The 72,089-nt window shown below is 35.7% G+C and overlaps 4 protein-coding genes across 4 annotated transcripts; 2 read left to right on the top strand and 2 right to left on the bottom strand.

Moving 5' to 3' along the window:
• The first annotated feature begins 43,443 nt into the window (after nt 1-43,443).
• LOC111877804 (monogalactosyldiacylglycerol synthase 2, chloroplastic) lies at nt 43,444-46,637 on the top strand. Its single transcript, XM_023874309.3, has 8 exons — nt 43,444-44,149; nt 44,267-44,439; nt 44,914-45,075; nt 45,149-45,290; nt 45,472-45,696; nt 45,801-45,863; nt 45,981-46,055; nt 46,139-46,637. Exons 1-8 carry the CDS (start codon nt 43,880-43,882, stop codon nt 46,400-46,402), a joined length of 1,374 nt encoding a protein of 457 aa, XP_023730077.2. The 5' UTR covers nt 43,444-43,879; the 3' UTR covers nt 46,403-46,637.
• Nucleotides 46,638-46,778: 141 nt separating this feature from the next.
• LOC111877789 (actin-related protein 2/3 complex subunit 3) lies at nt 46,779-51,143 on the top strand. Its single transcript, XM_052765956.1, has 4 exons — nt 46,779-47,280; nt 48,231-48,372; nt 49,977-50,243; nt 50,813-51,143. Exons 1-4 carry the CDS (start codon nt 47,278-47,280, stop codon nt 50,953-50,955), a joined length of 555 nt encoding a protein of 184 aa, XP_052621916.1. The 5' UTR covers nt 46,779-47,277; the 3' UTR covers nt 50,956-51,143.
• A 26-nt stretch (nt 51,144-51,169) lies between these two features.
• Nucleotides 51,170-55,771, bottom strand: LOC111877805 (synaptotagmin-5). Its single transcript, XM_052765955.1, has 13 exons — nt 55,452-55,771; nt 54,864-54,966; nt 54,709-54,761; nt 54,508-54,628; nt 54,295-54,416; nt 54,075-54,176; nt 53,903-53,977; nt 53,714-53,793; nt 53,335-53,485; nt 53,002-53,232; nt 51,922-52,200; nt 51,733-51,846; nt 51,170-51,549 (listed from the first exon to the last, which is right to left on the bottom strand). Exons 1-13 carry the CDS (start codon nt 55,554-55,556, stop codon nt 51,403-51,405), a joined length of 1,683 nt encoding a protein of 560 aa, XP_052621915.1. The 5' UTR covers nt 55,557-55,771; the 3' UTR covers nt 51,170-51,402.
• Nucleotides 55,772-60,521: 4,750 nt separating this feature from the next.
• Nucleotides 60,522-66,422, bottom strand: LOC111877806 (calmodulin-binding receptor-like cytoplasmic kinase 3). Its single transcript, XM_023874311.3, has 8 exons — nt 66,228-66,422; nt 64,927-65,382; nt 64,368-64,553; nt 64,001-64,263; nt 63,578-63,743; nt 63,193-63,282; nt 62,753-63,051; nt 60,522-61,051 (listed from the first exon to the last, which is right to left on the bottom strand). The coding sequence occupies exons 2-8, from the start codon at nt 65,186-65,188 to the stop codon at nt 60,836-60,838; spliced, it is 1,482 nt and encodes a 493-aa protein (XP_023730079.1). The 5' UTR covers nt 65,189-65,382; nt 66,228-66,422; the 3' UTR covers nt 60,522-60,835.
• Between the last annotated feature and the right edge of the window lie 5,667 nt (nt 66,423-72,089).

Below are 72,089 nucleotides of genomic sequence, written 5' to 3'. Positions count from 1 at the left end.
AACTCAACGGTAAAAAGATAGACGAAAACGGAGTCTGTATGAAGGAGTTACGAATTCTTCGCGGTCATTTAACAGTCTAAACACCTCCTACTGTTAAATTTGTGATCGGTCGAGAATTAGCCAGCGGAGTCTAAATGAAAGTTGTAGATCTTGATTTTACCTACGCGTTGAAAAACAGAACATCGAAAATGGAGCTCGTATGCGAGATTTATGATATTTCTAAGTTTGAAGGTTGATACGCGATAGGGGGTGACGTGGCACCACCAGAATTGGACGCGTGGCACCACCAGAAGGCCACCACATGCACCAACTCGGCGAGTAGGTCCCCCCTACTCGGAGAGTCCATCAGATATTTTCACTATAAATAGAGGTGTCGGGCATTCACTTCTCTTCACACCTCCCAAACTCACTTTCTCTCTCTAGTTTCTCTCTCTAGCCTCCCAAACCCCCCCCCCCCCCCCTAAAGCCTAGGTAAACCCCCTAGCACCCGAAGGAAGCCCCGAGGCTCCCGGAGTCCCGAGAAAAGAGCCTTTCGGCTCGGGAACGCTACTCCAGCGAAGCCCGGTTTTCGAGAAAACCCGCTGTAAGTGAGTTATGTCTACCCTATCTTTAGTATAGCTTATGTTTTAATATAGTAACGTTATTAGGAACTTATAATGAGTATTTGGGCTATTATTATGAGTTATATAGAGTGTTATTTAACGCTTATATAATAATAATAATAGCTAGACTATTAATTTGTCGCGGTTATTGTTAGACTAAACCCTAGTGGGATTGGTATTAGGTTTTATCGAATGGAAATTGTTTTGAAAGTATCGAAGCGCTGTCCGAGTGTTGAGTCACCACCTTTCAGGTGAGTGCATGGTCCCTTTCATCTTACACATAGATATGAAGTATTTTATTATAAATTACGTGTTATGTGTGCATATTGTCTGAATACTTGTTGTCTATGCTGGTGAAAGATTTTTATACATGTTTTAAATGATGTAAACTGTATAAAGTATTTTATATCTACAAAATATGTTGGATAAAACATGGTTAGATGAATGATGAGGGATAAAAGCTAAAATAGAGGAACATTAGTAGCATGGACCTAGTGCCCTATAGGTATACATTGGCAGCAGTGGACCTAGTACCCTATAGATGAGCACTGGCAGCTGCGCCACAACCCGTAGATGTTTTAGTTCTACGGTAAACGTCCTAGCAGCTGTTGCTTCCTCGTAGCCTAGGGCCATAACTCTTCCTACTCCTCCAACCATCCCCGCTTTAGGGCAGTTCCTCTTGTAGTGGCCCACTTCGCCACAACCGTAGCAAGTTTGGCCCATACCGACGTTAGGAACCTGGGCGGGCTGAGCTGTTGGAGTCTTGAAGTAACGGGCTATATGCCCCTTCCTGTTGCAGTTAGATCACAGCATATCCTTGCAAGGTCCGTTGTCACACCCCCAAACCTGAACGGCGGAAACGTTCGGGGGCGGATGACTTCATGTGGTAGCGTAACAAATGAATACATAGTAAAGAAAGCAATACAACCATCATATATATAATTGAAAGTTTACATTTGTCAAAAGTTACGTGTTCAAAACTCAATTACAATATGATGTCAAAAATACGAGATTAAACTGGCGCCGCAGCATCCCTTCATCAAAAGCGAAATGAATACCTGAAATTACTGATTTCCTGGGACATACAAGTAATTTTGAAAGAGTAGATCAGCATTTAAGCTGGTGAATTCCATAAGTATTTAAGTGACAATGTTTGAATGAAATGAAATGTTTTATCTTTGTTTGTTTGTGTTTAGAAAATCCTATATTTTCTACTAGTATAAAAGTAGCCTTCACTCAAGACCAATATTTGTTTCCAAAATGTATGTAAATGTAAAATAACCAATGAGTTTGAAAACCTTGTAAATCAATGCATTTTTAATACCCCTTGTGAGTTTTATAACCATACTATTGACTCTGAATGCCTATACACAACGTTCTTCAGGCGTTGGAATGTTATGACGTTTGTTACCCCAAACGGTGGAATGCAGCTAACAGTCAGGGCGCGGGTTGTCAAGCCCGTATAGATCTATACACAAACACCATGCTCCCCCTCCAAGGGATTCTGGTATATAATACAGGACTTGAAATGTGTACTCGAACGTACATGAAGTTAGTGTCTCACAAATCCGTGGTATAAAAACAGATCTACTTGTTAAAATGTTACGTTTGTTCTTGTATACGAAAGTAAACTTCTTGAAATATGTGTTTCTAGTACATAAGAGTTAGAAATCTGTTCGTAAAACTATACCTATTATAGTTTCCAAAAAGCGTGTCTTGTTTGTTTAGAAATATTGAGAAAAGGAATCACTTGTTTATGAAAGTATAGATTTTTGGTGTAGAGTCTAGGATAGACAAGAAAAATCTAAGAACAGTTTAGTTTATACATGTATTACAACAACATTATATTTTAAAAGGTAAAATGCTATTGTGACGTATGTTATATATATATATATATATATATATATATATATATATATATATATATATATATATATATATATATATATAAAAGTTCCTTTAAATGTTTATAAATCGCATGTGATTTGAATATATAACAGTATATAAAAGAGTTTCTTTATGTAACACACGATAATACTCGTGTGTTTTACTTGTAATCCCCCCCTTGAAAGCATATAAAGGTATTTAGAATAATTAAAAAGGTTGATTAAGGGGTATGAAACTCACTTGAAAGTTTTGGAGATAGCGAGATGGAAAACCGGGCAGAGTTTCGTCTCGGGAAACGGATTTTCCTCGGGATTCTCGGAAATCTCGGGAGTAAAATCGACCTTCGGGACTTGAGCCAAAAAGACCAGAGCTTCGGGTTTGAACGGACACGGAAAACGAGGCAAAGTTGAGAGAGAGAGAAGAGAAATGAACCCTTTCTTTGGAAACCCTCGCATCCTATTTATAGTAAGGCTGGTCTGCCTCGGTACGCGGGGCGTGCGCTCGTACGCAGCGCGTACGCGTACGTCATGCATGACCGAAGCCTCAACTGCCTCGGTTCGGATGGGACGGGTTGCTGGGTACGCGGGTCGGATGGGACGTCGGGTCGGACGGGTCGGGGCTTCGGACGGGTCGGATGGGTCGGTTTCTTCGGATAGCGCGACGTGGACGATCAGAGGCCAATCCTCTCGGTTACGCGGGGCGTACAGGGGTACGCAGCGCGTACCTCGGAGGAGGATGCTGACTCCCCTTCGGATAAAATCCGAAGTTTGAATTAAATAAATAATTAATTTATTTAATAAACTTCAAAAATTCATATCTTCTTCATACGAACTCCGTTTTCGATGGTCTTTATATCCTCGCGTAGGTGAGACTACGTTCTACAACTTTCGTTTAGACTCCGTCGGCAAATTCCAAAATTATATTTTTATTATTTATTAAAAATCCATCGTGTTTAAGGAATTTCTTAGAAAATTTATAACTTCTTTATCTGATGTCGGTTTTTGCCAGACTTTTTACCGCTGGAATACCATTATCGAGACCTTCGATTCTCGTTTAGGTCATTCCGGCCAAAAGTCGCTCGATTTCCGATTCGAGTTTTTAGTTGTCTGTTGCTAAGCCGAACTTGGAAAAATCATAACTTCGCTATATGAAGTCGGATTTGGGCGTTCTTTTCACGTACGATCATGGTTCAAGGACATTTAATCATAGAAGGAATTTAAGTAGAACTTATTTATACATTTTATTATGAAAGTAACTTTTTATTATTCAGAAGTGGTTACAATACTTGACCCATTTTGGTCGTTACAAAGAGTTGAAATATCAGGTTGTCACATCATCCCCCCGTTAGAGAGAATTTCGTCCCGAAATTTAAAGTAGTAAAGATACTAGTGAACATGAAAGAGATGAGGGTACTTTTGTTTCATCTGATCTTCGCGTTCCCATGTGAATTCGGGTCCCCGCTTGGCGTTCCAGCGAACCTTCACGATGGGTATGCGACTTTGTTTTGTTTGTTTGACCTCTCGGTCCATGATTTCTACTGGTTCTTCCACAAAGTTGAGGCTCTCGTTGATCTCGATCTCGTCGAGTGGAATAACAAGAGTCTCGTCGGACAGACACTTTTTCAAGTTTGAGACGTGGAAGGTTGGATGGATGTTACTAAGTTCGCGCGGTAGGTTAAGCTTGTAAGCCACAGGGCCGATTCTGGCAAGAATATCGAAAGGCCCTATGTATCTTGGATTTAGTTTCCCACGCTTTCCAAATCGTATTAAACCCTTCCACGGTGAGACCTTTAATAAGACGTGGTCTCCTACCTGGAATTCCAAAGGTTTCCTCCTTTGGTCAGCGTAGCTTTTCTGTCGGTCTCTTGAGGCTTTCAATCGTTCACGAATCTGAACGATCTTCTCTGTTGTTTCACGTATGATCTCCGGACCTGTGAGAGTGCTTTCAGGAACTCTTCCTCTAGCTAACTGGGTATCGCCAACTTCAGTCCAGCACAGAGGCGATCTGCACTTTCGACCATAGAGGGCTTCAAACGGAGCAGCCTTTATGCTTGTATGATAACTATTGTTGTATGAAAATTCGACAAGGGGTAAATGAATATCCCATGCCTTTCCAAAGTCAATCACGCAGGCTCTCAGCATGTCTTCTAAAGTTTGTATTGTTCTCTCACTTTGTCCGTCTGTCTGTGGGTGGTAGGCTGTACTCATGTCCAGCCTAGTTCCCAGGGAACTTTGTAGTGACTGCCAGAACCTTGAAGTGAATCTACTATCTCGATCGGAGATAATGGATATCGGAACACCATGCAGTCGCACTACTTCTCTTAAGTAAGTTCTTGTAAGCTTCTCCATTTTGTCAGTCTCCTTGATGGGTAGGAAATGTGCGGATTTGGTCAATCTGTCGACAATGACCCATACGGTATCGAGTCCACTTGTCGTCTTGGGTAACTTGGTTATGAAGTCCATAGTAATCCGCTCCCATTTCCATTCCGGTATCTCTGGTTGTTGTAGTAGTCCTGACGGTTTCTGATACTCGACCTTAACCTTAGCGCAAGTAAGACATTTACTCACGAAGGTAGCAATTTCTGCTTTCATGTTAGGCCACCAGTACAGATTCTTAAGATCCAGATACATTTTATCTGAACCCGGGTGAACGGAATATCTTGAGTTGTGAGCCTCGGTCATGACTACGTTTCTGAAACCACCATGATTTGGGGTCCAGATTCGGTCCATGAGATAGTAGGCTCCGCCACCCTTGACTTCTAAATTCTTCTCCATTCCTCGCAGGGATTCACCCGCCACATTTTCAGGTTGCAAAGCTTCCATTTGTGCTTCCTTAATTTGTGTGGATAAGTGGGAATGGATAGTCATGGTCAGAGATTTGACCCTCCGACCAGTGTATTCCTTTCGACTGAGGGCGTCGGCTACTACGTTGGCCTTGCCAGGATGATAACGAATTTCGCATTCGTAGTCATTTAGTAATTCGACCCATCGTCGTTGGCGCATGTTGAGTTCCTTCTGATCGAAAATGTGTTGAAGGCTCTTATGATCGGTGAAAATAGTACTCTTTGTTCCGTATAAGTAGTGCCTCCAGATCTTCAGAGCAAATACCACTGCTCCTAATTCGAGATCGTGTGTCGTATAGTTCACTTCGTGTGTCTTAAGCTGTCGGGAGGCATAAGCGATAACCTTCCCTCTCTGCATAAGAACACAACCAAGTCCTTGATTTGAAGCATCGCAATACACTACGAAGTCTTCTATCCCTTCGGGGAGGGATAGTATCGGTGCGGTGCACAAGGCCTGCTTTAGTGTCTGGAATGCCTTCTCTTGTTTCGCTTCCCAGTCAAAGGCCACACCTTTCTGGGTTAATGAAGTAAGAGGTTTCGCAATGCTCGAAAAGTTCTTTATGAATCTGCGATAGTAGCCAGCTAGACCTAGAAATTGACGAATTTATGTAGGTGTCTTTGGTGCCGACCAGTTCTCAATAGCCTTAATTTTGGAGGGGTCCACGTGTATACCTTCCTCGCTAACAACGTGACCTAAAAATTCGACTCTTCGAATCCAAAATTCGCATTTAGAGAACTTCGCATAGAGTTTCTCCGTTCGCAGTGTTTCTAGGACTTTTCGTAGGTGTTGACTATGCTCTTCCTCACTTCGAGAGTAGATAAGTATATCATCGATAAAGACGATGATGAACTGATCCAAGTAAGGGCGACATACCCTATTCATTAGGTCCATAAATACTGCTGGTGCATTGGTTAATCCGAACGGCATCACCACGAATTCATAGTGTCCATAACGAGTTCGGAAGGCTGTCTTTGGAATGTCCCCCTCTAGAACTCGTAATTGGTGATATCCGGATCGCAGGTCTATTTTGGAGAAGTAGTTCGCCCCTTGAAGTTGATCGAATAGGTCGTCAATACGGGGTAGAGGATAGCGGTTCTTGACAGTAAGTTTGTTCAGCTCTCTGTAGTCGATGCACATACGGAACGATCCGTCTTTCTTCTTTACAAACAAGACCGGTGCTCCCCAAGGTGAGAAACTTGGTATTATGAATCCTTTGTGAAGGAGTTCATTAAGTTGACTGGAAAGTTCCTGCATCTCTGCTGGTGCAAGACGATAAGGCGACTTCGCTACTGGGGTAGCTCCTGGAATTAAGTCGATTCTAAACTCGACTTGGCGTTGCGGTGGTAATCCTGGTAGTTCTTCTGGAAAGATATCGGGAAAGTCGCGTACTACCGAGATGCTCTTGACGTCCTTCAGTTCTTGACTTGTATTGACGATGTGCGCTAGGAATGCTCGACAATCCTTCCGCAAGCACTTTCGAGCTTGGATGCACGAAATGATGCGAAGGTTTGCACTAGATTTGTCGCCGTAGATAACTAATGTTTCGTTGTTAGGGAGGTTAAGACGAACTGCTTTCTCAAAGCACATGATGTCGGCGCGAAGAAGACTCAACCAATCCATGCCGACTATGACGTCGAAACTTTTAATTTGAACCGGCATGAGATTGATTGGGAAAGAATGGCCGTCTAATGTTAACGTACAGCCCATGTATATGCAATTTGTGTTTTCGGTTTTCCCATTGGCCATCTCTACAGTGAATGATTTTTCTAACTTGCTAGGTTTAGGTTTAAGTAAATGAATAAAGTTTTGACTCACGAAGCTTCTCTCCGCTCCACTATCGAATAATATGCATGCGTATGAATTATCGAGAAGGAACGTACCAGCAACTATAGTTGGGTCAGCTACAGCTTCGTCGTGGCCTATTGCCAAAACTCGTCCTACACCTCCGGTGCCTGCTGCCTTAGGACAGTTTCTATTGTAGTGGCCCACCTCGCCACAACCGTAGCAAGCCTGCCCTACACCCGCACCGGGAACTTGAGTGATCGGCTTTGCGGGTTCCTTGCAGAAATGGGCTATGTGTCCTTTCCTGCTACAGTTGGCGCACTGCATATCTCGACAAGGTCCATGGTGGTGGTAATTGCATTTGGTGCATTTTGGGAGGTTGCCTATATAAGGCTTTGTTGGGTAGGTATTTATAGGGGCTGTAGCAGGTACAATGGCAGCATTTACTGACACCAGTTGTTTCTTTGCAGATTCTTGGGAAGACCCACCCTTCCCTTTAATCCACGCTCTCTTCCTGCCATTGTTGTTGTTGTTGCTGTTGTTGTTGTAGTTGTTGTTGTTGTTGTTTCCTTTCTGTGGTGCTGGTGCAGAAGTGGTTGAGTTCTGATGACCTCCGTAGTCGATCAGAGATTGTGCCAGTTCCTTAGCACTTTCAAAGGTGTCAGGTTTAGAAGCTAACACGCTTGATCGCATTTGGGGCGTCAGTCCCCAGATGTACCTTTCTATCTTCTTGCTCTCGGGAGCAATCATATCTGGACAAAGGATTGCCAGTTCGCAGAATCTGTTGGTATAAGTAGCGATGTCGGTACCCACCATTCCGAGAGTCCATAGCTCGTGTTCAAGCTTTTGAATTTCTCCCCGTGGGCAGTATTCTCTCATCATCATGGCCTTCAAGCTCTCCCAGCTTATGGAGTTTGCCACGATTAGGGTAAGTACTTTAACGTGGCCATTCCACCAAGTTAAAGCTTTATCGAGAAGGGTGAAAGTTGCAAATTTGACCTTGCTGTGCTCGGGGCAGGAGCAGATTTCAAAGACTGCCTCCTTCCTTTCAATCCACTGCCTCAGGGCCATCACACCACCAGTACCATAAAACATCCGGGGCTTGGCATTAGTGAAGTCCTTATAGGTGCATTCTCGAGGTGGTCCATGACTCTCGCCGTGGTTGGATGGGTGTGTGCCAGATCCCGAGCCATTAGCACTTGAGTTATTGATCTGTGACATGGCAGCTGCCACCGCTGCGGTGACTGCTGCTTGAAACATTACAACATCAAATTGGGGTGGTGGAGGTGGTGGTGGTATAGGTGCTTCCTCACCGTTGTTTCGCCTCGGATTCCTACGCGGAGGCATCCTTCAACTATAGATTGAAAAGACAAGGATAAGAATTTCATAGAATGGAAAATGTATGTGTCTCATGAACTATATCGCTATAGTTCAACAACAGATGATAGTATGAGTCTTAAAATAGAAGAATGAAAGTTATTTGTAAGACTGAAGGTATGAAACAAGTATTTAGGTTCACAAAGACCATTCAAGGTTCGAAATACTCAACATAGTAGTAATAGTGCCACTTATATTAATATAAAAGTTGTTACAACGATCATGAAAATTTGACCCCTATAAGGGTCTCCGATTACAAAGTTCGAGAAATTTAAAGACTTTTAGCCGAGGTCCTAAGCTATAACAGAATTTGAGTCCTAGACAAGCACTACTTGCGTCGAAGGTTGCGCTTGGAGCTTGACTCCGTATCTGATTGCTTTGACTCCATTAGACGCCTATCGAAAGCGGCTTGTTGTTCCCTTAGTTCGGCGAGGGCTGCAATCATTTGCGCTTGAAACGCTTCAGCTTGGAATTGGGCGTTGTCTTGCATCTTGTCCAGCCTACGGATGTCAGAAGTGTGAACCTGCACTTCCACATTGATATCCCGGAGTCGACTAGCTTGTACTCCAGACTGATAGGACTGATTGGCTAACTTACCCACCATTACCGGGAGTGCTCGATCAGCCGAACCTCCGCCGCGGACATCATAGAAGTCCCGGCACATGCCGTAAGGAGGGCGTAGGTTTTGCTGTTGGCTCCAATGGTGGAGGTGACTTCCCCAGACGGGAGTCGGTCCTTGAAAGTTCCTTACGAAGACGGGAGGCTGAATGGGTGGTGGATCGATAACTTCCGGCTCTGAGTCGGTACCGGAGTCATCACCCACTTCTATGGGTTCCTCGTCCTCTTCGGGATCATCTTCGATCCATCCTCCGTTGCCTTGGTTGGGAAAGTAGGGGTCGCCAGGGTGGTGAAATCCAGCCATTTGACTGTACGAGAAATAGGGTTATAAGAATTGAGTAAAGTCGGAACATGTAAAACATGTAAGTTTAACTAGTTTAGATAGCAAATACTCCTATAGTATTTAAGTTCTTGTGTTTGATTCTTGTAATGGTTTGGTAAGTTTTGACTTGTTGCTTACTACGATCATTCCTCGATATACGTTGGTCCAATCTTGGGCAAATATAGTTGATCACGCTATATTTGTCCAAAATCTGATTACATATATTGAGTCTCAATCGTAGTGTCAACTTGTCTAAATATTCGTATAGTTGTATATATGAAAAATAGTTTGTGGTATGCATGTAATTGTACTTAAATGAATTATCAAATTAAGTTGAACGAAATGCTGCTTAAGTGTAAAAAGAAAATTTGTTTTGTCAGAGAGTATTAGTCCCTTAAGCATTTATAGTTTGTATATCTTATGTGGTTCGATATACTTAGTTCACTATAAACATTGCTCTGATACCAATCTGTCACACCCCCAAACCTGAACGGCGGAAACGTTCGGGGGCGGATGACTTCATGTGGTAGCGTAACAAATGAATACATAGTAAAGAAAGCAATACAACCATCATATATATAATTGAAAGTTTACATTTGTCAAAAGTTACGTGTTCAAAACTCAATTACAATATGATGTCAAAAATACGAGATTAAACTGGCGCCGCAGCATCCCTTCATCAAAAGCGAAATGAATACCTGAAATTACTGATTTCCTGGGACATACAAGTAATTTTGAAAGAGTAGATCAGCATTTAAGCTGGTGAATTCCATAAGTATTTAAGTGACAATGTTTGAATGAAATGAAATGTTTTATCTTTGTTTGTTTGTGTTTAGAAAATCCTATATTTTCTACTAGTATAAAAGTAGCCTTCACTCAAGACCAATGTTTGTTTCCAAAATGTATGTAAATGTAAAATAACCAATGAGTTTGAAAACCTTGTAAATCAATGCATTTTTAATACCCCTTGTGAGTTTTATAACCATACTATTGACTCTGAATGCCTATACACAACGTTCTTCAGGCGTTGGAATGTTATGACGTTTGTTACCCCAAACAGTGGAATGCAGCTAACAGTCAGGGCGCGGGTTGTCAAGCCCGTATAGATCTATACACAAACACCATGCTCCCCCTCCAAGGGATTCTGGTATATAATACAGGACTTGAAATGTGTACTCGAACGTACATGAAGTTAGTGTCTCACAAATCCGTGGTATAAAAACATATCTACTTGTTAAAATGTTACGTTTGTTCTTGTATACGAAAGTAAACTTCTTGAAATATGTGTTTCTAGTACATAAGAGTTAGAAATCTGTTCGTAAAACTATACCTATTATAGTTTCCAAAAAGCGTGTCTTGTTTGTTTAGAAATATTGAGAAAAGGAATCAATTGTTTATGAAAGTATAGATTTTTGGTGTAGAGTCTAGGATAGACAAGAAAAATCTAAGAACAGTTTAGTTTATACATGTATTACAACAACATTATATTTTAAAAGGTAAAATGCTATTGTGACATATGTTATATATATATATATATATATATATATATATATATATATATATATATATATATATATATATATATATATATATATAAAAGTTCCTTTAAATGTTTATAAATCGCATGTGATTTGAATATATAACAGTATATAAAAGAGTTTCTTTATGTAACACACGATAATACTCGTGTGTTTTACTTGTAATCCCCCCCTTGAAAGCATATAAAGGTATTTAGAATAATTAAAAAGGTTGATTAAGGGGTATGAAACTCACTTGAAAGTTTTGGAGATAGCGAGATGGAAAACCGGGCAGAGTTTCGTCTCGGGAAACGGATTTTCCTCGGGATTCTCGGAAATCTCGGGAGTAAAATCGACCTTCGGGACTTGAGCCAAAAAGACCAGAGCTTCGGGTTTGAACGGACACGGAAAACGAGGCAAAGTTGAGAGAGAGAGAAGAGAAATGAACCCTTTCTTTGGAAACCCTCGCATCCTATTTATAGTAAGGCTGGTCTGCCTTGGTACGCGGGGCGTGCGCTCGTACGCAGCGCGTACGCGTACGTCATGCATGACCGAAGCCTCGACTGCCTCGGTTCGGATGGGACGGGTTGCTGGGTACGCGGGTCGGATGGGACGTCGGGTCGGACAGGTCGGGGCTTCGGACGGGTCGGATGGGTCGGTTTCTTCAGATAGCGCGACGTGGACGATCAGAGGCCAATCCTCTCGGTTACGCGGGGCGTACAGGGGTACGCAGCGCGTACCTCGGAGGAGGATGCTGACTCCCCTTCGGATAAAATCCGAATTTTGAATTAAATAAATAATTAATTTATTTAATAAACTTCAAAAATTTATATCTTCTTCATACGAACTCCGTTTTCGATGGTCTTTATATCCTCGCGTAGGTGAGACTACGCTCTACAACTTTCGTTTAGACTCCGTCGGCAAATTCCAAAATTATATTTTTATTATTTATTAAAAATCCATCGTGTTTAAGGAATTTCTTAGAAAATTTATAACTTCTTTATCTGATGTCGGTTTTTGCCAGACTTTTTACCGCTGGAATACCATTGTCGAGACCTTCGATTCTCGTTTAGGTCATTCCGGCCAAAAGTCGCTCGATTTCCGATTCGAGTTTTTAGCTGTCTGTTGCTAAGCCGAACTTGGAAAAATCATAACTTCGCTATATGAAGTCGGATTTGGGCGTTCTTTTCACGTACGATCATGGTTCAAGGACATTTAATCATAGAAGGAATTTAAGTAGAACTTATTTATACATTTTATTATGAAAGTAACTTTTTATTATTCAGAAGTGGTTACAATACTTGACCCATTTTGGTCGTTACAAAGAGTTGAAATATCAGGTTGTCACATCCGTGGTGGTGGAAGCTGCATCTGTTGCACTTCGGGAGAGTCCCAGCATAAGTTTTTGCTGGTAAGGGGTTCACAGGGACAACGGGAGTCACTGTGGCAACATTGATTGCCACAAGTTGTTGTTTCTTGGAGGATTCTTGCGAAGCCCCTCTTTTCCTCTTGTTCCACCCCTTCCTGTTGTTGTTGGGGTTGGACTTTTGTGGTACGGGTGTAGGGATTGTTGGGTTCTGAGGTTTCCTGTGATCTATGAGAGATTGTGCCAGTTTCTTGGCACTATCGAAAGTGATAGGCCTAGAAGCTAACACACTTGACTGGATCTGGGGCGACAGCCCCCAGATATATCTCTCTATCTTCTTGCTCTCGAGAGCAACCATATCGGGGCATAGGTTTGCCAGATCACAGAACCTATTTGTGTAGGTTGTGATTTCGGATCCAACCATTTGTAGACCCCAGAGTTCCTGCTCGAGTTTTTGTACTTCACCTCGAGGACAGTACTCTTTCATCAGCATGTCCTTCAATTTGTCCCAGCTGATGGAATACGCCACCACCAAAGTTAGATACTTAACATGGTCGTTCCACCATGTTAGTGCTCTGTCAGAGAAGGTACAAGCTGCAAACTTGACCTTGTTGCCTTCCTAGAAAGCACAGATTTCAAAGATGGATTCCATCTTTTCAATCCATTGTCTCAACACCATAACACCCCCAGTTCCATTGAAGTTGCGGGGTTTGGCATTCGTGAAGTCCTTGTAGGTGCATTCCCGAGGGTGTCCATGGCTTTCGCCGTGGTTCGAGGGAGGTGCACCTGTTCCCGATCCACTAGGGACAGGAGCGTTGATTGCTGACACAGCAGCTGCAACTGCTACATGAAAGCTGCCTGGAACATATTGGCATCGAAGGGAGTAGGTGGTTGAAGAGTTTCAGGTGGTGGTATCGATGCTTCGTTGTTTGGGTTACGCCTGGGATTTCTGCGAGGCGACATCTTTAACTATACGTTTAAAAGATGACGACATGGATAAGAATAAACGAATAATGAATGTGTCTCATGGACTAACTCCCCATAGCCCAACAACAAACTAAATAGATTGACTAAATGAAGATGACAGCATTTGGATAATAATTTCCATATGATTAGATATCTGTCAATAATACTGGAATTACAAATGTAACAAGTTCGGGAAAAATGGCCTAGAAGTAGGCCTTACATCGACCAAGATGGGAAAATTTTGACAGAACTATGACTAGATCAAGACCTAACAGGTCTAAGATTTATAAAGATAGGAAATTAGACCAAAGTTTTACATAAACTAGGTTATATCCAAAATATGAGTCATCGAGATTCTATCGGCGACGAGAACTGCTAGCATGAGTTCTTGATCCTGACAGTAGACGTTTTATGTCCCTTATACGTCTGTCAGCTCTCACTTGTTGAGCTCGAAGTTCTCTAACTTCAGCTTGAGTTTCAGCAAGTTCCCTCTGCAGATTTGCATTGCGAACCAGAGTCCTTTCATGAGCAAACTCTAGTTGGCGAATGTGGACAGTGTTAATGCCAGAGTTGGCTTCAATCTCCACGACTCGGTCGATAGTTGCTTGACCCAGTATCGTGTCTATGGAAATTCTACGAACCATGATGGGTAGGACCCTGTCAGCAGAACCTCCTTCAGTGAGGTTGTAGAAACTTCGGTCTCCATTGTAGGGAATGGGCTGACCTTGTTCCTGACTCCATCTAGTCAAGTTAGTGGCCCACAGAGGTGTGGGTCCTTGAAATGCGGGGCGGGGGTTCAGGTTTGGGTTTTGAGCAGCTGGGGGTAGGTTGTTGACTTCAGGCTCCGAGTCAGAACTATCGGAAAAACCCTCAGCATGGTGATCATCCAAAGGGATTGGGTGATCATCTTCTGGTTCTGCCTCTAGCCAACCAACATTGCCTTGGTTCGGGAAGTACGGATCGTCGTGGTGAAATCCAGCCATTAAAATCTACGCGAGAAAAGGGATATAAGATATAGCTAAATAGACGAACTGACTAAGATAATTACAGTAAGACCAAATACCCCTATGGTATTTCTTTATGGTTGTGTTGGTAAGTTTTTAGACTTGTTGCCATATCACAACCATTCTTGGGCATATGGTAATCACTCCTTGGACCAGCATAGTTGATCAGGCTATGTCATTCCCAAGACTGACCATATATCCCCAGGCTTACTTGTGATATTCAACAATCGTAATACTTTTGTTCTTGTCGTTGTGACACTGATTTTAGTATGAATGCAGGCACGTATACTTACTTAAATATTTTATTATTTAAAAGTATAAACTCTTAGACAGAGCGTTTTAATCCCAATGTATTTATAGTTAGTATATCTTTTATGGGTTGATATACTATATTCACTATAAACAATGCTCTGATACCAATCTGTCACACCCCAAAACCAAGAACGGCGGAAACATTCAGGGGTGGAGGACGTCATGTGAAGTATCATAACAGTGTAAAGTAGTAAACAAGCAACAACATCATCCATTGCATTAAAAGTAAAGTTTTAATACATGTGTGTTCTTTCATTGTAATAAGACACCAAAAATATACAATCAAAATAAAAGACGAGACTTGTCTGTGCTCCGTCTTCTCAAAACCTGGCCATTGTACCTGTCTACTGGTGACCTGAGAATACAAGTTATTTTGAAAGAGAGTATCAGCTTAAAGCTGGTGAATTCATAAGTATTTAAGTGTCGTTGCCTTGTTTTGAAAAGCTGTTATGAATGCCATGTAAATCTCTTTAAATGAAGAAGTTGATATAAGTATGAAAAATCCTAGAAAATCCCTTATTTCCTATTAGTATGAGATGTAGTCTTCTACCAAGACCCGAATGTTTTGTAAGTAAAATGATAGGTTTTCCTTTCCATTGACTAGTACCAAGAGTACTTAGTCTAACTCTTTGTTTATGTGAATATATCACAAAATAAAGTAAATAGAAAAAAGTACTAATGTAAGTGTTATCCCGAGGTACTAGGGCTAACACGCCATCGCATAAAGCGACATGTATAACCTATCACAAAATAAAGTAAATAGGAAAATATACTAAAGTAAGTGTTATCCCGAGGTACTAGGGCTAACACGCCATATATAACCTAATGAACATCCGAAGATTGTCCAACTGTCCTCTGTAGCAGTAGCAGGGCGGAGGAAGGGTTAGTCCCGTACGGGTACTCCTAGTATAAGTAATAACCTTAGGCATTCGTAGATGTTCATCAACCACTGGTGCTAATCAGCTGGGATTCGGAATGGTTAGTCCCGTCTAGATATCCCGAGGTACTAGGGATAGGCAGGAAAATTTATACGGAAGGTACTAATAAATCATCCTCGCAAATCGAGATACAAGTATTCATGTAAGTATACACAGGCAAATGTATCTACGTAAAGTACTCATGTAAGGTATTCATATATCATGTAAGCATATGTAAACGTACTCATGTATCAGATAATGAACTGGTATAGACTCATGAATGAACTGACTCTTGTGTGATTCCTTGTAATAGGAATAATGTTTGATATCTTCTAACTATCCCTATGATAGTTAATTGAAAGGTAATTGGTTGTTCAAGTAGGTTTATACACCCTTGCTACACAAGAGTGTGGGAAACTGAATGAAGGATGAAACTATAACATCAATACATATATATAAGAAACATAAGTGTATAAGTATAGTTTGGTTCAAAAAGGTAAAAATGGTTTTGTAAGACATCTAAGAGTTTTGAACAATAATTACAATAATTAACAATGACTTGATGTCATTTTAATAAACATTTCAAAAGTAATACATTTGATAACAATGTATTTTTAAGATAGAAAACCATTTCATGCATCACATTTTGTAGTTTGTGAAATCTATTGAATGAAAACACAGTTATAAAATACATATGGATGATTTAATAACATGTTGTTTTCTACTTGTATTTCCCCCCCCCCCCATTAAAGCATTTAAAATCATTTAAAACATTGATTTAGGGGTATGAACTCACCTGTAGATGGTGGTTTGGATGAACTGAACGGTGTAGGATTATTAGGCGTCAAGTGAGGACTTGTACACACACTACGATCCTAATGAGCATATAATCACACATATATGCACTCAATTAGTCTTAAATTACTAATTGATAATGTTAAGACATCCTAGAACATAATAAACACTTTATATAAGTGTTATAAGCCCTAAGGATTGCATCTAAGTTGTTGTGGGACAAGGCTAGTGAGTTTAGGGTTCCAAGGGACCTCATACTTAAGTTTACTCTCCATATAACCCCACACAAGGAGTTTACGGTCGTAAACTCTTAAGTTTACGGCCGTGAACTCCTAGGCCTAATGTCCTTTGTTGTTTTGAGGCTCTAAATGATTCCTAGAAGCATTCCAACTTGGTGGATCAATTCATGGAAGGGTTTAGGGCATAGATACACTCCTTTGAGGAGTTTACGGCCCCAAGGTCAATTCCTTTGGAGTTTACTACCATAAACTCACATGGAAGGGTGTTTTTGATGCTTTCTAGTCTCATACACATGTAGGATAGGTTCTAGACTTTTACCTAAAGCAAATGAAGGCCTTAGGCACACTTTGGTGCCCTAGTTTGATGTTCACGGCCCAAGCACCCTCTTAGGGCCGTAATCTCTCTTTGAGAGGGGTTTTTGAAGTGTTAAAGTCCCTCAAATAGCTAGGAGTAAATCTAGGTAATTGTCCAAAGCTTTAGGAGTGCCAAAGGCACTCTTTGGTCCATGTTTTTGGATTTCACGGTCCAAGATCTTCTTGGGCTGTGAACACCCAAAATTTGGTGTTTATTTGTTGTTTTCTTGTCCCAATTACACCTATATACAAGCCTAAGGTAGTAACATATCACGGGGGAAAGGCTAGGCATCATTTCGGGAGTTTACCGCCCAAGAACACCTTGGGGAGTAAACTCCTAAATCTAGTTGTTTAGCTATCTAATCTATGTTATAAACACATTAAGAGCTATATAACACTACTAGAGAGAGGTACTCATGATTTGGGATGAAAACCCGAAGATCCGTGAGAGAGAAAATGACTTTTCTCTAGTTGAAAATGTGAATAATGAATGAAATTGGTTCAGAATTCTATTTATAGTCCTGAGATTTTTGGCAGAAAATATTTTATTCCCGAAATGATCTCTAATATAATAGAGGGTTGGAATAACAGTGTTGCACAAAACCCTAGTGCATCCACTCTCCTGATATCTCCTGAAGTGTAAGCCTTGAATTAGTCAAACTCATACGGAAAAGTCTGAATATTTACTGTGACTGTTATAACTTCTATTGAAGTGATATTGTTTGTACAGAATAGAATTTCGGGTCGTCACACTTGTGCCTGATATGCTGTTATTTGTTCGGATCTATGGTCTATTGCCGACCGGATCTGGAAACCTTATGTGTTTAGGATTCTAAGCGTTTAACTACGATATTAGAACTAGCTTATAAACGTTTCGGGGTGATAAGGATGATTTAAACGTCAATCCTAAATAAAGATCTAGATTCACCTTATTCGGTGTATAGATCAAGATGGCAAGGATCCGTAGCGGAAACATAAATGCAAATGGGAACCGAGATCATCCCCCAGTGATTGAGCAAATACCGGTTGTGGTGGCCGCTGCTGAGCCAATAACGATGGCCGGAGTGCAAGCGATGATCCAGGCGATGTTGGATCGTCAAATGGAGGAAACCAGACGTTTGCTCCAACAAAATCGAGAGGAAGCGACCATACAGATCAAACAGCCCGAGTTGAACGAAGGGCAGACTGGGGAGGGGAACAACAGTGGAACCGTTGGTCAAGTCAACCCACCAATAGTTCGACAAAACAAACAAGGTGAAGGAGTCAAGAGGAATGGATGCAAGTACAAGGATTTTCTGACTTGCAAGCCATCGACTTTCACTGGAAAGGAAGATCCGATTGGGGTCATGGATTGGATCTCCGAGATGGAGTTAGCTTTCATGACATGTGGTTGCAGAGGCAAACTACAAACCACGTTTGTGGTACGCCAGTTCAGAGGAGGCGCGGTTCGTTGGTGGAACACCCTGGGGAAGACTCTAAGCCCCAATGAGCCCCTACAACTGACGTGGGCAGAGTTTTTGGTGCAGTTCAAATGTAGGTACTGCTCAGCCCAAAATCTACTCGAGCTAGAAAACTAATTCCCTACCTTGAAGAAAGGAAGCATGTCTATTGATGAATACACCAACAACTTCACAGAGAAGATGGAGTTCGCCTTACGTCTTGTTCTAGATGAGCTGACAAAAATCGACAAGTATGCAAAAGGACTCCCATGGGAGTACGCGGTGCCAGTGCGTCAGGCACCTACTTTGGAGGTAGTTATATGGGCTGCCAAGTCGGTTGAGGAGATGATTAAGGGAAGAGCCACCAACAAGACCGAGGTTGGCGAAAAGAGGAAGTTTGAGGGGTCTGCGAAGCCCGATGAGAGAATCAAGTCCAGTACAAGGAAGTTTAGAGGAGGAGGGAGTGAAGAAAGATGGTGCGAGAAGTGCAAAAAGAAACACTCTGGCAAATGCGGTGAGGAGGTGACTTGTTTCAAGTGTGGGAAGCATGGACATTATGCCAACGAGTGTAAATTCAACAAAAGGGTGTGTTACGAATGTAATGAGGAAGGGCACTTCAAGCAAGATTGCCCAAAGAGAGAAGGGGCAACAAAACCAAATGTGCCGCCAAAACCAAAGGCGAGAGCATTTCAAATGATCATTGACGAAGCAGATGAAAATGAAAGGATTCAGGAGTGAAGGCTTGACATCCAAAGGTCGAGTTATGAAGTAGCCATAGAATCATATGATGTAGCCTATTAGAGGCATGGTCTAGGGTGAACTTGAACACCTGTGTAATAGTTTAAGGGAATAATAAACCTTCGTTTTGATATTTGATATGTTAAGCTGTTATGTGATTCTATTGTATGGTGACTTGGAAAAAAACTGCGGGACAATACTTGGGACGAGTACGAGTAGGTGTGAAAGGTAGTAGATGCATATACTACCGGAAGCACATGACTCACGCTTGGATCAGGGAAAGTCACAAGGTTACCAAGAAGCTAGTAAATGATTTTGTTTTATTCAAGCATGTCGTTACCATCATTTCGGTAATGACTAAGAGGATGATTGTTATTCCGACCCTAGTGGTCATATCGAATTGAGTCCGACTACGATAAGTATGTTACGTGGTTCGGAGAACCAAGTTTGATGTAGCGTCCGACTTAAACCAAACAATTGAAATCAAAGCGATCAATAGAAGTATCGCGCTCGTTGTTAAAGGAAGTTGGTATCTAGAAATGCTATATGTTAAAATGTGATTATATCACATTAGACCATGAAGGAAGGCATATTCCATTCCGGAATTTGACTCTAAGAGACCTGAGTCTAAGAGATAGACTTGAAGGAATATAGAAGTTATAATTATTACCTAGGATGAAGAGATGGCGTATGGATTCATTATACGAGGCCTGTTTCCTAGATGATTCTGGGATGTCATCATCCTAAGGGGGGATAATTGTAACGTCCGCAGATCCGGGCTAATCAATTTAGAGGCAATAAGGGCCGAAAATGACTTTTCGACAAAATATTATTTATAACAAATAATCTTAACCAATTTGTAGAATATGTCATAAGGTTTCCGTGCATATAAAGAACGCCAAAATCCGAGTTATAACAAAGAAGTTATGGCCCGTCGAAGTTTCGCGACGGAACCGGCACGACACCGGGAAGCGTAAATAGTGAATTTACAATGGAGGACTTTTTAGCCTTAGTGATCTAAATGAAAGTCGTAGAATATGTTAAACCGAGAAAATCCATAAAAAGAACGCCCAAATCTGACTTCGTATGAAGAACTTATGATTTTTCTAAGATTCGGCTTAGCAGTGCATGGCCCGAAACTCGAATTTTAGTTCGAGCGGTTTTTGGCTTACACGACCTAAATGAGAGTTTAATATCTCATTAATAGGAACTCAACGGTAAAAAGATAGATGAAAACGGAGTCCGTATGAAGGAGTTACGAATTCTTCACGGTCATTTAACAGTCTAAACGCCTCCTACTGTTAAATTTGTGATCGGTCGAGAATTAGCCAAAGGAGTCTAAATGAAAGTTGTAGATCTTGATTTTACCTACGCGTTGAAACAAAGAACGTTGAAAACGGAGCTCGTATGCGAGAGTTGTGATTTTTCTAAGTTTGAAGGCTGATACGCGATAAGGGGTGACGTGACACCACCAGAATTGGACACATGGCACCACCAGAAGGCCACCACATCCACCAAATCGGCGAGTAGGTCCCCCTACTCGGCGAGTCCATCAGATATTTTCACTATAAATAGAGGTGTCGGGATTTCACTTCTCTTCACACCTCCCAAACTCACTTTCTCTCTCTAGTTTCTCTCTCTAGCCTCCCAAACCCCCCCCCCCCCCTAAAGCCTAGGTAAACCCCCTAGCACCCGAAGGAAGCCTCGAGGCTCTCGGAGTCCCGAAAAAAGAGCCTTTCGGCTCGGGAACACTGCTCCAGCGAAGCCCGGTTTTCGAGAAAACCCGCTGTAAGTGAGCTATGCCTACCCTATCTTTAGTATAGCTTACGTTTTAATATAGTAACGTTATTAGGACCTTATAATGAGTATTTGGGCTATTATTATGAGTTATATTGAGTGTTATTTAACGCTTATATAATAATAATAATAATAATAATAATAATAATAATAATAGCTAGACTATTAATTTGTCGCGGTTATCGTTAGACTAAACCCTAGTGGTATTGGTATTAGGTTTTATCGAAGGGAAATTGTTTTGAGAGTATCGAAGCGCTGTCCGAGTGCTGAGTCACCACCTTTCAGGTGAGTGCATGGTCCCTTTCATCTTACACATAGATATGAAGTATTTTATTATAAATTACGTGTTATGTGTGCATATTGTCTGAATACTTGCTGTCTATGCTGGTGAAGGATTTTTATACATGTTTTAAATGATGTAAACTGTATAAAGTATTTTATATCTACAAAATATGTTGGGTAAAACATGGGTAGATGAATGATGAGGGATAAAAGCTAAAATAGAGGAACATTAGTAGCATGGACCTAGTGCCCTATAGGTATACACTGGCAGCAGTGGACCTAGTACCCTATAGTTTAGCACTGGCAGTTGCGCCACAACCCGTAGATGTTTTAGATCTACGGTAAACGTCCTAGCAGTTGCGCTCTAAGGACAGTATCGGCAGCTGCGCCTAATAGGGAGCCTTATGACCATGACAGTAGCGTTTAAAGGTCAATACCGGCAGAAGCGCCTCATAGAAAATGTCCCAAATCTAGTAGCTGCGCCTAAGTGACAAGATTAGTAGCTGTGCTTGACCAATGTGTCATTGGCAACAATGGACTTCATGTTGTTTCCTTAGGATGATCCTTAGGAATGAATGAATGAGAAATAGCTGATTCTTAGGGTAAATCCTTAAGAATAAAGAAGATAATGGGGATGGGTAATTGGGTTGATTGTTTGATTGTTTAAACATAATAATTATATTATTGTGGGTTGAAAACCCTATGTACTCACCAGGTTTCCCAACCTGACCCACTCAGTTTATTTATATCACAGGTGTTGATATGAAGTCACATTACACTGAGAGATTTAAAAGAGATGTAGATCACTAGAGTAAATGAATATAAGTTCTGTTTATGCTTATGTTTCTGTATTGACGATGACATCCCAAATGTTTTAAAAGTGAATAAAAATATATTTCTTTAGAAATGCTTTGATAACGCAATTATCATGTTTTTCTGGGAGCAAATTCCGCAACATTTTTATTAAAAGAGATACTCTGATTTTTATAAAGCATAAACAAAATCGGTCTTTTATGGCCGTAAAAATGGGGATTTCACAGAAGCCACATGCTTCAAATGTGGAAAGTCAGGGCACTATGCCAACGAATGCACCCTTACCAAGAAAGTATGCTATGGGTGTGGTGAGGAGGGGCACATCTCGATAGATTGTCAGAAAAAGAAGGAGGCAGCAAGACCCAACATTCCGCCAAAGCCGAAGGCGAGAGCCTTCCAGATGACACTGGAAGCTGCTAAAGATGAAGTTGATGTCGCTTCAGGTATCTTTCTTGTTAAGAAATTGTCTGGCCAAATTTTACTTGATTCTGGAGCCAACTACTCCTTTATTTCACGTGAATTTGGTAGAAAACTAGTTTCGCCTGTCGACAGACTAGATAATGCTTTATTAGTCGAAGTTGCTAGTGGCAAGTTTGTACATGTTAGCCATCGTATGAAAAACATCATAATTTACTTGAATGGGAATAAGTTTCACGAGGAATTATTGCCTATCGAACTAAACGGTTTCGACATCGTATTGGGAATGGATTGGCTTAGCGCCAATGACGCCAAGATATTGTGCAGAAAATAGATAGTCAAAGTAAACCCGCCAGGGAAAGAGTCATTTATGGTGTATGGGGACAAACGCAGAGTAAGTTTTGGGATCATTTATCTAATGAAAGCCAGAAAGTGTTTGGCCAAAGGATGTACATCATATTTGGCATTTGTGATTGATGAAAAGAAGGAGAAAAAGGAGATGCAGAGCATTCCTGTCATGTGTGATTATCCGGAAGTATTTCCCGAAGATCTTCCCGGATTACCGCCTGATCGACAAGTAGAATTCCGTATCCACTTGTTACCAGGGACGACGCCAATAGCAAAAGCACCTTACCGATTAGCATCGACGGAGATGAAGGAGTTGATGATGCAACTTCAGGAATTATTGGACAAAGGTTTCATTAGACCTAATTCATCACCCTAGGGAGCTCCGGTGTTATTCATGAAAAAGAAAGATGGAAGTATGAGAATGTGCATCGATTACAGAGAGCTGAACAAGACAACAATAAAGAATAGATATCCGTTGCCGAGGATTGATGACCTGTTCGATCAACTACAAGGTTCAAGTTATTTTTCAAAGATCGACCTAAGGTCAGGATATCATCAGCTGAAAGTAAGAGAGGAGGATATAGAGAACACTGCATTCAGAATACGATATGGACACTACGAGTTTTTGGTTATGTCGTTTGGACTAACCAATGCTCCAGCAGCATTCATGGATTTAATGAACAGGGTTTGTAATCCATTCCTTGATAAATTTATGATAGTGTTCATAGATGACATTTTGATTTACTCGAAAAGCCAAGAGGAGCATGGCCGACACTTGCGAGAAGTTTTAGAAGTCTTGAAGAAGGAGAAGTTGTATGCTAAGTTCTCCAAATGTGATTTTTGGATTCGAGAAGTTCAATTCTTGGGTCACGTGGTCAACCAATAATGGATAATGATTGATCCAGCGAAGATCGAAGCTGTGATGAAGTGGGAACAACTGAAAAGTCCCACGGAGATCCGATGCGTTTTGGGATTAGCCGGATATTACCGAAGGTTTATCCAAGGCTTTTCTTCGATCGCTAGTCCATTAACAGCTTTGACCCAAAAAGAAGTTGCTTATGCTTGGAATGATAAGCATAAAAAAGCATTCGAGAAGCTAAAGAAGAAGCTATATGAGGCACCAATTCTTTCTCTACCCGATGGAGTTGAAGACTTTGCTGTTTATAGCGAAGCGTCTGGGGTTGGATTGGGTTGTGTTTTGACCCAAAGGGAAAAGGTGATTGCATATGCATCTCGACAGCTGAAAGAGCATGAAAAGAACTACCCGACTCATTATTTGGAGTTGGCAGCGGAAGTTTTCGCTCTAAAGATATGGAGGCATTACCTTTATGGCACAAAGTGCAAACTTTTCACTGATCATAAGAGTCTCCAATATCTCTTTAATCAGAAAGAGTTAAATATGAGGCAACGACGCTGGCTAGAGTTACTCAAGGACTACGACTGTGAGATACTTTACCACCCCGGTAAAGCTAATGTTTTCGTTGATGCTCTCAGTCGGAAAGTCAATGTTGAGAGAAAAAGGCCAAGAGCGTTGAGAATAGAAGTTGTCTCGACAATTGTGGAGAGTATAAAGAAAGCTCAAGAAGAAGCTTCTGAAAAGAATGACTGGAAGGAGGAATGTTTGGTCAGAACGTTGGTGTTTGGTACAAACGGTCATGGACTGAAGGTGTTCCAAGATTGGATTTGGGTACCTAAGTCTGAAGGAATAAGAGATCTTCTGATGGAAGAAGCTCACAAGACCATGTACTCGATTCATCCCGGTAGCACTAAAATGTATAGGGACCTGAAACCCTACTACTGGTGGCCGACGATGAAGCTTGATGTTGCAAAGTATGTGGCTGAGTGTGTGACTTGTGCGAGAGTCAAGACATAACATCAGAAACCATACGGGAGTTTAGAACCTTTACATGTGTCTATGGGTAAATGGGAAGACATTGCTATGGATTTTGTCACTAAACTACAGAACAAAGAATGGTCACGACATGATTTGGGTGGTCGTTGATCGATTCACTATGAGTGCGCATTTCATAGCAGCCAAGGAGAAATGGTCTATGGATAAGCTTGCGAATTCTTGCGTGAAGGAAATTGTGAGGCTTCACGGTGTTCCGTTAACGATTGTGTCAGATCGTGACAGTCGTTTCACCTCATATTTTGGAAAAGTCTACAAGAGGAATTGGGTACCAAGTTGTGTTTGAGTACAACTTACCATCCACAGACTGATGGTCAGAGCGAACGGATGATACAAACACTTGAAGATATGCTGAGAGCATGTACCATGGAATTCCAAGGTAACTGGGATGAACATTTACCTTCGGTAGAATTTTCCTACAATAATAGTTTCCACTCGAGCATTATGATGGCACCTTATCAAGCATTGTACGGACAGAACTGTCGTATGCCATCTTGTTGGCTTGAGGTTGGGGAAAAGTAGTTTATGGGACTAGAGATAGTCCATCAAACTACTGAAAAGTTGAAAATAATTAGGGAGAGAATGTTAGCAGCTCAGGATCGTCAAAAGAGCTATGTTGACAACAAGCGAAGACCGATGACTTTTGAAGTTGGAGATTTGGTTTTGCTTCAAGTCTCGTCGTGGAAGAGACTTATAAGATTAGGTAAAAGGGTAAAATTAAGTCCAAGGTTTATTGGACCGTTTAAAGTTCTTCAGAGGATTGGGAACCAAGCTTACAAGCTCGAACTATCAGAAGAACTGAATGGAATTCATAACACTTTCCATGTGTGTTATTTGAGGAAGTTCATGGGAGAAGTTCCCGACATGATTCCACTTTCGGAGTTGAGAATCGATGAGAACAAAAATTTGATTGAAGAACTAGAGGCAATTGTTGACCGAAAGACTAAGAAGTTGCGATGCAAGATGGTCGAGTTAGTGCTTGTCCGATGGAAACACACAAATGGGCCAAATCTCACCTGGGAAACGGAGAGTGACATCATGAGTCGCTACCCGCATTTGTTTGTTGATGTGTGATTCTGGGGACGGAATCATTCTAAGGTGGAGAGAATTGTAACGCCAGTGTTTCTGGGCTTGTCATTAATAGCGATGTAAAAGTCTAGATTAACCTTTGTAACCCGTTTCGAAATAATATAAGTGTATTATTTGAGTATTATGTGTTTTGTGTTTAATTGTGTGTCTTAATTGAATTAAGTATGAAAATAAGCGTCAAAATGAAATGTTAGATAAAGTCGATATCTATTGATAATGTCGTAGTAGTTGAAACGAGGTTTCCGAATATATAAAGAATGTCGAAATCTGAGTTACAACGAAGAAGTTATGATCTATCGAAGTTTCGCGACAATACCGAAAACGTTGAATGACGTAAAAAAGTGAAATTTACGTTACATCAATATTTAGCCTTATTGATCTAAACGAATGTTGTAGGGTTCGTTAAACCGAGAGCGTGCATAAAAAGGATGCCCAAATCTGACTTCGTATGAGTAAGTTATAATTTTTCTAAGTTTCAGCTTAGCAGTATGCAGCCCAAAACTCGAATTCAAGATCGAGTGATTGTTGGTCGAAACAATCTAAATGAGAATCTAAGATCTCATTGATAATAGTGCGTTGGTGAAAAGACAGATGAAAACGGACGTCAGATGAAAAAGTTATGAATTTATAACGAAGTTTTCCTGTCTCGGCCTACTAAAAATAAATAATAAAAATAAAGTCAAAATTAGCCGACGGGTCTAAACGAAAGTTGTAGAGCGTAGTCTCACCTACGCGTGGACATAAAGAACGTCGAAAACGGAGCTCATATGCGAAAGTTACACAATTCTGAAGTTTGATTAATCGGGTTACACTAAGCGTAATGAAGTACGCCCAGCGTACCCGGAACCGCCTCAGCTACACATGCAATGACGTCACTTGAGCCATACGCATGCCATGACGTCGAAGTATGCCCAACGTAATCAAGGTTTCCAGCCCCTATAAAAGGAAGTCGAGGGCAGTCGATTCTTTTGCCCAAATTCTCTTCTCTCTCTCTCCCGTTTTGCATCGTTTTGCGTGCAACTTATACCCCGAAGCCCCGGTATCATTCCCGACCCCTAAAGAAAGTCCCGAAGCCCCGAATATCCCGAGAAGTGAGATTCCCGAGCCGAAGCTCTGTCCATGAGGAGCCCGGTTTTTGTGAAGATCTTCCAGATCTACCGAAGAATACTACTTCTACAAGTCGTAGTGTTGTTCGATCATCTTCTGATCAAGTGAGTGTGTAGTTACTTTCTTCTAATGTATAATTACGAAGTATTTTATACGAAATACGTGTTATGTGTATATTTTGTTGTTATATGTGTGAATGTATATTCACCTTTTTCTATCTCATAGATATGATTTATTCTCTATGAAATATGTGTTATGTGTATGCGTCTCATCTGTTGTTTGGAATATGTATTGAATGAGAATGCTATACAGGTTTTGAACTATGTATAAAAATATATATTTTTATCTACTAATATGTTGGGTAGAACATGGGTAGATAGTTGATGTGTGATAAACAGATGGGAGGCCTCGATGTTGTTGTTGTTGATCTAGTTATTCAGCGGAGTATGGATAACAACCACAGACTCTTTCTAGACAGTCATGTGGAACGCTAATAGACTCATAACCTGTAGGTGTTGTGAACGATGTGTTCACCGGTGTACTCTATCCCCCTCATGTTTGCCTTTATGACATCTACTGTTGAGGAAACCCCTTTGCAGTAATGTCCGTCCCGATGAAAATTCCTAGATTAGGTCCCTTGAGATAGATGTTGTTTTAGGGACGTAAAGTGAGGATAATGGGAATGGGTAATCGGGTTATAGTTGGTTGGTGAAATTAAATATAATTATTTATTGCGGGTTGAAAACCCTATATACTCACGAGGCTCCTAAGCCTGACCCACTCAATTTATTTGTATTACAGGTAGTGGCGCGATGGCATAAGATGGATGAATCATCAACTTGTTTTGTTTATTAGACCAGTTGTTATATATAACTGTTGTATGGTCTATGTTTTTTTTTTATGCTTTTGTGTCTGTATCGGAACATGACATCCCGAGTTTTGATTATATAATGAAAATACATTTCTTTATGAAATGCTTTCGTAAATATTATTTTTATCATATTTTGTTTTTGGGAACAAATTCCGCAACTCTTTTAAATCAAAAGGATTTACTCTAAAATTATTTTAAAAGCATAAATGAAACCGGTCTTTTCTGGCTGTGATTTTGGGGATGTCACATTTATGCCCATAATTTTTTATTTAGGTACACCTTTAGCTTTTGATCCAGAAATCGAAAGAAGTGCAAGGAAACTAAAGAAAGAAGCAGCAAATAGAAAACAATAAGTTGGTTCATCATCATCTTCAGTACCTCCAGAAACCATCACACCATAAGGCACTCCCTTGTGGAACGAATCAAATCTGTTTTTTCCAAAAGTACCCCTATCTTCACCTTTTGATAGTCCCTATAAAACATACTCTCCACCACCCTTAGTCAAATTTGAACCCACAGATTCTTCATAATTTGAATTTGAAGAATCGGACATGAGTAGAGACGAAGCAGAAAAGACTCTCAGAGAGTGGGCCACTCAAGAGTCAATCAGCAGCACCTCCGCATTACTTTTTCAGAAGCCCATAACTTTGAGTTGAAATCTAGGCTGATACATATTCTTCCCACTTTTATGGGATTAGAAAGCGAAGACCCACATAAATTCCTCAAGGAATTTCATGTGGTATGTTCAGGAATGAAGCCATATGTTGTCACTGAAGATCAAATAATGATAAGGTAATTCCCTTTTTTAGTTCAAGATTCAGCAAGAGAATGGCTATATAAACTCCCATATGGTTCCATCACCACTTGGATAAAACTCATGAAGCTGTTCTTAGAGAAGTATTTTCAAGAAACACGAGTTTCTAGTCTGAGGAGAGAAATCATTGGGATCAAACAAGGAAAAAAGAGAAGTTTTGCATACTTATAGGTAAAGGTTCAAGAATCTTTTGGTTCGATGGGATTAGTGAATATCAACTCTACAATTATTTTTATGAAGGTCTGACACCCATGGAGAGGCACCTTATAAATGCTTCCAGTGGTAGTTCCTTAGGTGATATGACACCAACTCAAATCCAGGAACTGATCGAGAAGCTGGCGATAGAGTCTAAGCATTCCGAAAACGAAGACGAGAGGTATCTAGATCAACCAAAGGATGTCAAAGAAGTAAGCAATTCTCATCTGGAGTCTTAGATATCTAAACTGACAAAAGGTGTTCTACCCCTGACGAAAGAAAAAGTAGTTGCGAAGAAACCATGTGGTATCTGCTTGAAGACGTAAACAGATATATGTCTGATTCTACAATAGGATGTTGCTCCAGTCAAAGCTGTCGGAGGATACCAACAATAGAATTCTTATAATCAGTCTCCAACTATTATCAGAATAATAATTTTCAGTCATGACAGCAATTTCAGCCACCATCGGGTTTTCAGCAGAATTCTCATTTCTAGCCCAACTTTTAGAATCCGAATCAACAAAATTTAGAACCCAAATTATCAGAAATAGAATTCAAATCAACAACACAACAGTTCCAATGTGGCCTTAGAATATATTTTGAAGAGTCTTTCCATGAGCACCCAAGCATTACAGACTGAAACCAGAGCTAGTATCAAGAATTTGGAAGAGCAGGTGTCTCAACTTGCCACTTTTGTGGGTCGTCTGTAATCTCTAGGAAAGTTACCGGGACACACTGAAAATAATCTGAAGCATAGTGTGAGTGTTATTTCCTTGAGAAGTGGGAAAAGTTATGATGGCCCAGGCTTACCTGAACCAGAAAAAGAAGTTGAAGAAAAATATGCAGAAGTTCTAGTGGAAGAAGGAGATTTTAAAGAGCCTAAAGAAAGAGAGTAAGAGTATGAAGAGGTGTTGGTTGAAGAAGAATCTAAAAACCTAGAAGAGAAAGAAACTCCAACACCAGTCCAGCCGAATCTGAAAGAATACAAGCCTTTACCTCCATTCCCATCTAGACTGAAGAATACAAAGCGCAAAAGAGAGGTTGAAGACATCATGGAAATGTTTCGCAAGGTTGACGTAAATATTCCACTTTTAGATGTTATCAAACACATCCCTCGTTATGCCAAGTTTCTGAAAAATTTATGTATTTCTAAGAAAAAATGAACTTTAATGAAACTATAAAAGCTGGCAAAAATATTTCTTTAATTTTGCAAAAAGGTTTGCCTCTAACGTGCAAGGATCCGAGGATTTTCTCAGTTCCTTGAAAATTGGGGAACCTTAATTTTTCAAATGTCATGCTTGACCTTGGAGCTTCAATCAATGTCATTCCCTTTTTCTGTCTGTTAAAAAATATATATATATGGGAACTTTACAAAAGACCGATACAATTGTCCAATTAGTTGACCACTCGACAGTACACCCAAAAGGTGTACTGGAGGATGTTTTTGTCCAAGTGGATAATCTAATTTTTCCCGCTGATTTTTACATTTTGGACATGGGAAACTTGTTTTGGGAAGACCATTTATGAAAATTGCAAAAACGAAAATTGATGTTTTTGATAGCATGGTTTCAATGGAGTTTGATGAGGAGGTTGTTAATTTTAAAATTAATAATGATGATTTTCCTTCTAAAAATATTTTTGTAAATTATCATGGTACCAGCAGTCCTTTATCTGAGGGTTGCTGTGAATTTTCTAATGTCTCTGTGGAAGAAAAATTTGTAGATAGGAATTTATCAGACATATCAGAAGACCTAGAAGAGGAAAAGCTTGGGGAAATCAAAGGAGGGAAATTTGTTGTTGAAAAGAAATTAGTAGAGGCTAATAAAACTAAGAAGGAGAAAAAGATGGAATTCCTGCTAAAGAAATATCAGAGAAGGTGTTGGCAGAAAAAGATAACATTGGGGAGGAGGAAAAGAAGATTTCTGAAAAGAATAGGAAGTTCAGAAAACGAAAGAAATCTAATCATCTGAAAGACTTATCTGAAGACAATCTGGAGTCTTTCCAGTTTGTTGAACATGTTCCAGATCCACCCATATTGCCATATTTGAAGGGATCTGGAGTGACAAGGAAAAGAGTTAAGCTTCAGAGAAGTCCTAACCACACCAGTTAGTAATCTGGTTGGGAAAAGTCGAGTCAACGACTTTAAAAATGGGCGGCTTTCCGGGAGGCAACCCGATGAATAGTTTTAGTTTTTTTTACGCTTTCAATATAGAGATGATCATAGTTCCAAGTAAGCTTGGGGAAATCAGAGGATCGACAGAGTTGCTGAAATTCAAAATTTTCGCCACATCTTCGTCAAAATCATATTTCTACAAACCTATCAGGTACATTATTTCCTAGTTGCACCTTTTTTATTTTATAAGTTTTAATTTTCAATTTTTTAGGTTAAAATTTTCAAACTTTAATTTTATTTTTGCATTTTATTTTCTACATTTCATTTGCATATAAAAATTCAAAAAAAATCCAAAAAAAATTATTTTATTTTTCTGCATTCATAAATAAAAAAAATAACACAAAAAGATTTTATTTCTAGTTATTTTAGATTTTTTTATTTGTTTTATGTATTTAAAAAAATAATATATATATATATATATATATATATATATATATATATATATGCGGATATCTGTTCATATTCGATAGCTCTGTTAAGATGAAGTGTGATAGTTACCGAAAATAACAGTCTCATTACGATCAATTTTTAAGAATTATCTTTTGAGAAGTAATTTAAATGTTTTCAATATGAGCCAACATAAGAGTCACATAATTTTTACAATGGAAGTGTGGGATGGAAAAACGAACAGTGTTTTGGAAATAATTTCCTTAAATGCCTTAAAAAGAACCTTGATTGGATAACTCTTATCATTCCTTGAAGTATTAAATCTTATAGTTTCTACGCCTTTTGAATTTAGGAGGGAACTCTTGTTACACCCAAAATTTATTATCATTTTTGAAATATTGAACATATAGTGGGCCTCAAAATAAAATTCGCGCCCAGTCAATATATATGTTAGAAATGATACATCAAGCAACTTGAAAAAATCTGCAATTCAAAGTCAAATTCAATTCAAAATCAAGAAGCAAGCAAAGTTAAATCTGAAGATTTGATCAAGACAAAGAATGTGTGTGGTATAACGAGATTAATCTCTCGATAGTGGAATCATAGGGGTAAGCTTGGATTTTCTGTCCATAATGGAGCTTACCGCGTTTACTGGACGAGTTCGGAAAAAAAGGAGGGGTTGGTCAAGCTAAGTTTGCATAAACGAATTCTCGTGAAATTATTTTTAAAAATAAATTGTTTTCACAAATTTAATTTGGCGTAAAAACTATTTGTTTAAGCTTGGTTTGACTAATTAAATATGAATTATGAATCTGCAATAAAGTATTGAGACTGTTGTCTAGGTAGTGATTTCATTGGAGCTTCCTTGTTGTGAAATATGATCATGTGGAGAAAAAAAAAAGAGTGAAGTTTTTAGTTTCCTTTATTCTATTCTAAATTCTTTTTAGGTCATCTACATCTTTCCATTTGTTTATAATGTTTAATCCTTTTTCTTACTTAAGGGCAAGTAAGGTTTAAGCTTGGAGAGATTTGTTAGATGCCATTTTATGCATCTTTTAGGGTAGTTTTCATTAGAATTTAGGATCATATTTTGTACCTTTTCATGTCATTTATTTAAATAATGTTCAGCTCGTGTCTTTTATCAGAATTCCTACATTGCTCGTTTTTTGTGTCAATTTCAGATGGTTCGAGTGGAGCAGTGTTTTGGGAGCAGTTGTATGTGCGTTTGGAGCTTAAAATGGAGTTGTAAATAAAGTAGGATGTTGAGGAATGATTGGAATATGTATTGGTCAAGAAACATTCAATCGAATTGATCACACGAAGATAGGTTCTACAATCTGAAGCTAAAGGATGTTGTTGGCAGCTTTGACCCCCGATCAGTATTTTGACAATATCTCGTAAACCGTAACTCCGATTGATGAGATTCAAAATGTTCTGAAAACTAGATACAATTTCAGACAACTTTCATGTTTTTGAAAAGGAAAAATCTATGATTAAATGGCCTAAAAATTCGATCTCAGGTGTGATCTCATGTTTGTCCTACGATCGCATGTTTGCCACGAAGCTTCCCAGGGTCAAATTAAGTTGTCTGGAAGTCATCTGAAGTGAAAAGTCCAAACCTAAAATTGCATATGCATGTACCTAAGATTGCATGTTGTCCAAAAAAGCCCATAACAACAATGTACGTCATTAAATCAGCCCGATGCGTGTTTTTAAGGAAACCTGCGATTACATAGAGCCTACATGTGATCGCATGTTACCAGATTCTTGTTCCGAAAGCTTCCAAATTGAGTATAAATACAACCCTAATAATCAGATGTGGAGGAGAGATGGTTCTATACGACGAAAACCACTTTTGAAGGCGATTTCTGATATCTTTCAGCGACTTTTGAAGATCTGAAGACTTCGAATCGGGTGATGAGATGGAGAGTGGTGAAGAGAAAAACTTGTGTCTTGTAGCAAGAAATAATGTGGAGTGTGACTCGAGTTATTAGTCATTCGGTTCTGATGATGACAGTGAAGATGTTGAACCAAACCACTACTACATGGCCGCAAATGATCCTCCCAGACGAAGCATCATCCAACATATATGATACATGATCTCTCAAAATAACTTTGAAGTATCTGTTTGTGAACCTTATTTAAATAAAATTGATTCTGATATCATAGTTGTCCTAAAAGCTTATAAGACAGCCATAGATGACAGAGAGAAGATTAATAATGAGTTTACTAGACTTAGATGATGTCTTGAAGACCGCAAGCTTAAGATAGACTCTTTAGAAAACTAACTTGTAATAGCCAAAGATGAATGTATCATTTTAAATGAAAAATATGCTATTTCAAATTAGTGAACGAAATCTTTTAGTTGCTTATAATATTCATCTTAATGTTGATATTGACAAATTGCATAATAATTATTGACATAATTGAGTCTAACGAACATATGACTCACAATTTTCATCATCCCTAGTCCAAAGCACATGGTCTCAGATCTGAGTTTCCGATTCCCATTGTTACTCCCTTGAAATAACTTCATAACATGACTCACATGTGTGATGTTCCGAATAACACCTATTTAACACACCGGTCTCTCCTATGTCGTCCTTGCATGAACCTACTGGAGGTTATCAGTCTTTGATTCCTGATTTCACACCTATAATTATCTCATGTCCCAATTCCATAAAACTTCCGCCTTTGATATCCTTGGCCCTGACTTAATTTCAAGAAATTCGTACATCAACAGTTTTATGATTTGAGATTCCGCGATGTTTTTTATAACTATAATTTTGGATTACAGTTTATGAATGAATAGTCTTACATTGAATATATCTCTATGAAAATGGATGTTTATTTTATTTTAAAAAAATAAAAATTTATTCTGAAAATTAGGACTTTACAGTTCAACCCCTCCTAGACCACCTCTTGATTGGTAAAACCCTAAACCAATCATCCAAATTCGAACTGAATTACAAAAGTTGAATCATAATAACTACCTAAATGGCGAAAAAACATGAAAGATAATGATAGGTGGCTTAAAATCCTTCATGCGACTTTGAATAGCACATAAATTTACAAGAACTTCATATCCTCCTCCGAATAACACTTATTTAACACACCGGTCTCTCCTATGTCGTCCTTGCATGAACCGATCGAAGGTTATTAGTCTTTGATTCCTGATTTCACACCTATAATTGTCTCATGTCCCAATTCCACAAAACTTCTGCCTTTGATATCCTTGGACCTGAATTAATCTCAAGAAATCCTTACATCAGTAGTTTTATGATTTGAAATTCAGCAATGATTTTTTATAACTATAATTTTGGATTACAGTTTATGAATGAATGGTCTTACATAGAATATATCTCTATGAAAATGGATATTTGTTCTATTTTAAAATATAAAAAATTATTTTGAAAATTGGGACTTTACAGTTCAACCCCTCTTAGACCACCTCTTGATTGGTGAAACCTTAAACCAATCATCCAAATTCGAACCGAATTACAAAAATTAAATCATAATAACTACCAAAATGGCGAAAAAACATGAAAAACAATGATAGATGGCTTAAAATCCTTCATGCGACTTTGAATAGCACATAAATTTACAAGAACTTCATAACCTTCAACATTTTGGGGTGGAGGTTACATCTTTCATCTATTAACAATCCCTCTTCCACATTAGCACCATTCCATTTTTTTTTTATCTCTTTTCATTTCATCCTTAAACCATATTTCAAACATGGAAATGTTTATCTTTCTCATCTCTCCTATCCCGCAACTAAAGTACAATTGATAATGCAGATGATACAAGTCTTTGTAGGGTAAGACTTAGAAAAAATGTGTGGGACAACCATATCGAACCGAATGGTTTTGGGTGATACCCTATGTATGGAGCGGTGTTCCCATGTGGCACGAGATGGCCACATAAGCCCTCCCGCACCACACCCTCTACCTTTATAGGCATCCTAATTTTTTTTTTTTTTTTTTGTAAATTTTGATTACTTGTAATATTATTTCATATAAAAAAATATAACATTTATGAAAAAGTGAAAAGTACGAAACTACAAATAAGTGTATAACAACCCAACCAACTCGTTACGTCAACTGACGAGCTATCACATGGACAACCAAAATGAATATATTGAATGGGCCAATTGACTGAAGATGTGGCACTCACCTTTAGATAATGAATCTCTAATCAAATTATACAAAGCTAAAGTTCATTCTTATTTTTAAGTTTTTTACAAATTACATAAAAGTTATAGTAGTTAGTTATATACGAAATAGATAAAATCAACCGTCATCATGATTTTTTAATGTATTTAAACATTTATAAAATTTAGATTTATTTTATCAAAACGATTAAAGAATTATTTAAAAAAAAAAAAAAAAAAAAAAAAAAAAAAAAAAAAAAAAAAGTGCGATAGATAAAAGGATATTGATAGATAACAGAACTCATGATCGGTACAAACAAATATTATACCGTAATCGATCCCCACCATGTTCGTTTGGTCACATCTACTCTTTATGGCTTAAAAATCAATAACTGAATTATGTTTGGTTGTTTTGAAAATACAATATATTCCGAATTTTAATTTTTAGATTTTGTTATAAACTTTAGTATTTTCAAGGTATTTGATAATAATAATAATAATAATAATAATAATAATAATAATAATAATATTATGCTTAGTTGTTTAAGGAATGACAACAATACAACACACATAATAAAAATATTTGAGAAAAATTCGAGAAATAACCAAAAAATGGGTGGTTTGAAGAAAATAACAAAAAAAAAAAAAACAAACAGATTTCGGAAAATGACCAAAGGATCTGTAGTGCGGATCCATTAAAGGCTCTGCGAATCCTCTACAGCTCTGCAGAATCTTTGTTTTTTCTATTTTTTTCGTTTTTTCGTTTTTTTCGTTCATTTTCGTTTATTAATATTATTTTTTTTAAACACACTAATACTTTATGTGATTATGTAAAAAATTGACAAAAAAGGTTAAAAATAATGAACTTATGTTTAATATCAGTCCACAGAACTATTTGAGAATCCACATAACTGTTATCAGTGGATTAGTGTACATACGTATGCTCTTCTTGGAATCACCTTTGCGGATCAATGTTTTTGACACTTCACTTAGCCACGTAAGAACTGTTTTCTACGGATCATTGCACACCTCTTCGGATCAGTGTACACCTCTGTGGATCTGTGCACACCTCTGTGGATCAGTGCACAACTTTGTGGATCAGTGTACACCTCTAAGGATCAGTGCACACTTCTGCGGATATGTGTACACCTCTAAGGATTAGTGTACACCTCTATAGATCAGTTATAGAAGTTATAGACGTATTTAAGTGGTTTTTTGTGAGTATCTGAGTTTCAATTACCAGTAGAAGTTTTTTTTCGTTGTGTTTGTGGAGAGTGATTTGTAAAATGAGTTTTATTATTTTGTGTACGGGAGGGTGGTGGCAGTTAGTTAATGGAGTGGAGGTTTACGTTAGAAATAATGTGAAAAACTATGGTTTAAATCTTCCTCCTAACATTGACCATGAAATGTTATTACAAATGGTTAGAAGTAAGGCATGTGTGTTAAATAGTCATATATGTTTGTCTTTTAAACACCCGAAGTTTGGGTATGTCATGGAGTTTGGAGATGAAACTGATGTATTTCAATTAAGACATGTAATGTCTGAATCAAAGAAGACGGTGCATTTGTATTTAACGGTGATAGGTGAAGGAGCTGAAGAACAAGCAGTGGTTAACAACCAGTTTAATCAAACAAAAACTAATAGAGGTCATAGAGAAAGTCAATCATGTGATGGAAACCGTTCAAGGGGAATAGGAAATGAAGTGCCAAAATTTGTATCTGATAATGATACTTTTGTATCAGATAATGATAAAGAAGCAAAAGTGAGCATGACTAAGTTATAACGTCAAAATTTGTTCGAGTTTGGAGAAGTTCCTGAAATTGATGATCGAAGATGTGAGGAAAAATCAAATGAAGGGTCGTTTTGAGTATTGATTTTTCGCTATTGGATGCACGGTAATATATTTTTAAATATATTTGTTATTTTCTTAAATGTTTATAAACAAATGGGCTAATGTCTCAAAAACCCTCAAGTTTTCAGGATTTTGTCGGTTTTGCCCAAAGTTGAATTTTATATCCGTTTTTACCCTAACATTTTCCAAAAGATGTTCGGTTTTACCCTTTTACCGGTGATAACAGGTTTTCCAAGTTACCACTATATTAACTTCGCAAAAAAACCCTTAAGTTTACAGTTTTTTTTTTACGTTTTTACCCTTAAGTTTATAAATTTTTTTATACTTTTAACCTATGTATTTTTTTTTCATATTATACGTATTCATGCAGAAAAATCATATTTATATACGAAAAAAATTAATTAAATATTGTATTTACATTTTTTTAATATTATTTTTTTAATATATATATATATATATATATATATATATATATATATATATATATATATATATATATATATATATATATATATATATATATATATATGAGTTTTTTTCTGGATAAACCATTTAAAATGTAAAAAAAAAATTAATATGTTTTTAGAACTACAAATATGTATTTTTATGTTTTTAACAATATACATATGAATAAAAAAAACTTGTTCAATCATAAACATGTTTATATAAGTATATACATATATTTTTAAAAGTGTAAATATGTATTTTATATATATTTTTATGGATGGTGCTCATTTGAAGGGAAAGTACAAAAGCACCATCTTGCATGCAGTAGCCATGGATGGCAACATTCTGATCTTGCCTATTGGGTATGGAATTTTCCTAAAAGAGACTACAAATTCTTGGACATGGTTTCTTGAAAAATTACATGAATGCATTGGTGATGTGGAAGGTCTGACAATGGTCACAGATAGAGCACCCGCAATTGTTGTAAGTATTCAAAATGTTTTTCCAAATGCTCATCATGGATTGTGTGGTTTTCATCTAATAGGAAACATAGTCCACACATTTGGAAAAAACAAAAAAACAACAATTTTGTTTCGGAAGCTGGTAAGAGCTTACAAAACCACTGAGTTTGAATTCTATTGGGGGAGACTTCGTAATATAAGAGATGATGTAGCGACATATCTCAGTCAAATTCCACGTGAGAAATGGACCATAGCGTATTGCCCTACCACGAGATATGATTATATGACCTCAAATAGTGTGAAGTCCATGAATGCTGTATCAAATAAAGCAAGGAAGTTGCCTATATTACCACTTCTTGAGTTCTTTCACGCACTTATGCAGAAATGGTTTTACAAATGGCGGATGGTTATAGGTATGATTATGTTTAATTTTAAATTATATGATAAATATCATATATAATAATATATGTTTGTTTTAACAGAAAAAGGTACAACAATACTTACGAAGTGGGCTGAAGATATGGTTAAAAAAATAAAAAGGGAATTCAAGGATGGTCGGTATCCGGTGTTGACAATACAACATATCAAGTGCATGAATTCAAAAGTGGCGACATAGTGAATTTGAGAGAAAAGACTTGTTCTTGCAGATATTGGCAACTAACTAGTTTGCCATGTGGTCATGTGATAATGGTTTTAACGCACTTGAAAAATGATCACTGTAGGCATATGACTATAGATGCTTAAAAAATTGAAACATATCGAAGAACGTACGAGTAGGCCGTATACCCTCTTTCAGAACGTACGAGAACACCAATCGTATTCCTTCTCAAGGCGGTGAGGAACTAAAAATAAAAAGGTGTACTAGATGCCATAACACAACTTATAATGCAAGGACGTGTAAGGAAATCGTTCCAAAGAACCAAAGTAAAAGTAAAAAACGTACTGGGCGTCAGGGAGTGGGACAAAAGCGACAGAAGAGGAACCGATGCAAGCGACCGAAAACCAATGGCAACATGAGCTAGAGAACCAATGGACGCAACATACCGAACAACAATGGCATCATGAGCCAAAGAACCAATGGATGCAACATATTGAACAACAATGGTAGCAGCAGCCAGAGAACCAATGGATGCAACATACCGAACAACAATGGCAACAACAACCAGACAACCAATGGACACAACATACCGAACATCAATGGCAGCAGAAGCCACATAACCAATAGACGCAAAAGACCGAATACCAACCGTAGGAAGACCCACATAACCAATGGCAGGGTTGCACCGATTACCAATGGCAACAAGAGCCAGATAACCAATGGACGTAAGCGACAGTAAACCTAGGGACACAAGCAATAGATAACCCATTGGCAGAATACGAAAACAGATCAAAGTTTATGTGGTTCGATTTGAATGAATGAAGTTTATTTCAAAATAGGTTTATTATGAAGGTTGTATGTTTATGTTTTCTAAAATATGTTTTGTAACCTATAAAAAAACATGGAATATTTGTAATATTTTAATTAGGTTATTTATATGCACCGGTAGCAAACGTATTACATAAAACATTTCATTAATTTAACCTTTTTTTGTCAAATTTTTTACATAATAATCACATAAGGTATTAGTGTATTTAAAAAAAATAAAAAAATTAATATTAATAAACAAAAATGAACACAAAAAAACGAAAACAAAAAAAAAAATTTAAAACCCACATTCCGCAGAGTTGTAGAGAGATTCGCAGAGGGTGCTCTACGGATCTTTTGGTCATTTTCCGAAATCCGTTTTCTTTTGGTTATATTTTTTTTAAACAAATTCTCTTTTTTGTGTTATATCTCGAATTTTCTCATTTTTAAATATAAATTAAGTAGGTCTACTAAATGGAGTGTACATTTAGTGATTTAGACAAGCAAACTTCAAAACTTTTGGCGAGAAAGAGACTTCAACTGTTTTTTAAACCTCTTGTTACTTTAAGGGCCAAGGGCAACGTTGTCTTTTTGCAAGGTAATTTCAAGATTAAAACTAATCATATCTAAATCTATAGGCATTAAAATACAAAATTAAAATAAAAACAATAATAAACATTATATATTCTATACTCTGTATTTTATATTGTAAATTTTTTGTTTAACCAACTAGCTGAAAAATTAGCTTATGAATTAAAATATTTGATAAAAAATAGCTTATAAAAACTATTTCAAAATAATTTATAAAAAGTTAGCTTATAAAATAGTTTATAAATTATAATAAACTATTTTTATAATTTTACGAAACAGTGAATTACAGGAAACTAATTTATTTTAAAAAACACAACCCAAATACATGACAAAAGAAAATTTTAAAACTATAAAAAAAAAAAAGCCAACTCAAATGGGTATATTGCAAGTAGGCATGTCACCATTTTAGAAAAATTTGTGACCCACCTTGAGTACTTGACAGTTGGCTCCCAACCTGGAAATTATTTTGTCATTCTGCCCCTCAAAGTATTGAAATGTTTAATTAGGTACATTGTTTTTTATAATTCGTGTTAATAAAAACTTAAATCTTCGTTTTGAACCCTATCATCTTTAATTATAGATTACATCAACTTTCTATAGTATAAACTCTACACCGTTTAAATATTGTTGGACATACGACTGCAGTGATCTAGTATCAACTTTAAAGTCAAATGCTAACAAACACACTCAAAAGAATAGTATGATAATGATTCAAAATAGATTGTTTATAATATAGCAATATAAAGTAACGAAAACAAATAGCAATAAAGAAAAGAAACACCAGGATCTTACGTGGAAACCTACACGGGGAAAAAGCACGGACATGAGATGAACCAATTCATTATGTTGTTGTGGTGATTACAATGTTATGGAAGAAATTATTTATTGCTCATTCAATACAAGAGACCCAACCCCTATATTTATGATAAAATGATCGACTTAACTATGGTATGGAAAGAGATACGAATATATCATCTACTTAGGAAACTATTTCTTAATTAAACAGGATCGTGTAAGGGAAATACTTTTCGAAATCTATGATTTCAAACATGGTGTCTAGGGTATCACAAAATCCGATTTGAGTTAATCTAAGAAAATCGATTTGAATTACAGACATATTCCGCTAGGTAAGCTGCCCCTAGACCCCGCCATAGGTAACATGCCTATTCCTCTAGGGGTGCTGCCCCTAGACCCACCAGAGACGATGCCTTTTGGAACCCCATGGGAGCAGCGTCCCTGGAACCCTGTGTTCCCAAGTCTTTTGTAGTTATCTGAGTGTGTACATCGTACATCCTGTCTCAAAATATAATCAAATGGAACCCAACTTGTATCGAATAAAAGTCTCAGCTACGCTAAATATATTGATGACACGAAAATCACCAGTAATATTCCAAAGCTGCTAGATCCATTGCTAAGGAGTCTAAAGTTGATAAGGCAGCCAGGCCAAGAGCACAGCCTGAACTTTTGGTGGCATATTATTTGGATATGTGAATTTAATCAGATTAAAATAAGATATAATAATGTGTGTACCAATTATGCTTTCCATTGACGTCGACAAAAAGGACATGCCAATCTTTTTCTATAGCACTATGCATCATAAATGAAACTAAAGTCAGTATGCTGTGTCGTTAGGATATTTGAGAAACATTAAATGATAATGCGAACTTTGTAACGAATTTCTTTTTACATGAGTAACAAAAAAATAAAAATGAAAATAATCAAGGTTTTGGGATGTAGTAAAATACTACTTATACTTTTTTAAATCTAAAATGTTTATCATAAATTTAATAATAATAATAAAAAACTATTGTTAAAAGTACCGAAAGATTTGTATAAGAACTATATTTTATTATATTAACTGTTATGAAGATAAACGTGTTATGCATATTAACGTAGATACTAAATTTAAAATGATATAATATTATTAGGCACCATATGTATAATGTATACATTACGTTTCTCTTAACGATGAAGATTTGTTCGATTTTTATTTAATCTCTTTTTATAGGAAAAAGATAACAAAAAATGCTTAAAACATGTTAGTAGATTTCAAGTGATTAACCTTCAACACAAACGTATTTCAGTTGCTATCTTTAAGGGATTTTAAAGAGAGGTAACGTAAAGCAAAAATATTTTAAAAAAATTAGGCTTGAATTATGTCTTAGGGTGTAAACGAGTGGAGCTCAAGCTCAAGCTCGGCTAGTTTAAAATTCATGAGGCTTGTTTCGAACTTAGTTTTCAAAGCTCAAGATCGACTTGTGGAAGATTTTAAATACTCGAGCTCAGTAGGCTCGGCTTGTTTTTCAGACGAACCTAAGCTCAACTCGAGTTCATCTTAATGAATGGTCAAATATCAAGCTTGTTAACCACTTGGGTTGTGGTGACTTGGTAAGGCATGTGGAAGATATGGTGGATAACCTATTGACCCATGTTCAAATCCTGGCACCACTAAGCCCTTGTGGCCATGGAGGTTCGCCTGCAGTGACTCCAGGGCATGAAGCAAAGCTTTATGTTTGCAGCGGGGGATTAGTCGGTGCGCGAAAGCTGGCCCGGAAACCCTCGTTAGGGAAGTTCCCTTTCCAAAAAAAAATATCAAGCTTGTTTGTGTTTTTAAGCTTGTAAAATCCGTTTATCATTATTTGATATTTAATTATGATTATATATATATATATATATATATATATATATATATATATATATATATATATATATATATATATATATATATATATAAAAGTTATATTATATAAATATGCTCATCTCATTTAGGATTACAAGTCTAATCGAACTCGACAGATGAAGCTCGGGCTCGAACTCATTTAATAATCGAGTCTGAAACTAAGCCTAAGTCGGCTCGAACTTGTTTCACTCGAGCTCAAGTAAAGCTTTTACGAATAGCTCATGAATAATTCGATTTGTTTACATCTCTATATAATACAGATAATTGAAAGAACATGATTTTTTGGGTAAAAATCATAATTCACCAAGAATTGAAGGGCACGATAGCAATATTGTGAAGAATAAATTATTGATAACATAGTTTGCATCACCAATCATGATTCATATTTGTTTAAAAGATTCGATTCCATAATGAAGAACATTTTTTAAATCTTTTAATAAATAAATAAATAAAATTGAAGATTAAAAAAATTAAACTAAGAAAGATCCGAATCTAAACTATCGAACATTCCGAAACTAAAAACCTTAATCGTACGGTTGTCAATCGGCAACAACTGATCTTTAAATCTACCACCATTCGCCACCATTCTTCCAACAATGTCGATTGGAATCATTCCAGCATAAAACCTTTCTCTCTCCTCTATTTTAGAAGAAAAAATTACCCTATTTCTTCTGTGTCTCTGTCAAATAATTTCTAATTCACCGCCGGCAACCATCGTTACAAATTTTCCGGTGGGTTAAGTTCCTTTGAAGTTTCCGGCCAGTGGGTTGGAGTTGGTAGTGATTTCTTGAAACATTTACCATAAAACAGAATATACAAACATGTCTCTGTTGCGTCTCTCTTGAAATTTATCTTTATTTTAAGACACCCAATTCGTTAAATCAAAGAAAGAGTCAGTCTTTCCATGTTTGTTTCCTGGGTTTGTTTTGAAATTCAAAAGCTTTTGAAGGTCTCTTGATTCTTCACTGAAAAACATATATAGTTGTATGTATACCGGTGGTGGTGGAGGATGGTGATGACAGTGGCGTCGCCTAAAAACTCGTTGAAGACGGTATTCGAGAGAGTCGGAGTTTATGGATTTGGTGCTGGGAGTAGCAACAGACAGAAAAGAATAAGATACGAGATTCACGATGAAGATGACACCATGGAAATGGTCCAGCTTGGTGCTAATAGAACAAAAAATGTGCTTATTTTAATGAGCGACACCGGCGGTGGCCACCGTGCCTCCGCCGAAGCCATCCGTGACGCCTTCAAGATTGAATTCGGCGATGAATACAAGGTATTGTTACTTTCTTCGACTTCATATCTATATCTATACATATATGTTTATATAAATCATTCAATTTGGTTACTGATTATTTGTTCGAATCATCCAAAATCATCGATCTGTTGATAGATATTTGTGAAGGATGTTTGGAAAGAATACACGGGGTGGCCATTAAACGACATGGAAAATCAGTATAAATTCATGGTGAAACATGTCCAGCTTTGGAGTGTAGCATTTCATGGCACTTCTCCTCGATGGATTCATGGTGTTTATCTTGCTGCAATTGCTGCCTTCTATGCCAAGTATATATTTTTACCCTTTTTCTTTTTTACAGTTTATAAATTTACTGTCTAAGATAAATTCTATATTTTTGAATAAACGAAAGATGAGGCATTTCTTAAAAAGATTCATTATGTTGGAAAGTTTATGGGAATTCATTGGTTTTCTAGTAAAAGTTTCCCATGCGTACAAATTTTAAACTTTTAAAAGAAACCCCCATAAATCGCATTATGGAATATTAATTAAGTTGGAAAATTTGTGGGAATTGCTTGTTTTTCTAAAATTCTTCTCATGTGGCAAAAGAAACACAGTGAAAAGATTCATTATCTTGGAAATTCTAAAATTCTTTTTTCATGTTGAATTAAATCATCCTTTATTTATCACCTTAAAAAGAGGCCTTTTTTTTTTTTGACAAGATTCATTATCTTGGAAAATGTTGTGGGAATTCATCGGTTTTCTAACATTCTTTTCTCATGTGGCAAATTTGTAAATTGAAGGGAAGTTGAGGCTGGTTTAATGGAGTACAAACCAGACATAATCATAAGTGTTCATCCTATGATGCAACACATTCCATTATGGGTACTTAAATGGCAAGGATTAGAAAAGAAAGTCATATTTGTGACTGTTATTACCGATCTTAACACATGCCATCGAACATGGTAAATGTCATAAATACCCTTTTCAATTCACCTATATTTGAATATTAAATTAAAATTCTTGTTATGTAATCAGGTTTCACCCTAGAGTCAAAAGATGTTATTGCCCTTCAGAAGAGGTATCAAAGAGGGCTTTGTTAGATGGCTTAGAACAAAACCAAGTACGAGTTTTCGGATTGCCTGTTCGACCCTCGTTTGCACGAGCTATCCTCAACAAGGTGGGGAGGGAAAAATGACCGAAATACCCTTGTGTTTACTACATAATTACAAAACTAACATTAAGTGCAACAAATAGTTTTCAATCTTTATGTGTGCAAATGCCTGTATTGTTGGCTATGTCACTTTTTTTTCTTATCATGGTATTTGAGATTTCATAGGGGTAATTTGGTAATTTTGCAGGATGATTTACGGGTAGAGCTAGAACTGGATCCGGTGCTTCCTGCGGTTTTGTTGATGGGAGGTGGTGAAGGAATGGGCCCCGTGAAGAAAACTGCAAAGGCTCTTGCAGAATCTTTATTCGATAAAGAAAATGGAAAAGCTTTAGGACAAATGATCATAATTTGTGGTAGAAACAAAGCTTTAGCTTCTTCACTTGAATCTTTAGAGTGGAAGATTCCTGTTAAGGTAAAAATAAAAAATAAAAACTCAGTTGCCTTTGATTTTTATATAGCAATGCACTTTCATTATTATAAATTTGAAAAATAAAAAATAAAAATGTAATTGGATAGGTTAGAGGATTTGAGACACAAATGCAAAAATGGATGGGTGCTTGTGACTGCATTATAACTAAGGTATATGATCTTTTTCACCTCTCTTCATTATCAAATATTCAAATTACTATAATTGGTAAATTGTAAAGAGGGGCATTTTTGTCATTTCACAATTTTATAACATGAACTTTTTTGCAGGCCGGACCTGGCACAATTGCCGAGGCGTTAATCAGAGGGCTTCCCATCATTCTCAATGACTATATTCCAGGACAAGTACGTAAAAAAATGAAAAATATGATGTCATAATAATAAAAAAATAATTTAATAAAAAGTACATTGCTATTTTGGTGAAATAGGAAAAAGGGAATGTCCCGTATGTGGTGGGAAATGGTGCGGGTGTGTTCACTAGAAGCCCAAAAGAGACGGCTAGGATAGTGGCGGGATGGTTCACCAACAACTCAGATGAACGCAAGCAAATTTCCGAAAATGCCCTCAAGTTGGCCCAACCGGAGGCAGTGTTTGACATTGTTAGGGACATTCATGACCTCGCGTGTCAACGTGGGCCCCTCCCCTCGTATGATTCGTTTGTGTTGACTTCATCGTTTTCAAACTTAATTTAGCAAGATTGTATTGTACATGTAATTTTTAATTTTTTTTTTTTTATAGATGTTGTTTAGATTATCTATCTATTCATTCTTTTAGGTTTTAAGAAGCTTTTTGTTTGTGGGAAATTGTTTAAGTTTTGTGGGTATGGATTTAGGGTTGGTTTAGAATTTGAAGAAATTGTTATGAATGATTTGTAGTTTGTAAAAATTTAAATTTGGGTTTTGTTTATTGAAATTTAAAATTTAAATATTTTCCGATTTTTATTAGAAATTGGTGATCCTATTTTGGTGGGAAGAAAGTAATTAATTTTTTACTCAAATAAATTCCATATTACTTTTCGCAGCATCTTCGTCGGATCAGAAGAAAAGTATCCCTCCGTCGATTAAATTAATCTCCGATTTGATTGATCCGACAATAATCAATTGCAGGTATTATTATTATTATTTTTTTTCATATCAATTTGTTTTCTTCAGCTCGATTTCAATTTCTTCACCTGTTGTTTCATGGATATTGATTTGTTTTTTGAAAGGGAAATTAGAAACTGAATTGATAATTGATATGCGATTGATACCCTCCATTAATCGAAGATTGTATGTTTTTTGAGCCTGTTTTAATTTTATGTGATTCTGTTTTAAAAGTATTCCAGTGATTATGGCTTTGATTGTTCAAGGGTTCTTTAGATAATATCCATTTGGATTCTCTGATTAAATCATTTGGGTGAAAATTTTGGGTGCGAAATAAAGTGTATGATGATATATTATTATTATTTTCTTGTGTTTAACTTTAAAAGTGTTGATGTTTTCTGAACTTGTGTGTGTTCATTGAAGTTTAATATCAAGGGGGGAAAATATTCTTGTGGCAAGAACTAAGAAGCAATCCTATATTAAACATGGTAATAACCCTTTTTAGTTATTCTTATTTGAATTTTGACTTTTAGTTACAAACTAACCATTGTTTTGTGGAAATATGAAAATAATATTATAGTTAGCAAAAATAAAAGATTTATACATAATGTGAAAATATAAAAGAAATATTGACATGAGATTAAGAACCATTGTGTTTGTCTATTTTCTGGTGTTTGGGATTATTTTCTGGTGTTTGGGATTTGCTTATTTAAAATGAATTTTAGTAAAAGTGCTTTTTAGTTTATCCGGTGCCAAAATTGAGTTTAAAAAAATTTTGATTTAGCTTATTCGATACCAAAACATAATAAGCTGATAAGTTAGTTTGTATTGTTTGGCAAATGATGCTTATTTGTAATTAAAAAATGACTTATGACTTGTCAAAAACTTCTTCAATAAGTCAATAAGTAAGAAAAAAATAGCTTATCAAAATATATTTATTTAACTCAATAAGGCCATCTCCAATGGATTAAACCCATGGAGAGTTGTATGAAATGCCAAGTAGGAAAGAGAATGTATACATTCATTTAAATTCTTAAAAAATTGATAAATTTTCATTACAAATCCATTGAACCGTTGCATGCCCATTCAACCCCACACTCTCTCTCCTCTTTATTATATTCATATTTATTCTATTAAACCCTCATACAACTCCCATTGTGGATGGCCTAAGTACTTATGAAATCTTGGAATCCAAACACTTAAAAATTCTTATTACCAATGTCAACCCACAGTAAATCAATAAGCATTTCAAATAAGTTATCTCAAACACCCCAGAACTTAAACCATGGTTGTTAATAGAGAAAATGCTCTACAACATATAACAATAAATGATTTTGGATAAGTTATGTAGATGTATATAAAGTAAACCTAGTGTTTCCTACTACAGTTTTTGAAATTTTGCAAAAAAAAAAAAAAAACTATGATTTGTTCTTTGTAGGTGTACCACTCTAGAATTGTGGATTTGAAGGGAGTTAGCAAAGCTTGTGGGTGTCCCCTACTTCCTCTTAAAAACCAAACAACTAACCAAACAATTGGACATGGACATGCTCATACTCATGCTCCTCGTCTCTCTGATCAAGGTTTGGTTAGTATTTCCTTTTACTTAATGCAAAAGAATGTCTTAATAGATAAAATGGTATATTTTAGAGGTTGGTTGGAATGATAAAAAGAAAAACACATACTAAAATGATGTATATTAGTAGAGCACTGGAGTTCACAGGCGAAGCTTATATAGGGCCAGGGGGCTGCCCCCCCCCGTTCTTCAATTTTTATACGTATTCTATTTTTGGCCCCCTCAAATTAAAACATCAAGCTCCCGCCAGTGCAGGAGTTGGTCTAAAGTCATGGAAATGAGGTTTTCCCCAACTATATTGCCATTTTCTTAACTATTTTTAAAACTCTACTCTAATAAATGAAATTCATTTTGCCATATGTCAATCTTTCATGAGTTTTTGACATTTGTTATTTTATGGTATTTTTTAAATAAATAATTTCTATATGTCAATTTCTGATTTTTTTCAAATTTTAAAATTAAAAACCACATATTACTTATATTTATATATGTAAAGTATTAATTGTAATAAATATGATAGTAAATTGCAATAAATATGTTTTTTCCTTCCTTATTTCAAAACTTTGTTTTAAAAAATACTTAATATTTATATTTTAATATTTAATATTTTTTAATTAATCCGTGTAATACACGGGTCTCACACCTAGTCATTTATATAGACAATATTTAACCGTTGTTATTATGATTATTATTATTAAAATCTTGTATGGATAAAATAGCGGAATAGATAATGATGCTAATGTATACACATAAGTTGTTTCTTTTTTTAACCACACAAATCCGTTTAATATAAATAAATGATTGATTTACCTTCTTGTCTAGAAATCATATTTATGTGATTTTGAAAAAAAAAAAAAAAAAACATTTTACTTATTATAAAAAAGGACAAGTGTTTATGTGTGTGTGTGTGGGTGGGGGGGGGGGGGGGGGGGGGGTTATAAGGGGTAAGTAAAGTAGGACCCTTATGTTTCTTATTGAAATGTGTCAATCACAAAGTAATTATAATCTAAATTTTGAGACTGGGAGCCATATGAAGAACAATTGTATAATTTTTTTAGTTAGCATTTAATCTAATTTATGGTGTGTTTGGGTTAGCTTTTTTTTTAACACAAAAGTGATATTTTTTAAAGTGCTTATTAGTTTATGACTTTTAGGAAAGACGGATTGTAAAAAGTGTTTGGATAAGAAAATTTGTTTTTTACGACTAAAAATGACTAAAAAGCTAAAAAATAGGATTTTTCAACTTTTTGAAAACTTTATTTTTTCCTATACAAAAAATTGTTTTAAAAAACGTTTTTTAAACATACAAACACTTTTTTAACTTATTAGCTTTTTGAAAAGCTAAAAAACTATTTTCAAAAGCTATCACAAACACCTACTTATTTTGAAACAATACTTTAGCCACAAGTTTCATAGAAAAAGAAGGAAAAGATGTGTAGTACACGTAAAAACTAAAAAGAATCTTTAATGGATAAATGCATCATCATCAAGCCCATTTTTATATATTAAGTAAAAAAAACAAAATACCATTACACATATGACTAGTCCATTAAGACAAACAAAACAACACCTTAATAAAATAAAATAATAAAAGTGGATTTGATTTTGTAGGGGAAGATATTGTGGATGAAGCAATAAAGTTGTTTAGAGCAAATGTGTTCTTCAAACACTTTGATTTGAAAACTCCTGCTGATAGGATTCTTGTGTATTTAACATTTTATATAAATGTGGCACTGAAGAGGCTGGAAGGTTGCAGAACTTTGACTGAAGGGACAAAAGCCATTAAGAACTTGAGTTTGGAAGATGTTTATGTGCCTGGAGAACCTGCTTTTCCTTTTTCTGGAATTTTTCCTCTTCCAGGAAGTAAAAAGGAAGCGGGTACTAATTTTTATAAATCCCTACAACAGAAATTTCAAAAAATAACTTGTTTTTTGTACAAAAACTTGTGACTTTTCTTAATAATTGAACAATTTCGAGTTCGTAATAATTCTTTTATTTTTTTTTCCTTGGTGTCCTTACCAAAAAAACAATTTTGCAGAAAAAATAGTGAATTTCATGATCGTTTTTTTCTATGTTTTTTGTAAGGACCATAGAAAAAACAATTTTGCAGCAAAGAGTGAATTTCAAAGACGTTTTTTTCTCTACTTTTTTAGGGTCATAGAAACAAACAATTTTAATAGTGAATTCCACAGTCGTTTTTTCTATATTTTTTGAGAGCCATAGAAAAAAAAAAAAAACAATTTTGCAACAAATAGTAAATTTAAGGGTCGTTTTTTTCTACTTTTTGTGGAGACCATAGAAAAAAAATAATTTTACAGCAAATATATTGTGGCAAACTTTAAGCCAAAGTTGCTAGATTTGTCTTTTATTATATTATTATTATTGATTTTTTTTGAGAACGTGTGTAGCAATTCTGTTGATGTGTATAAATTTTTTATAAAATGCAGAGGTAATTCGAGATTATTTCAAGGTAGTAAGGGAGGAAACAAATAAAAGATTGTTGAACGTCGCATATAGAGCCAATGGGACTCCAAACAAATGGTGGTTAGCATTCTCCAAACGTAAGTTCATTAACAGTCTCATTGTTTAGACTCCATTTATCACATAGTATTATAATATTCTAAATTATTCCTCAATTTATCTATTCATATTACACATGTTCCTTTAATCATTTAATCATAAAGTTCGGACATCAGAAAAATTGCATTTGTGATCCAATTGACATCGGTCTCAATACCAATATAAGTTGTTGTATATCGTAAGAAAAGTTAAAATTAGTTATAGTGTTGATGAAATAGTAAAGATTGGAGAAAGGGAAAGATTCTTACATTAGTGAGTGAAGTTTCAAGGTTTTTATAAATAAAATGAAAAAAAAAAAAAAAGCATTAAGATACAAAGGAAGAGAATACAAAAAACCAAAATTGTGCTACCCAAACAAGTGAATGCCCTTATTCGACTGACTTCCGAATTTACATAAAACAATCTTTGAATTTTTACCATAATTTTTCACAAAGACTTTATGTACTTCTCACAAAAGCTAAGAATCACGATAAAGTGGTTGAGCCATCCACTTGAGGTTCAAATGTAATCTTCCTGATTTAGCCCCATCAAGTTGAAAACACTCTTTGTATTCTCCTTCCAATATTACCCTTGTTAGTGTCAAAATGCATCTTCCAATGTAGTCCTACATTTTTTTTAAAAACAAATAAATAATTTAAACCAGTGTTTCTTTTTTTACTTAATGGACTTGTCAGCTGTTTGATAGTTGTTGATTCAGTCAGATCTAATTCATGCAGCTTCTTACCAGATCCAGTAAGAGGCATATCAATATTAAAAAATAAAAAAATAAAAAAAATAAAAAACTTACTTTGCCAAATGTATCATGATCATATACTTCAACAACAAGCATATCATGCAACCCATCCTCAACAACAAAGTCAAAAGTCTGATTCCAAACCGGGTTCAAATTCTCGTTCACAACCTATAAAATTAAATATAATCAAGAAAAGAGAGAGGTATAGTATTTATTATTCGTATGTTGAAAAGACGAAAATACCCTTGTGCTGTTTTTCATCCCGGTTTTCTTCATAGTGAGCACGACAAAAGGATCCGCCTTTCCCATCAAATCGACAGCTGGCAAGTCTTCGGCGGATATTACAGTGACAGAAAGGACACCTCTTATAATTACGGTTCTTTTTTTATTTACGAAATCGCCATTTTCGTTATCTCCGCTTTTAAGAACTTTTTCAAGAGATGTCATTGTGTAATTAGAAGTAAAAGGATTTGTGAACCCGTTTTCCATTCCATATGGGCAATATAATAGCTCCAAGTGCACCTATAAAAGTTTTTTTTTTTTTTTTTGGATTTTATAAATAATTAGTGTGTTATATATGACTATAAAAACGTGTAGTAACACAAATAACAAAAAATAATAAAGTGAAATCACAAAATAACCTCCTTTTCAACTTTATCCCAAAAAAAATATCCATTTTGCAAAATTTCTTTTATCAGTGGTTCCCACAGAAAAAAACAAACATCATAATATTTCGCAATTGTTTCAAAAAAAAAAAGTCGATATGGTTTTAAAAAGTTTTGATTTTGACAATGTTACTTTTTGTTACAAATTAGTCCTAAGTTTTCTAAATTTTTGCAATGTTGACCACTTGACTAGTCAACCCAGTTGCCAGCTAACAGGGCATGCTGATGTGTCAACCTTTGGTGACGTGGCATGAAGACATGTCAAAATTGAAAAAAGTGGCACAAAAGATGCTTTTTTTTTCAATTTTGTCATTCATTTCTTTTTATTCCAAATCGAACATTATTTTTTCCAATTTCATTCAATGTTTTGACCATCTCCATTTGAAACCATATAAAACGAAAATACTTTTTTCACATTTAAAAACCACATTTTTTTGTATAAATACAAGTTTTCTACATCTGTTACTGTCATTTTTTGCAAAAAAAGTAAAACAAAAATTTCCACAACAAAAGTAAAGAAGAACGAATTTTGTAATAAAAGTTTAAAAAGTGGTCATTTTGTGATATAATAAACTAATAATACCTTCTCATTTTTAGTTATTTTTGTGATTAGACCATTTTGCCCTTATATAATAAAGATAAACATATAATCAATCACCTTTCCCCTGTCTTTATTGTCTCTTTGAAGATCCAAATCTTTTACCAATTTTATCCATATATCCTTGACTTTACCAGGCACAAGTTCACTTAATTTCACATGACAGCATCCAAGAAGCTCAGCTGCTTGAAGCCCTTCATCATCGAATATTTTCACTGTTAAATGTTGTGTGGAAGTATCTTCCACTACAAACTCAAAATGTTCATTCCAAATTGGATTCAAATCGTTGTTCTGAAACATAAAATAAATGTAACATCAACAAGATTAGATATTTAGATCATCTTTTTAATTAAATATATGAAAAAGAAAAAAAAAATTAGAAGGATAACTTACAATAACTTTACTAGTTTTTGTTCTATTACGCAAAGGGCGTATGTATAATTCAGCAAAAGGATCAGATTTCCCAATAATGTCTTTATTTGTCAAACCATTAGCTTGAACAAGTTTCACCTCCAATGTTCCCACAGGCTTTAGTTCAAGATCACTAATGATTAAGACATCAAGGATCAGATAAAAGGAAAAGGGTAAAATGGTAATTTACACACTAAGTGACTTGTTGTCAACTCTTGAACTAACCAGTATGCTTATTTTAAAGATATTAAAGTTAGTGACGTGATCATAGATTAGATAAACTCTCCTCTCCAAATGTGTTTGTTTTATACTGTAGGGGCAAAAATGTCATTTAGTTTGAAGATTGTGGTTGTGGGTGTACCTGTAATCCCCGGCCAAAATGGGAATAACTTTTCGAACTGGCCACGTGATTGAGTCTTCAACAGCATCACGTATTGTACTCTGAATAAACAAGAAAACTTTTTAAGCAAAAGGGTATATAAGAAATATAATTTGTGCATTGTTTTCCTTTTGTGAAAAAAAAAATACAAAATCTTTGATCTTTCCACACCTCAAGGGCATCAGCAACGCCAGGAATAGCTGAAATGTCACCACCAACTACTTTAAGTGTAAAATCCATCTTTTTCTGCAAAAAAGAAAAAAGAAATAAAGGATATTTTACTTTTACTTTCAATTGGATTTATATTCAAAGAAATAGATTAAAGAAGGAAAAAGATGTATACTTTTTGTCTCAAAGAAAATGACACAGCTCCAAAACATGGAAATTCGGGAACTAGAGGCTTAAAAATCAACCTGAAAACCCCAGTGAATGCAATATTCTTCACCTGAACAATAAAAGAGATTAAGATTAAAGAATATGGTTTGTTAATAGTAAACAAAGTTGAAGCCAATTATTTTCCAAATTCCAATAATAACCCTTGACATCTAGGCAAATTGAATTACCTGCACAGGCAATCCAACTCCTAGTCTGGTCTTGATATCAAGTATTATACTAGGATTTCCATCCCAATTCATTTCCAACTCCATAGTTATTCCTTCACCTCCATCTTCAACAATAGAAACTCCTAAACAATATAAACAATTGATAATTAAGATTCAAGAATATGTGGAATCTTCTTAAACTAGCAGAGAACATAAACTATCAATTAGCCTAACCTGTAAACTGTGGGGCCACTGTGCCGAGGGTAAACTTGGAAAATGACAAAGAGGACAACACCATTGGTCTATATTGTTCAAGAGTTGGCTCCAAATTAGCCTTTATAAGCTCAGATGCTGCCTACAAGACAATCCAAAAACACATGAAAAGCATATTACCATAATGAGGGTGAATAGAGGGGTTTAAAATTTAAAACTGACCTCATCAACATAGGGCCAGATCTTGGTAAGATGAGCATTAAGCCAGGTCAACTGAAAGATTAAGCAGAAAAATCATCAGTCCCTGAAGATGGGAAAGAAAATGGAGAGAAGTACATAAGCAGGAAGAATGTAGGGTAGAAAAGTAACACTCAACTTCTGTCTCTGTGAGAAAACAACCCAAGAAGGGTAGAATTCTGGTGAAAGCAACTTTTTTGAATCTTCAACTGTCATTCTCGCAAAAGCCGCAATCGTTGTTGCCTTCAACACATAATTTAACCCAAATTTCAATAAATTCACGAATATTCAGAGCATACACTCGCTTCAAATCATGTTTTAGGGCACACATTAAGGAAGATGCATATTGTGTGTGTTGTTAAATCAAACAATTCACACAAACTATTACACATAATGGAGACTGGAGTGTTTGTGTTGTGTGTAATCCAAATCCTTTTGAACTAACTCCTAGATAGATGCAGATACAAGTGTGTTATGGCGTGAAAGCTACGATGAAGCTAAATATATAACTTTTGGTTTCTTCCTCTACGAAATTAAAGCTTTTAAAACAGCGCTCATCGAATCAGGTTAATCCATGAACGTACATATGCAGCTTTTATGATACGAGAGTTACAAATTAAGCAACTTACATCAAGTTAAATCAATTCAATTCAATTCCACCCACCAATTTATCGTTCTGACCACAATAAACAACCAAAAACACAAAAAATCGGAGTTTTCAAACTTACAAGTGCAGTGCGACGCATAGATCGTGCATTCTCAGACCGAACAAACAGAACAATCAGTGCTATCCCCACCACAAGTCCGGTTATCAGTCCCGCAATGAACGACATTCTTCGAACAGGAAAACGATAGCAATAAACTCAACAGATTTGCTGAAAGACTTGGAAAAATTAGAGCCACAAAACACCAAATTTCAAACAGTTCACGAACAAGCATCCAAAGAAATTCCCAATTAATGGGTGTTTTGGTGTTTGTGTGTGAGAGAGAAAGAGGAGAAAGGGTAACAGTTTCTAGAGTAAAGTGGCTATTGGTGTTCTGTAAATTAAGCGAAGATTTTGGGCAGCGAGGAAATTAGAAGAACCGTGTAAAGTGTGTACTTCATTTTGATTTGTTATTACATTTGATTTAATTAAGTAATTAGTGGGTTATTACGTATTAATTAATATTTTTAAAAGTTTTATTTAGGTCTTAATTGGACACGATGGGTTTTGCCGACAAGGAAATGCTTGACTTTTATTAACTTTGACACGTCATAGTTTTTAGATTGGCTTTTTCTTCGAATTAAAGATATGATTTTTTAAGGGTTATATTTTTTTTAAGGATACTCATCAAATTGCTCTATTTGTGGTAATATACAAAAGGATATTTATGAAAAATATGATATATATGGTTTTTGTTATCATATCCAAGTGTAATATTTTTCAAATATAATTTTCATGTTCAACATAAATGGTATTACAAATGAATTTTCAAATTTATATCTCAACAAAGTATATTACCGTCAAAGGCCTTTTAGTTCAACAGTATCAGGTGTTGTCCTCCCTTCTTGAAATCGAGGCTTCAAGTCATAAACTTTGAATTAGTGAGTATGGATTTTAAATACATGTTTCATACATACTGCAAACTTTGGATTACAGAGTATAAATTTCAAATATATATTTTACATACGAACTTCTTTGCGACAACCAATCTCGCGCACTTATTCACATGAATAATATTGATATATTTTCGTTCAAATGACTCAAGCTTCTAAACTCATGAACACATACAGATAAATCAATATTTATGTAAATGTGGTTATGATATTCAAACTAAGTTTTTAGATTTTTGTAGTGATAAAAACTCATGTAGTCAGTTACATTGGTCGCCCATATTTTTTAGATGATGATTAAAATTATGTGAAAAACCATATGAAGTAAGCAAAGTAATATGGTGAATCTAGCCATGGTTAACAATACCTCAATGTGTCACATAATACTTTATAATAAGAATGTTGTGATAAAAGCGTGTTTACACAAGAAATACGATAACCAAAGTGTGTTGCTATTTTGTGAAATTATGGGACAAAAGCCAAAATAGATGTAAATAACATAAATCAGTGAAGTGAATTTTGAATAATACTACTTAGAGGGTGTTTGCGTTTAAAAAAATATTTTGATTAGCTTTTTTTAGTGACAAAACTATAAGTTGATAAGTCATTTAAAAAAAATGTTTGGATATTTAAAATAACCAAATATAACATCATTACGTTCTACTATTTTTACATATAATATTTTATACTTAACAGTTTATTATTTATTTATGTTTGATAGATATTAAAAATATATAATATAATATTCTTTTTACAAAAAAATTTATTACACCACAATAATATTAAAAATTACGTTTAATTCGTGAATTTGTGTCTCTAAATTTGGCAATTCTTTTCTACCTATAAGTAGAGATGCACACAAAAAAACGGTTTCACTATTCAAAACCGGTTTTGACTAAACCGGATCGGATCAGATTTAAAATTGGATCCTAATCCTACAGATTCGGATTGGGTTTTGTGCATCTCTACGCTATAAGATAAACATGTGTCATTTTTTTTTTAAACGAAAAATAATATAAATATTTCTACCTATAAGTAGAGATGCACACAAAAACCGGTTTTGACCAAATCGGATCGGATCAGATTTAAAATCGGATCGGGTTTTGTGCATCTCTACGCTATAAGATAAACATGTGTCATTTTTTTTTTAAACGGAAAATAATATAAATATCTCCTATGCCTGGGATTGAACCTATGACCTCCTAGTTAGTTGTTAGATTAAAGACCTCCTTGTTAGCCAAGTGGGCTAACCCCAACTTGTAGTAAACATGTGTCATTTAATTCATGAATTTCACTATGGAATTATAAATACACATGATTAAAAAAAATAGTAAATTTTACCTTTATTTTCTCATCCTACACCGAGACCGTGCATCTAATGTCTTTTTCTTCCCCCATTTATTCCAGCTTCAAAGCTCATTATGTGTTCATAAAGCCTCCATTATTTTTTCATGCTGAGCCCATTTGTTTTTAAGTTGTTCTTTATCAGATTTTCCCATTTTTTTTTCCAACATGTTTTTCTCTAAATCCATCCATCCAACCTTATCGAAGTGACTATCGGTTTATATCTAACACCACACTTTTCACCTTAAAACATTTTCTTCTATTTTAACATCTTTTAAAAAAATTGTAACATAATTCTTTTATTCAAACATTTTGAAAAAAAAAAAAAAAAAAAAAAAAAAAAAAAAAAAAAAAAAAAAACACTTACGTGAATTCCAAAAACATCCCAAATAAAACTGTTTAAATATGATCAAACCAAAAACACTATAAATGGCCGTCAAGACGTAAAGCATTGGAGGACTTGGTCTCCTTGACATGTCTTTTAAAATAACTAGAAGAATAGACATTTTAGGAATTAGCATGAGAAAACCACTTATACAAATTTTATTTTGTTGTATTTTGATGATTCTTTTATGGATTGTTATAAAGTTTGTAACACTGTTTGTATTGTATTTGTAACCTTCCAAATTTTAATCCAAACTTTTTGTGTTTAAAAAAGAGGAAAACATATCATTATATATACTCATTAATACCGGAAATACTTATGAAAATGACCCTTAATCCAGAAACCCTTAAGGGGGCTAGGGGGGCCATGGCCACCAACTTTTTGGACTATTAACTAGGAACCATTATGTATTAGGGCGTAATCTGTGTTGATTGTATCTCAAATATGATCTCTATTATTGTGTTATCAAAGAGTTTAGAAAATTAAAGAAATAAAATATTACCTCTAATGAAATCACATGACACTATGTCCTGGTGAAAAAGATAATTAACTTGAAAATATTTAAAAACCATTAAACAAAAATGAAACAGGATTCAGAATATTTCAAATGTCAAAACCAAAAAAACTTCTTTCATGATAAATACGGTTTAAAATCCCTTCAAAATCTGTTGGCCATGGATCGCACATTAGCATCATCATTCGTCAATCGTTTTCTCTCTGGTCTCAACCTCTCGTCGTGCCAATGTGATTACCAATCCAACACCATCCCAAGGCTCTCCTCTCGGCCTCTGGATCACCGCTCTTTGCCTAGACGGCCTCTCTGATCTTCATCTCTCTTGCTGTTAGTCTTTACCGCCACATTAATGGGTTATTTTCCAACATGATAATAGCAAAAACTTATATGTTTTAGTTGAAAGACCTTGTGTTGTTACATGGCCGGTATAAGCCTATTTGCAGCTCCAAACAAAATTAAAAAAAGAAAAAAAAAAATAAGACTTTATAGTAAAAAAAATAGTAGTAACGGAGGGTGATTTTTTTTTTTTTTTTTGAAATGACGATTGTTATAAATTGATCCTTAGATCTTTTTTGTAATAATATTAGTTGTGCGGTTTTTTGTTTTTTTTTTTTCCTTTTCTCATTACTGATAAATATTTTCTAGTCTAACATGTTATTATTTTAAATTTATAAAATAATGAGAAAAAAAGAAGTAAAGGAAACGTAGCTGTAAACTTGTAATGTTGAACCGTTTTCCATCAAAAAATATAATGATTTTTTAATCATTGTTGAACCGTTTTCCTTCAAAAAAAATATAACGATTTTTTAATCGTTTTCTAGGTTCCAACAATAAAGATTTTAAAACTCCAAGTTATCTACAAAAAATCAGAAAGAAAGTACATAAATTAACTTTTATCAGAAAACTAACCCGAAATAGGTGAAGAACATTAATGACTTCTTACAATTTACATGAATCAGAATTCAAATTAACACGAATCAGAAATCAGAATCGGTGAGGTTGCCCAAAATCAGATTAACACAAATATAAGATCGACTTTTTGAAGGATGCATGAAATCAGATTATCAAAAGCAATGGATTAAGCAATATTAAAACAAAAATTGAAAAACAGAAAACATAAATTGAAATTGGAAATCAGAAGGTTGCATGAAATAAACCCAAATTGATTTATAAAGTATTTCAATCGATGGTGGTGAGAGGCCAAATACAATGATTGTTCCAAAAGAACCACACGAACGCTAGTCTTCTCTGCTAATTTTTTTTGCTCACTATTCACCATATATCAATTTTTTTCTATACTAACATAATAAGATATATAAAAATGTGCTCCTAAAAACTTAGAGGTTCAAACCATCGTCCAAGTTGCCCCACCCATTGACACGACCAATGATCATAAGTTTTTCTATATGCATCTAATTATTGCATTCTCAAAAAAATCCTATTGGGATTGATACTATAGCATTAAACTATTTACAAAGTAGGTTAGCTAACCAATAAAATACAATAATCATCTCTACACATTTATAGAATAGACTTTGTTGATGAGATGACTACAAAGTACAGAATCAAGTTGTTTTAACCAAAAATGATCTTTGTAAAAGGCATTTTGATAACACAATGAATAAGCATGTAAAATAATAGTAATGTGAAACAAGTCAAAAACTACATTGTTATTCTATACATTGTCATTTTTAATATTGATTATTTCATCCAAAAAGTTCCATCATGCCAACAACATTGAAAAAAAAGTCAAGTCCAGAAATACCCAACTTTTTATCCCCAATGCTCGAAATGCAGTTTTCTGTGTCCAACTGAATAACCCGAGAGAATCAGTTGACAGTCTATGTGGAATTAAAAAAAATTACATGCCATTATTGATTGAATTTATAAAGCTTATGTGCAATAACAACTACACTTTCTAGAAATTAATGGTATTACAGTTTTTAACAAATCATAAGAAATACCAAAAAGTAAACCTCATTCTGTAAAACCAAATTATAACAAACACTATGAAGTAAACTCACAAATACATCATATATATACATATGGTACAAGTATTTAATGCACAAATACACATAAAACTTATCCAACCAACATAGTCCGAACTCAACCATCTTCAAATGGAATCCGCAACACCATTCTCGTGCATCCCATGCATAAGGTACTTGTACCGCTTGTATAATCAGCATACACACATGGTACAAGTCATTTAAGCATGAAAAAAGTGATGGGTACAAATGAGAAAAGCTTCAAAGCTTCATGTTTATATCTGAATTTAGCCTCTTTTACCATGTCTGAGATAATCCATTCTGATAACCCACAACTGCTCCCCCACCACCTTCATCTCCGGCCGATCCGCCCTTGTAGGGGCGGCACATTGAAAAGCTAAACCGAGCATCTTTGAAAATATTTCAGTGTCTACTGCTTCTTTCATTTTCATATGCGGGTCAACCAAATCCATAATCTCGCCTTCATTGTACTTCCCAAATGCCTGAAATAAGATACAGTACAAAGTACAACTATTACTGCACAAGTTACCAGTCGATAATACAGGGATGGAAAGTAGGATAAAAGAGGGCAGGAATGCTTTTGAACATGGTACAAGTAACGATGCATAAGGTACAAACTATCAGTATACATGATGCGAGTGGATAATGATGGGATGGGAAGTAGTGTAAGAGGTTGACAAACTCATCGGCTCTTGCCACATGGTCTGACAGTTTGCTTATAAACATGGTACAAGTAACTATGCACAAGGTACAAGTCGACAATTAAGGAATGAAGTTGGGTAGAAGGGTGAGGAACCTGTTGGCTCATATCCATGGTTGACATGGTTAAAGATCCATGGTTGACATGGTTAAAGTACTTTGGAAAATGCCGGCAATAGTAAAAAAATGGGGGGTATTTTTAAAATTTAGACATAAAAATGGACATTTCCGGATATAGACATGCATTCTGCGGAGGTACCTTTGCGGAATCTACTTTAGCTCCGCGGAATGATAAAATCGTAAATAAATTAGCGTATTAAAAAAAAAAAAACTCAAGATCCATTCCGTGGAGCTCCGAGGAATGGATCTTCAGAAAGAAAGAAAGAAAAAAAAAAAAAAAAAAATCTCTCCTCCAATGATTTTTTTATGTAATGATCTCTAATTAAAAGACCAATTTTTTCCACCTCACATTCATTCTAAACATTGTCAAAAAAAATTCATACTATCATAATCTTTTCTTGAAAATAATTAGTTGGGGGAATGAATATAAACCCCGAAGAATCGATTTGAAAAAAAAAAAAAACTGAAGGTCTGGAGCTCCGTGGAATGGATCTTGAGTTTTTTTAATACATTAATTTATTTACGATTTTGTCATTCCGCGTAGCTACCGCCGGGGAATGCATGTCTATACCAGGAAATGTCCATTTTTATGTCTAAATTTTGAAAATGTCCCCCATTTTTTTGACTATTGTCGGTATTTTCCCAAAGTACTAATGCCCAAAATACAACTATTAATGCACAAGGTACAAGTTGATAAGGCAAGGACGAAAAGTAACGAGAAGATGGTGAGAAACCCATGGTACAACAACCAATGAGCAAGGTACAAGTCGTTAATACAAGAGTAAATTACACGAATGGTCTTTATGGTTTGGGGTAATTTGTACATTTGGTCCCTAACTTATTTCTTTAACTCGAAAGGTCTATATAGTTTGTTTTTGTTGTGCGCTTGATCCCTGTGTTACCTAAAAAGACTATTTTGCCTTTGATTTTTTAATTTATTTAAATAAAGTGGGGTAGGTGAGGTGGAAGTGGGGTTGGGGTATGTTAATTTAAATAAATTAAAAAATCAATGGTAAAATAGTATTTTTAGGTAAGACAGAGACCAAACATGCAACAAAAACAATAAAAAAAATAAATTAGGAACCAAACGTACAAATTACCCCAAACCATAGGGACCATTTGTGTAATTTACTCTTAATACAAAGATCAAAAAGTAGGGTAGATGGTGAGGAACCCATTGGCTATAATATACCACTTGGTGATACTAAAATAAAAGAATACACAAGGTAAAGTTGACAATGAATGAATGGGAAATAAGTTAAAAAGGTGAGAAGGCATACTTTTGGACATGGTACAACCATCAAATGCACAAGGTACAAGTTGATAATGCACAATGTATTAAGAAGAAATAAATGCATACATACCCATCTTATGGTGACCTTCTCCTCGGGTGATCTTCTTGACTCAATAGGGCGACGACCAGTAAGAATTTCAATAAGTAGAATGCCAAAAGAGTAAACATCACTCTTCGGGGTGAGTTGATAGGTTCTCATATATTCAGGGTCAAGGTATCCAACTGTGCCTCTTACTTTGGTCACAACATGTGTGTTATCAGTCTCCGCTTCTCCAACTCTTGCAAATCCAAAATCCGCCACTTTTCCTCTCATTCTTTCCGTTAAAAGAATATTCGATGACTTCACATCGCGATGTATAATTTGCTTTTCTATTCATCATCAACAAATAGCAACGTTGTACTTTCACTTATTTTGGTATAACTATGTAAACCCCCCCCCCCCCCCCCCCCCCCCAAAAAAAAAAAAAAAAAAAAAAACATAAAAATAGTATAATAAGAGTTAGGGTTTACCTGCGTATAGATGGAGATATGTTAAGCCATGAGCAATATCAATGGAGATTTCAAGTCGTTGACTAAAGTCCAAGAAATTTCCATGAACACCTAAAAAGAGGAACCATTAAAACTTATTGTTACTAAAATGAAGACCTAGGGTGTTTGGCTTAGCTTTTGGCCAAAAGTCCTTTTAGAAAAAGATCATAGACAAAAGATGTTTGGCAAAAGACTTTTAAAGGCTACTTTTGGATTTTACAAAGAAGGAAAATCAACTTTTTGGAAAAGTAAGGAAAACCTGACTTTTTGTAACTTCTCCAAAAAGATCTTTTGCCTCTAAAAAGCTAAGCCAAACACCCCCTAAATCAAGATGTTAATAATGAATTTGAAAAAAAATAAAAATTACCATCCAAATGTTCTCTAAGTGTTCCATTAGGCACATATTCTGTAATAATAAGGCGTTCATTTCCTTTATCAACATAGCCAAGAAGCTTCACAAGATTCCTATGATCAATTTTTGCAAGTAGCTCAACTTCACTTCTAAATTCACTTCGTAGAGCATCAAATTGTTCCTACACAATAATTTCACATTTTAAAAATGAAAAAAAAAACGGTTTTTTTTTTTTTTAAAGAAAACACAACAAATTTGAGGGATTAATTCGTATATACAATTCTCATCCATTAATGCAGAAAGAACAACTTAATAGAGAATGATGTTTGTGTTGTATCACAAAGTGTGTTCCTTTTTGGTCTGAACAACAAACTGTTTGAAAATGAGTAAATGACCATGTTACCCTTACACCCCAACAAACAAGAGTGTTGATATTACCTTCTTTGCACGTTTAATGGCAACCGTTTGACCATCTGGTAGTTGAGCTTTGTAAACTGTTCCAAATCCCCCTTCACCTAATTTTAAAGATGGAGAGAAATTTTGGGTAGCTCTTGCAATTTGACTCATAGTCAAATGAACCGATCCAACCCTATCAAGTTTTGGAGACATTGAGAATCTAGCTGGACTAGGTGGGACCCGTAGTGGACTAGCTGTAACCTTTTCAGAAACCGAGTTCATTTCTATAGATGAAATTGAATCCACTACAAAACAAATATTAAATTAACTTAGCTAATCAAATATCTGAAATGCCCCTCAATGAAGATAACATATTCTTTTAGACCAAAATTTTATATTGAAAACTTACTTGAACTTGGATCCTTAAGAACAGTGTGGGCTGTATCTTTCTTTCTTGTATGAAAGCAAGGGCAAAGAAAACCGCAACATAAAATCAAAATTCCGGATCCGCCCATGATATAATATTTTGTTTTAAATTCGGAATTATTTTTCTCATCTTTTGTTATCTTTTGATCTTTAAGAAATCTCCTCCCTTCTGCTCAAGAATACAACAAAAATGTTCAAGATTCACAACTATATATAAAACCTACTACTCCATCTCAAACTTGCAATTTTTCCTTTTATGAAAGATTTCAAGATAAAGTTACGGATTTGCCCATCATCGTTGTTACAAGATCCTATCGTAATAGAGGGTGTTGTTGACATTTGACAAATAATCAAAATTGTGATTTTCATTGGAGGGAGTATAAAAATATCTTTTTTCAAGATGCATAATAAAAGTTGCGAATTTTCCTTAATGGGAAAAATCCGAGATAAAGGGTATTTTAGACATTTGACAACCAATCAAAATGTTGCAATTTTCATGAGATGGATCCTAAAGGATATTTTAGACATTTGACATCATGTACCTGAAGATTGATCGACTTCATGGCAATGGCTTCCAAGATTTGTATTGATGAAACAATCGTTTGCATGATTTGACTTGAGAGACTTGCAAAATGAATCTTTGCTTACTAATTCTCCATTTAAATAAAACAACTTGTGATTATAATTACTTGAAAATTGGATATTGTAAGTGTTACAACCCTTTAAAGGCAAAACTCCTGAGGCGAATATGATTGGTATTTGGATCAATAGTAGAAAACTCAACAAGATCACTTCCATCCTCATATACGAGCATATTTACTCCATTTTATCAAGAAACTACAACATGGGTGTTGCTAAATTCTTCGAGTCAAAAGTCATCTGAAGCATAATTGGAGGAATCACATGTTGTTTATATATCAATAAAGATAGTTTCATAGTTCATTCAAGAATTTTGTAATCACTGTTGAATTCAATCCAAAGTCTTCCAAGTTCCAACCCTATTCACAAAATCAAAAAAGATGATAAGATATCAAAGAAAACAAGGGCCTAGAAAAAAAAAAGCATAATTTATTCCAACTTCTGAGAAGCAAATTCAACCAAGTCTTCTTGAAAAACAATTCCTAAAAAGTCAAAATTCCTACAATTCTACAATAATTAGCTCAATTGGAACAAATCAAGATAGTAAGATATCAAAGAAGATAAAACCCTAATTTCTGATTGACATAGAACAAGTTTAATTCTTTGATACAACACAAAATGAATCAAATGAGTATGCAGTTCTAAATTGATGCTCCCCCTTTCAAGATTTGGTTATCAAGGAACTCAATCTTCAATGTTTTTCTTCATAAATGAGATAACTTAAGATGTCAAAACTTAAAATAAACAAAACCCATCACTGAAACCTCCTTTAATTGCAACTGAATTCAAAAGAACACGTAAAAAGACTGAAGAATTGTGAACAATTAAGCTTCGCGTATGAACTCAAACTTCATTGAATTTCTTCATAATTGAGACAAACCCAGATGATAAAACAAAAAATAAACAAACCATATCACTGAAATCTCCCTCAATTGGCACTAAATTTAAAAGGATCACGAAAAAACTAAAGAATTCAGAACCATCAAGATACTAAGGGACTGCAATTTTTCAAAGAATTTCTTCACAATCAAGACAACCCCAGATGATAAAACAAACAATAAACAAACCCCATCAATCAACATCCTTCAATAGCCACTGAATTAAGAAGAACACAGTAAAAACATTAAAGAATTGCGAATCAACTTCAGCAAGATACCAACTCAGGATACAAGTCAACAGATGTGTAAAGGAAGAAAGTTCAAACCTTTATGAAGTCGGATGAGCAAAAGGGCATAAATCTTTAGAGTAGGTTAGTTTATATAGTGGATTGTTGAGAATGTCTTGTTTCTTGGAGGATTTGATGCACAAGAAATGCGAAGATGGAGAGATAGAGAAGAGGAAGGGGGTCTGATGAATATAGAATATAGATTTAAGGGGCATCCATGAGTTTTGCATTTAAAATTGGTCAATCATTTTGCCCAAATATTGAAAAACTAATTTATAAATGATGTCACCACCCATGTAAGCAAAGTGAGCTGGCTTTGGAAGTTCATGTGCTTTCCAGTTTTTTAGATGTCATCTTGCAACTCTGGCATGGAGAAAGATTTGCCTCTATCCATGTGTATTCGAAGTTGTATCAAGTTTCTTACTTTCTTTTACGAAAAGTTGAGTTATAGAAAATTATCGAATTCAATGGATGTATGATTATAAAAATGTTTAAAGAAAGAGAAAATCACAAAAATACCAAAGAATTTAAGAAAAAATTGAATCCACCGACTACCCATTCATATAGTTTTTGGTTTAATAGTAATGTTTTTTTATCATAGGTCTTTAATACCTTATATCATCTCCAATGTAATTTTTTTATAAGATTATTACTATTTAATTGAGTGGTCAAAACAACTCCACCTCTTTCGAATAGATAATTTTTATTGATCATTCAAAATAAATATATATATATATATATATATATATATATATATATATATATATATATATATATATATTGAATGATCAATATAGTTTAATTCTTTTTAATAATATTACATTTTATCCTATTAAAGATTTAATTTTAAGTATTTATTATTTATCTAAAGTTTATATATATATATATATATATATATATATATATATATATATATATATAAAAGTCATGTTTAAAAAAAGGTTAGTTAAACAAGAGGGTTTTATATAACATTATAAATAGATAAAGATAAAATAATTAAATTAATGAAAAAAATCATTAAAAAGTTTAATCATTGGAGAAACAATTTAATTCGAAGTTAATATAATTAAATAGTGAGATGACAATTTTTTTACCTATCATATTATCATATAGGTTCACCATTATAAATGTTCTAAGGCCCCATGCGCGCTACACACCCTCTTGTCGTGCGACAAAGAGCTCGCCACCGTCAAATTGCCATCAACTCTGAGAGAGAGGATTTGATTGGTGCTTGGGGTCTTGGACTTTTGACCAGACCAGAATTCAAACACATTTTACAATTTTTTTAACAAAAAATACTTTTTTTTATAAAAATAAAAATAAAAACTAGTTGTTTTTACCCTAAAATTTCAATTATTCAATTTTTAAACCAACCACTATATATAAACACTACAATCTCAACATTTCGCACACAATATTATTCTTTCTTTCAAAAAAAAATATCAATTCATCAAACATAATGTCTTCACCTATGTCACACCCCCAAACTAGAACGAGGGAAACATCTGGGGACGGATGGAGTGACTTCATGCATAATATCATAACAATTGAATAATAATGAAACATAGCAACACAAACATTCATACATTGAGATTTCAAGTATTACATTGTTTACAAAAACTCAGTTGTTCAAAAGTCAATACAAATAACTGAAAAGTAGGAAAAACATGAAATGACGATGCCGACCCTCAAGAAGGGTTGAGTACTTGTCTGGTGGTTTCCTGAGAATACAAGTCGTTTTGAAAAGCGTCAACTAAAAAGTTGGTGAGTTCATAAACATTTTTGTATAAAATGGTTTTGCACTTGTTTAAAATAACTCTCGTAGTACTTTCAGAAAATCTGATATTTTCTATGAAAAAAGTTTGTAGTCTCGTTCTAAAACCGTTAATATATGCATGCATGTCCTTTGTTTTCTTTTCCTTGTAAAGTAATAATGTATATTTTAAAAAAAATGCAGTATTTTCTTAAAGGGGAACTGTGGTCTTAAACCCTAAGACCACGATGGAAGTGAAAATCGTATAGAAAATAGTTTATAGTTTCATTTCTTTTAATAAAACTAATGAAGTGTAAGCTTCCCGTAAACCAAAATAGATTTGTTAATCTCTATGCGAGTCATTATAACCATGCTTGATGGGACCGATATGTCTGTCATGACGTTCTTCAGGCGTCGATTTCAGTAAGATATTTGTCACCTAGACTGGCCCCGTCTAGCTGTAGCGAACAGCTCAGGTGTGGGGGTGTCAACCCCGTATAGATCTATACACAATTACTTCGCTCTCCCTCCAGGAGACTCTGGTTATAACTACAGGAGTTACAGTGTACGCTACGTAGGTACGGTGAAGGAAAGTCTCACAAGAGCCTTAACAGATTTACGCGAATTTAGAGTTCCTTTTTCGAATAAGGAAATTACTTTTCTATTGCAAACTTGTGATAAATGTTTTATGACACGTGATTGGCACGTTTCATATTATTCATATTATGACACGTATTTTACAGATTTCATGACATGCATATTATCATCCATGCCTTAAGAGTTTTTATGACACACAGTTTAGGACACGCTAATATTTTTGTCACGAACTGTTTTGTACACCATTTTTGTAAAACTATTTATAACACTTTATAAAAATAGTCATCTTTAAATGTGTCTAGTTGTAACATTTGGTGTAGAAATAAAATAATATATTGGGTTTTAACCCATCAAAATCTTGAATACAAGTTTACGATCATTTTACAACTACAATTATTTTTAGTAAAATATTAAACCATGTATTTACGATTTGCACCTTGTTACCGGTTTGAAAGTTTTGAGTCAAAAGATTTTCATATTGATTTGACTCTAGGGAGTCACAATTTTTGGTATTATCATAAATGATAAACTTTTCATTTTATCTAATTTTTTGTGTGGTTTTTATAAAACATAGTATGTATATATCCAAGAGTTAAGCATATATATATATATATATATATATATATATATATATATATATATATATATATATATATATATATATATATATGACATGTTTTTGAAGCTTTTGAGTGTACAACCCATCTCTTCTAGTTTTCATGTAACATATATGTTATCAAAAACATTTATCATGATTTTTATGAAGATACAAGTAGTTGCTCCATTTTCAACCCAATATCTAAGATGCATGCAATTACCCAAAGGTTAAACACAATACACATAGGTACATGCAACTATCAAATGGTTAAACGGGATTTGACTTGTATCCTCCCCCTGAAAACATGAAAAATACAAAAAAAATATGGGGGTATGAAGCTCACCTTGAAGATTTTGAGTGGTGGAAGAAGGAGAAGGAAGTTGTGTAGTTTGAGGAGATTCTCGAAAATGGAGGATGTTCTAAGTAGCTACACATGAAAATAGGTGTGTAAATGGAATAATCCTAGCATAAACATGTGTAAAATCTTTTAAGTATTACAAGAAACTTACCAAGTTCTTGTGAAACGCCCTGATTCCTGTGTATTAATTTGTGGTGATAATTTCTCATGATTTCAAGGTCTACTCGACGAGTCGGTTGTCTGACTCGCCGAGTAGCAGCGGGCCAATCCGCGTGTTTAAGTGACTTACTCGCCGAGTCCAAGGAGGGACTCGACAAGTAGGAACTGGCAGATGAAACCCTAAATTCCAGGGTTTTGCACCCTATTTAAAGAACCATTAGCCTCCCTTAGTCCCTTACAACCTCTAGAGAGTCCAGAAAAACCCTATTTCGTGGGAGAGCTTCATTTGAGTGTGTTTTTGAGCTTTGGAAGGTGGAACTTGTAAAGGGAGCTTGAATGTAAAGTAGCTAGCAGCAAGGGACTCATGCGGATCTGCAAAATCTATCTCAGTTAGCTTCATTTGAGATATCAATTCATGATCTTGGCCTCATTCCTCTCTAGATCTCTTTGGATGAAGTTAGGGCTTCTTGGCTTGATTATGAAGCTATTCTTGGGTATGAGCTCAGATCTGAAGTTGTAACTTCAAATCTGAACTCTCTTTGATTTATAAGTCCATAAAGCTATCAACATTGGCAAGCATGAACCCCTCCTTAAGTGTAAAAGCCCATTTCAAGCTTGGTTTTGGCATTTTGAGTCATTAGAGTCTTGCATGCACGTAAAGTTTGCAACTTTACGTGATAAGCATGCCTTGGGAACTTGGATCTGCAGTATGGAGCCTTAGCATGGCTTAAAAAGCATCTGTATGGATGAAGGACTGAAGGGACTCGGCGAGTCGCATGGTAGACTCGGCGAGTCATAAGAAGATGGTCATAAACTCGACGGGTTGAATAAACAACTCGGCGAGTCAGATGAAGATTGCCTTGGGCTCGGCGAGTGGCATGGTGACTCAGCGAGTTGGAAAGTTATGCAAGGAAGTCGGCGAGTAGCTGAGGGTACTCGACGAGTTGAGGTCAACAAGGACTGTTGACTTTGATAGTTGACTTTGACTTTGACCAAGGGTTGACCGTTTTGACTTTTGAGGCCAATTGGTATGGGGGTATTTATAAATTTGATCATGGATGGTTATAGGTGTTGGAGTTTGGGGTAGTGTTTCGGGAGCGTGATTTTGTGGTTCAATCCGACATTGCAAGGTGAGTTATCCTCAATATATCAACAGGGTCTAAGGCACCAAGGCCAACCCTTTTCTCGGATTATATACTTGTATTTGTTTGATATGCTTATTGATCTGTTAGATTGGCATCCTGGTAATTAGGACAGTGCTATGTTTAGTGACCTGGTTTAGTTCGGTATCCTGGTATATAGGATGATGCTAAGTTTATGACTTGGTTTAGTTCGGTATCCTGGTATATAGGATGATGCTATGTTAGTGGCCGGTTAAGTTGGTATCCTAGTTAGGATGTTGTTATGCTATATGATCTGCTAGATCGGTTTGTTCGTCTATGGACTGTTATGTGATTAATTGTTATATGTGCACATGGTTGTTTGTTTGGGGGTTGGGTTGAGGTGGGTCCTGCTTCGTGTTGTAGGCCAACATTCCCAGGGCGGACCGGATAGACTGCAGGCCCCGGAAGGCACCTAGTCAGGCCGAAGGCCCGAGAAGCAGTCTGGATAGGCTGAAGGCCCCGAGAGGGCGGTCCAGACATGCCGAGGCTCGGAGAGTGAGCCAGATAGACTGAAGGCTCGGTACGGGCGGTCCAGTCATACTATAGACTCAGAGAGTGGACCAGGTGGACTGAAGGCCTGGTGCAGGCGGAACAGTCACACTTTAGACTCGAGATGCATGGTTGTTCTGTTTTGTTGATATGATATGATTATGGTTTTGAGGTTGGTATTTTGGGGGTAACTCACTAAGCTTTCAGGCTTACAGTTTCAGTTTATTGTTTCAGGTTCAGCATATTTCCCCAAACTCTGGGTATAAATAAAACATTTTATTTAATCACCATATTGATTACTCATTATTTATTGTTTCGGGTAATCAACTTCTTCCTTGAATTATTACCACACTTATCCCATGCTCTCAGCATGCACACAATGTTTACCTACAGTCCTTACTTTGTGAAATAGATCAAATGAACACATTTCCAATCATACTCATTTCACAACTCCCAATACTTATCATAAGTATAAAAATATCAAATTCTTGTTACTTTTGCTAGATTCTAACATTTTATGCAATGATTCTTTCGTAAAGTTATAGCTCAAAATCATCAAGACTTGGCTAATCTCTATCGGAAACAATTCTATATATATGATGTCTCTCACTCAAAGTACATTCCTTTGAACGTCCTTCTTGCATAATAGTTTCTAATCTAGATATAGATTCTCAATATCCAACTCCTAATATGGAAACATTTCCATATTTGCCATATGACAACTCATGCTTAATAGAATCTTATCTATTCATAATAATGTCGATATGGTCCATCCAATACCATA

This window comes from Lactuca sativa, chromosome 7 (genome assembly GCF_002870075.4).
Source record: "Lactuca sativa cultivar Salinas chromosome 7, Lsat_Salinas_v11, whole genome shotgun sequence".
Taxonomy (NCBI): domain Eukaryota; kingdom Viridiplantae; phylum Streptophyta; class Magnoliopsida; order Asterales; family Asteraceae; genus Lactuca; species Lactuca sativa.
The sequence above is the reverse complement of the archived record's forward strand: the minus strand, read 5'-3'. Positions and strand labels throughout refer to the sequence as shown.

Bases quoted from the DNA above. Each gene is read 5' to 3' on its own strand.
- LOC111877804 (XM_023874309.3), top strand. From the start codon at position 43,880: ATGGTGATGACAGTGGCGTCGCCTAAAAACTCGTTGAAGACGGTATTC. The intron at 45,076-45,148 runs GTAAATGTCATA...TTATGTAATCAG, and splicing joins AACACATGCCATCGAACATG to GTTTCACCCTAGAGTCAAAA. The intron at 46,056-46,138 runs GTACGTAAAAAA...TTGGTGAAATAG, and splicing joins ATGACTATATTCCAGGACAA to GAAAAAGGGAATGTCCCGTA.
- LOC111877789 (XM_052765956.1), top strand. The intron at 48,373-49,976 runs GTTTGGTTAGTA...TTGATTTTGTAG, and splicing joins TCCTCGTCTCTCTGATCAAG to GGGAAGATATTGTGGATGAA. The intron at 50,244-50,812 runs GTACTAATTTTT...TATAAAATGCAG, and splicing joins AGGAAGTAAAAAGGAAGCGG to AGGTAATTCGAGATTATTTC.
- LOC111877805 (XM_052765955.1), bottom strand. From the start codon at position 55,556: ATGTCGTTCATTGCGGGACTGATAACCGGACTTGTGGTGGGGATAGCA. The intron at 54,967-55,451 runs GTAAGTTTGAAA...TATGTGTTGAAG, and splicing joins CTATGCGTCGCACTGCACTT to GCAACAACGATTGCGGCTTT. The intron at 51,847-51,921 runs GTATTTTCGTCT...TTAATTTTATAG, and splicing joins GGATGAAAAACAGCACAAGG to GTTGTGAACGAGAATTTGAA.
- LOC111877806 (XM_023874311.3), bottom strand. From the start codon at position 65,188: ATGAGGATGGAAGTGATCTTGTTGAGTTTTCTACTATTGATCCAAATA. The intron at 64,554-64,926 runs GTACATGATGTC...ATTCTTGAGCAG, and splicing joins TGAAGTCGATCAATCTTCAG to AAGGGAGGAGATTTCTTAAA. The intron at 63,744-64,000 runs GTAATATCAACA...ATTATTGTGTAG, and splicing joins CCATTAAACGTGCAAAGAAG to GAACAATTTGATGCTCTACG.